The 72,089-nt window shown below is 37.7% G+C and overlaps 2 protein-coding genes across 2 annotated transcripts; both read left to right on the top strand.

The window, feature by feature from the left end:
* The first annotated feature begins 32,886 nt into the window (after positions 1 to 32,886).
* Positions 32,887 to 37,761, top strand: LOC112191610 (protein sym-1). Its single transcript, XM_024330989.2, has 7 exons — positions 32,887 to 33,332; positions 33,549 to 33,636; positions 34,449 to 34,543; positions 34,933 to 35,005; positions 35,667 to 35,759; positions 35,873 to 35,959; positions 37,425 to 37,761. Exons 1-7 carry the CDS (start codon positions 32,983 to 32,985, stop codon positions 37,503 to 37,505), a joined length of 867 nt encoding a protein of 288 aa, XP_024186757.1. The 5' UTR covers positions 32,887 to 32,982; the 3' UTR covers positions 37,506 to 37,761.
* Positions 37,762 to 40,726: 2,965 nt separating this feature from the next.
* On the top strand, positions 40,727 to 42,990 carry LOC112193460 (magnesium-protoporphyrin IX monomethyl ester [oxidative] cyclase, chloroplastic). The gene is made up of 5 exons (XM_024333605.2): positions 40,727 to 41,263; positions 41,370 to 41,434; positions 41,537 to 41,864; positions 42,162 to 42,260; positions 42,557 to 42,990. Exons 1-5 carry the CDS (start codon positions 40,829 to 40,831, stop codon positions 42,818 to 42,820), a joined length of 1,191 nt encoding a protein of 396 aa, XP_024189373.1. The 5' UTR covers positions 40,727 to 40,828; the 3' UTR covers positions 42,821 to 42,990.
* Positions 42,991 to 72,089: the final 29,099 nt, after the last annotated feature.

Below are 72,089 nucleotides of genomic sequence, written 5' to 3'. Positions count from 1 at the left end.
TTGTGTGAGGGGTTCTCGGGTTTTGTTTTATGATCGTTTTTGGTTTTGAATCATCATTTATGAGTTTGATGTCGCCGAAATAGGCACTCAATTTAAAACCCTGTTGTCATTCGTTAGTATATAAGCAAGGGATTGTTCTAACCAGGGATTGAGGGTACTCCTGCAAAGATGGGTCAATTTAAAGTTAGTAATTATTAAAACAAATATTAACAAGTATTTATCTACAAATTTACACAAGAAACACGCCATAAAAGGGGGATTCAACTTTTGGTTTCTAAGTTCCTACGAGATAAAACAAAGAGATAATTATATACATATGTTCTACTTCTTCACACTCAAATCAGAATTTCAAACCATATCAACATGCAATAAGTTGTGTCAATCTATACAACCTAAAGTCGTGCCAACACTAAATATCAGAAATGAATTTGAAGTACAAGTCTAAAGAGATCGAGTACTACTTTAATTCTTCTTTTTAATCTTCTAAGTTAGGAAAAGTCTATAACTTAAAATAAAACATTATGTTAATACTAAAGAGCATCCGTCAACGTTAAACATGAATCATTAATTGCAATGAGAATTCTGAATTCAAACATGTATGCATATCCATAAAAAGTTACAAACGCACGAAACATGTAGCATATAATCTTCACCATTGTTCATAGTCTTTACCACTTTAATTTCTGCCCTAAAATGATTAGGTGCATTAGAACACAAATTTGGCTTTTTTTAACCTGCAGATTAATATCATTGTTCAAACCAAATCATATGCTTAAAGATATAAAAGGATGGCACAAAATTAGATTGTAAAGATATCATAAACAACTCAAGAACATAAAGAAACAAATCTGAAAATTACTAACATAAACTCATTCTTAACAAAAATCCAACTCCAATAACAAGTTCATAATCGAAATCTAAAGTTTAATACTAAAGAGTACGAAAACTGAAAGAAGGGCCATAGATTCCACTTTTTGATCTTCAAGGAAGCTTGGAGAACATCAAGAGAATAGACAGCTAGGCCTTCAAGAACACAAGCAGCCTTGGAGAGGACCTAAAGCTCTTCACGGCAAGAGGCTTTTTCTGAATTTTAGAGAGAGTTTTGGAGAGAAGAAAGCTCGGCTAATGAACTGAATTTTGCATCAAGAAGTGATCGTCTTGGCGTAAAGAATGGCTGCTATTTATAGAGGAATCCTCCTCTCTTATGATGTGATCTTGGCCATTCATCTAGAAGTGAATTCTCCTCCAAGTTCCCTTGATTTTCTCACCACAAAGTCTTGAATTTTCTGATCCCTTTTCCCCTTAAAGGCTCATGGTTTATTCCTTGGATATCTCTAGAGTTAGTCATGCAATGTTCCTTCTCTTTTCCTTGAATAATGACAGAATGCATCCCTTATTCCTCTCTTGTATTTTCTGATTTTATTCCATAAAGAGTACACGGCATATCCTCTTAAGTTCTCTAGAATTTTGCACGGCAAACACCACCTTTCCCTCCTTTGAATTGCATTAACTTCTTCCTCCAAGAGTTGTGCTTACAACGAATTCCTACAATAAAGGAAAATCAGAAATTAGTTAGAGTCTATAACTAATAGAAAATAAGATAAATAGGAATAAATATTGAATATAAACACTCCTCTATTATCTCCACCAAATAAGGAGAATTTATGTGAATAAAACTCCTTGAATTCCTTCTTATTTTTGTGCATCATTCCCTTCTTCTTTGCACGAAAAAAAGTCTTCTTCTCCTTCAAGTCTTGGCGTCATCTCTTAAGAATCCTCAATGTGATGGACTCCTAAATTCTCTCTTTAAAATAAGAAAATCAAAAATAAGAAAGTTCAAAAGAAGAAAGTTCCCTAAAACAAAATAGGAAAGATTTCCTAAAATGAAAGAGAAACGTTTCTAAAATGACTTATCCTTTATTTACTCTCATTTTTGCTCTTTTTAGCCTATTTTCTCCATTTTCGACCTTGAAGTACCTAAAAACAGAAACTATGTTAGAGTTAGTAATTTTAAGAGAATAACTTAGCAAAATGAGGGAAAATACATATTAAAAACGTTACACTTTGTGCTCCTATCAAAGATATAATTGTGCACAGGATGACGTACTGAGATACTGGTCGACGAAGAAACCCGTATGCAGGGTCTCCTAAATGGTACTGTGAGTGGATTTTGATTTTAAATGATGCATGCAATTATTTCTGAATTTATGATTTATTTAATTATCTTTTTATTTATCGAGTGTTATTTGGTTTTGGATATTATTTGGTTTGGATTATATTTCGAGCATATGATCCGATTTCAAAATTTGATTTCGATTTATCTCGTGGATTTGCTTTTAATGATAATTTCAGAGATTTAATTGTGATTTATTTCGATGATGGCTTTTGGGAAAGATTTTGCCTTGCCATTCGTTTGACTCTGAGTTGTCGATGATTTATCTCCAAGAAATGGTTATCATTTGGAATCATGAACTTTTTTTTTAAGCTTGCTTATTTTACTCATTGATGGATTTGAGAAGAACTTGACATGTGGGACACGTCGTTGATTTATTTGATTTATCTATTATTTGTCCCTTATTTGTTTATGAATTCGAGAATATTTTTAAGGGGAAATGATCATTTACCCAATTTCAGCTTAAAAATTGCCCATTTGCTCCATTAACAGTTTTTTAACCCCATTTACCAAAAACACTCTAAGAGATTATTTCCCTAATACCCAAATAATTTTTTTTTTACTCTTTTTATGTTAAAGGAAAAACATATTATGTGTCTTCGTCAAAGAGATTGACAGAGAGGGAATCAAGTAATTAGCAATCACCATCAATCAACATGGATCAAGGACAAATCAGTAGTTAATGTCATCATTGTAATTGATATTTCGTTATAATTCTCTCCCTATATAAAGGGGCTATGAAATGAAATGAGTAGACCAATTCCAATTTTCATTTTACTTTTACACGTTATCAGCACGCTCAGAGCAAATTGCCAAGAGAAAAAACCCAGCTTCGAAAAAAAAAAACCAAAAACCTAGAAGAAAAAAAACTTTTCTTCTTTTCTGCCGTCACCCCAATTCAAAAAAAAAAAAAAAAAATTCGTCCAGAACGGCCCGTCTGGACCGGCCTCAGCCCCCGCGCCTCAACCCACCTGCGCGGCCTCTTTCCCAGCACGCACAAGCCACCTCCCCGTGTCAGATTTTGTCAAGATAGCAGCAGCCATCTGGGTTATCTCCACCATCGCAGCACCCTCCCTCAGTTCCAATTCTGAACCCAGAATCCCACGGTGTCGTCCTCCGCCTAGTACCACTGCGTCGCCTGCCTGACCGTGTTTGGGGAAGGCCAGTGGTGCCGGAAACTCCCTGCACGTGGTCACCGGTTTCCATTGGAGGTGTTCCTGCAGCAAACCAGAGGAAAACGCGGAAAGGAAGAAGAAGAAAAAAAAAAGAAATAAAAAAAAATGAAAAGGAGGTGACCCGGCCCAAATAAAAAAAAAGAGAGAGAAAACGTGACCCGGGACAAAGTAAAGACTCGGCCCAAAAAAAAAAAAAAGCTGGCCTCTGCGGCCCAGAAAAAAAAAAAAAGCAAAGAAAAAATAAAAGGCCTTGAGGCCCACAGAAAAAAACAGTGAGAAAAAAAAAAGGGCCCAAAGAACAGACCAGGCCTAGAAAAAAAAATATACAGAAAACAAGGAAAAGAAAAAAACAAGAACAAGGCCCACTGCTAAAAGAGAAAGGAAGCGGCTTAGTTTTTCTCAAGCTCGAAAACATCGCTACGCACGCCTGCATCAACACCCGCGTGCGCTAGAATTGTTTTATTTTCTCGAAATCAAGTATGTTTTCTTTATTATTTTTTTTTTTAACCAAGCATGTGAATTTGATTTATCTTTTCTATTTTTAAGCATGCTTTAGATTTTATTATATATGCTTTTTTTATAAAATTTTCGAACATGTTTAGTTAGATTATATTAATCATTTTAAGCATGCTTTGTCATTTATGCTTTATATAATTATTTTTAAGCATGATTATATATTTTATTTTTGAGCATGCCATATATATCTATATATATTGTTATATATTATTTATGAAATTTTGAGCATGTTTTTATTTTATTTACGCTTATATAAATTATTTCTACGCATGCTTTGTATTATACTATTGTTTACATTTTATTTTATGCATGATATATTCTTGCTATTATTATATAATTTGCTATGATTATGTGTAGTATATAATTTGTTGTATATTTATGAAATTTGAGGATGCCATGTACTTTATTTCTTATATATGCTATGTTTAAATGTGCTATGCTTATTTTTAGAATGCAATATACAAAAATTGCGTTTTGCCATGATAATGAAAAGGACAAAATACTATTTACTCCCTATATTTATAGGGTCTCGACGTTTCAGTCCCTGATGTTTCAATTTCACCTAAAAACTCCCTGAACTTTCCAGTTTCATCTAAAAATTCCCTGCCATCAATTTTCCGTTAAAAAATCTGTTATCTTGCTGACGTGGCACTATATCAACAGTAAAATGACTATTTTACCCTTATTGACCCCCAAAAAAAATTTACTCTTTTTCTTTTTCTTTTTTTTAACTCTTTTTTCTCTATTTTTTAATTTGTTCTTTTTTATTCCTACTTTTTTTAACTCTTTTTCTCTATTTTTAAATTTGTTCTCTTTTTTTTTTTCCTACTCTTTTTTTTTTTTACTCTTTTTCTCCCTTTTTTTTAACTCTCTTTTCTCTTTTTTTATTTATTTGTTCTCTCTTCTTTTTCTTTTAACCCTCTTTTCTCTTTTTTTTTCCTACTCTTTTTCTCTAACTCTTTTTTCTCTTTGTTTTTAAAAAACTTTTTCCTCTTTTTTTTATTTGTTCTCTCTCTTTTGTTTTTTTTATTTTTTATTTCTTTCTCTTTTCTGTTTACCTCTTCTTCCTCTTCCTCCTCTCTGCTCTTCGGCCTTCTTTTCCTCCTCCCTGATCGCAGCTCCAGTTTTCGGCGAGCATCACCACCTCTCCTAATCACCGTTGGCGTGCTCGCCGCTCCAAGAAAGTGTTGGCCATTCCACCATCCATCCATCATCACCGTCATGCTAGCAAGCATCACCACCTCTCCTAATCACCCCTCTCCATACAGCGGTTCCAAACCAAATCGGAGCACACCCAAATCAAATCAATTCACGTTCCACCTCCCTTTCTTCGGTGCCAAAACAGTTCAAACATTTCTCTCTAAAGTTACGATCAGAAACAGCCAAATAGACCAAAACATGGAAACTCACAAGAAAACTCAAATATCTTATCCTCTTCGAATCTCTATTGGCTCATCATCTCAGCAAACCAACACCAAAGAAACGTTATTGACGTCGAGAGAAAGTTTCTGGTATAGCTCCGACACCACGAAGGGGCCGGAATCTGAAGGGAAGAGAACCCGACCATTCCGGCTTCCAAGCGTGGCCGAAAACTGGAGCTACGATCAGGGAGGAGGAAAATAAGGCCGAAGAGCAGAGAGGAGGAAGAGGAAGAAGTGGTAAATAGAAAAGAGAAAGAAATATATATATATATACAAAGAGAGAACAAATAAAAAAAAGAGAAAAGAGAGTTAAAAAAAGAGAGAAAAAGAGTGGGAAAAAAAAAGAGAACAAATTTAAAAAATAAAAATAGAGAAAAAAGAGTAGGAAAAAAAGAGAGAACAAATTAAAAAAATAGAGAAAAAGAGTAGGAAAAAAAAGAGAACAAATTAAAAAAAATAGAGAAAAAAGAGATAAAAAAAAGTAGGAATAAAAAAGAACTAATTAAAAAAATAGAGAAAAAAGAGTTAAAAAAAGTAGGAATAAAAAAGAACAGATTAAAAAAATAGAGAAAAAAGAGTTAAAAAAAAAGTAGGAATAAAAAAGAACAAATTAAAAAAATAGAGAAAAAATGGTTAAAAAAGAGAAAAGAGAGTAATTTTTTTTTTTTTTGGGTCAGTAAGGGTAAAATAGTCATTTTACTGTTGAAATAGTGACACGTCAGCAAGATAACAGACTTTCAGGGACATTTTAGGTGAAATTAGAAAGTTCAGGGACTTTTTAGGTGAAATTGAAACGTCATGGATTGAATCGTCGAGACCTTATAAGTATAGGGAGTAAACAGTATTTTGTCCTAATGAAAATTCATGAGCATTATACACACACACTTACTGTGATAAAGTATTTTTCACATAGCATCGAAAAAAAATGTGACCATTACGAATCTTGGTCTTGAAATCTAATTCATATTTTTGGAAAATAATTTACGTGGATGTCTTTATGACTGCGTAATTTATATCTTCCCTCTTGTTTTATGTAGATGGCTGATCCAACTCAACCTGAGTTTGACATTTTGGACTCAGAGGGACTTGAGTACCACCGTTGGGTTTCCGATGTAGAAACTGCCTTTGTGGCAAAAGACTACACCGCCACTATTACCGACCCCAAAGATGATGAACTATCTAATAACGTGAAAGCAGATGCCTTAATGTTTCTGAGGCAACATATTGATCCTAGCCTACGCTGGGAGTACCTTCAGTTGAAGACACCCAAAGAACTGTGGGATGCCCTTAAGGGACGTTTTGGGAACATTCACGATACTTTGCTCCCAAGACTAGCTGTTCAGTGGAATGGAATCCGCTTGCTTGACTATAAAAGGGTCAATGACTTCAACAAGGACATGTTGCGCTTAAATGCACGTCTCAATTTTTGTGGAAGGGAAATCACAGAAGATGATATGATTTACAAGACTCTTTCCACCTTTCCTACTTCAGCGTTTATGCTAGCGGACAAGTATAGGCTGGAGTATGACAACAAAAGAATCACAACCTTCAATAAGTTGATCAGCCTATTGCAAGTGGCTGAGAGGCAAAATGAGGATCTCTTGAACAACAATGCTAGGCCCACTGGGACAAAGAAAATTCCCGAGGCTAATTATGGAGAAATAAAAGGTGGGAAGAACTCCAATGCAAAGGGGTTTGGACGTGCTGATCCCTACCCACGTGGCAACAATGCACCACGTGGAAAGGGACGTGGAGGTGATGGAAACAAGGTGCAAAAGGCACCTAAGAACCCTTCAGTCAAACAAGATAGAGTTGGCAATGAACCATGCTATTGATACGCTCAAAGCAAGCATATAATTTAACCCTAGAAATATCATTAGTAGTATAAGCAAGTAGGGATCGTTCTATTCCGGGGATTGAGGGTACACCTGTCAATGTAAGACAATATAAATAATTAAAATAAAACAAAGTATAATATTTACACATATAAACACTATTCATGAAATTAGGGGGGGTTTTAGGTTTTTGGTTTTTTCGAAAATTAAAAGAATTAAAACTAAGTATAAACAAAAACACAAATACAAGAATGAAATGTAAGAAACAAAGATTAAAACCAAGTTCATGATCAAATTCGAATTAACCCTACATTGTTCTTCCAAGTCATGTGAAAGGAGTTGATCATGTGAAACATTAGAAAGCAAACGATTTCCCATATTTTACTTTCAACGCTAATTAATCTAAGTGAAATCACAAAGACTAATCCTATCAAACATGCATTCAAGCCCTAGAAAGCTAGTCAATCATACATATTCAACGCATGAAACACAAAGAAAGGCTATCAACTCAAGTGTACAACTTCGTATGAATAAGTTCACCTAATTGCAATCCTTTTCAATTGAATTCGATTTTTGTCCAAAACCTTTACTACTTTTGATTTAAGTTCATAACACAAAAAGTTGAATCATGTTCTTAAATCTAGCACCACTCATACATAAACCCTAAAAGTTTCGAACCAATTAAGATTAACATACAAGAGATATCTATAAAGCAAATTCAATCGAACAATCACACATAAGCAACTTTGGAATCACAACATAAGAATCGAAATCCTTTATTCAATCATAAAATTTCAGATTATAAACTTTGTTCAAACATAACGTTAACTAGAACAATCTTTAACAAAATCAAACAAGGAGAATCAAAAGTGATTACAAGAAAGAAGGTTGAATTACACCATGAATGGAGAGATGGATGAATAACTCGAATGATGAAACAATGAAACTTGAAAGCAAGCTTCAAAGTACACGGCTTCAAGGTGGAATGGTGGAGATGCTCACGGCCTAGTCCTTGCTTCTTCCTTCCTTGCTTGAAAACGCCAAAGGTTGAACTAGAGAATGGAGAGAGCTTTCGCGCATAGAGAGAATTTTCTGAATTGTAAGGTGGTACCTTGAGACGTCTAGGGTGCTTGTATATATAGGGAACGGCAAGGCTTGGCCTCCAAGCCGTGATTTTCTGTTTATTTTCTCAAGGAATTAAATTAATAATTCCACATGCCTTCCACCAATGAGAAATTGCCAAATAAGCCCTAGTGTGTCATCCAACCAATCACAAAACTCCAAGAAGATTCCCTAATATATTCTTGCCGAAATCCCTTGAATATTTTCTGATTTTCTTCTTGTAATTTCGGCCAAAATATACTTAGGGTTTCTAGGAATGAATCTAGACGCCATTTGGTGCTTTTCTTGATGTCCACACTTTTTCTTCCATAAACTTCACCCTAGAAAATCTCTTGCGTAATCTTTTATTTCTTCTTGATATTTCACGCCACTTTTCTCTCCTCCCTTTGGTTTTCACGGCAACACATCCCTAGGGTTAGGGTTTTGCGTCACAAACCCTAATGTCATGGGCTTTGATGGGCCTTGATCCATTTTGCCGAAAATCCATAGAGTTCTTGGGCTTCGTTGCTTCATCTTCAAGCCTTCTCATCTTCCAACGCAAAACACATTATTTTTCCATTTCTTTTTCATGGTTGCGTTGGAAACTTGCTAGGGAAGCCTTCCTCCATTTCGCAGGATTTCCTGGTTGGACTAGGAAAGCTTATTTCTTCATTTCTGCTCAATTGTGTGACCCTTTTCGTCTCATATTTGTTCGCCTTAACGTTCGCAAGCTCCTCTTTCCATTTGTGAGTTCATTTCCACTTTTTAGCTCGGAGGTCCTGAAAATAGAAACTATTACTGAAAATAGAAACTTTCCTAAAACGAAAAATAGAAACTTTCTAAAATTGAGAAATGGAAAGTTTCTAAAAATGAAAAATAGAAACTTACTAAAAATGAAAAATAGAAACTTTCCTAAACTAAGAATGGAAACTTGCCAAAAATGAAAAATAGAAACTACAGAAATGGAAACTTTCTACAATAAGGAACTTTCCCAATCAAAGAATGGAAACTTTCCCAAACAGGGATTTTTCAAGGAAATGGCGCAGAAAATGTAGGGAAATGCAGTTAAAACGTCGCATTAAAATGCTCCTATCTGCTATAGGTGTGGAATCATTGGGAATTGGTACAAGAACTGCCAAGCAAGCAACATAGTTGCAGCCACTTACAAGAGATATTGAGATTCTAAAGAACAAGAAACTCACTATATGGAAGAAGGGGGCCATGACCCAGATGTCAACCTCACAATTGCAGACCTCAATGGCAACAAGGAACTTGCTCAGTCAATGGATGCAGTAGATTTTGACTGACCTGCTTTATCTATTTATTTTCCAAAGACAGATGTGAAGGCATAATGCCTCATTTTTAATTAGACTATTACTTGGTCTTAAAGTTTATTTCAATAATGGTTTAATGAATTAGATTTATGAATATGACCTTGATTTGATTATCGTTGGCTTATTAATAAATTTTGAATTTTATTCTGAAGCACTGAATTTATTCAAATTTATTTACTACACATATTTTCATGGTTCGAAATTGCACTATAAAGATGTAAAGCAATACATCTAAAAAAAGAAAAAATTATTTGAATGAAAATATTATCATTCTACCAAAATAGAAATACTCTAAAGAATATGAGATATGCTCTGTATGCACCAAGAGCTAATCGAACCTTGTTAAGATTCAAAGATATTTGTGCCAACGATTATCATGTAGAAACACACTGTGAGAATGGAACTGAATACCTTTATATTACCTCTAATGAATGTGGAAGGAAACGCATTTTAGAGAAACTTATGAGTCTAGTGGACTATACCTCACTACGATTCGGATCATTGAATCCTATACTGTCACCATAATGAAATGTGGGATACTGACTCATACAGGCTTTGGCATGACCTCCTATGGCACCGAGGTCGTGACATGATGATCCGTATTTTAAAGAACTCATATGGAATCCCTTCTTTCGAGTGAAAAATAAAGTGGGAGAAAAATCTGTCACACTGCAAGGTGTCAGTCCTCGTACTGCTCAAATGCAGTCATTGCTTTCTGAAGTACCAGAAGCACTACATCCCATTATGCCTCATTGACTATTTCAAAGGCACATCACTCATTTTGCAAAGCCTGCTCTTTAGCAAAAACAGGATCGAGACCTTCCTATGCTAAAGACACAAAACAAAACATTCCATTCTTACAAATGATACAAAGAGATGTCTGTGGACCTATCCATCCAGAATGCGGACCATTCAAGTACTTTATGGTTCTGGTGGATGTTTCGACAATCTGGTCACATGTCGTTTTATTGTCCACAAGAAATGATGCAAAACTCCTAGCACAGATTATACGTTTAAAGGCTCACCACCCTGATCACCCTATCAAGTCTATAAGGCTTGATAACGCTAGAGAGTTTACATCAAAAGCATTTGATGAATATTGCATGTCTATTGGGATCGAGGTAGAGCATCCTGTACCCCATGTGCATACACAAAATGGTCTCGCAGAAACCACCATCCACAGGCTACAGATGGTGGCCAGGGCATTGGTCATGCGCACCAACCTGCCTATATCTGCATGGGGTTATGCAATATTGCACGCAGCTTTACTTATTCGTTTCAGACCCACAACTAGCCAACCATTTTTTGCGTACCAGTTGGTAACTGGATATGAGCCTGACATTTCACACTTACGCATATTTGGTTGCGCAGTATATGTGCCTATTGCGCCCCCACAGCGCATCAAAATGGGTCCTCAGAGACGATTAAGTATTTATGTTGGATACGAATCCCCAACAATTATCCACTATTTGGAACCCTTGACAGGCGATCTCTTTACCGCTAGATTTGCGGAATGTCACTTTGATGAGACAGTCTTCTTGTCGTTAGAGGGAGATAGGAAAAAGGATTTTCCAAGGGAACGACAGGAATTGTTGTGGTTTATCCCCACTCTGTCTCATTTTGATCCCCGCACTTCACAAAGTGAAAGTGAAGTGAAAAGAATAATCGATCTTCAGAATGTAGCAGATTCGATGTCTGATGCGTTTACTGATATCACAAAAGTGACGAGATCACATATACCAGCTGCAAATGTGCCTGCAAGGTTAGAAGTCCCTAACAAGGGGCACGGTGCCGCAGATAGAGGCACTGCAACCACACTTAGTGGAGGTGTGGTTGAGGCCGTGGCTCCCCAAAGGAAGAGCCCCGAGGTCACTTGGTTCAATTGACACTCACCCAAGGAAGAAGAGGGCGAGTAAGGCATAAACCAATCATCAATGTATAGAATCCCTCTCATGAGATTGTCTCTAATTATAGTTATGTCCATGAATCAATACTGGAGGACGTGACGATGTTTAAAATGATTCCAGAGAACAAAGAAATCTCAAAGGATTATGAGAGTGCGTATGAGTTGATAGAAAGATCTTCCATACACATTGATGATATCGAACCACGCTCTGCTGTAGAATGTCAACAAAGAGCAGATCGGCCTAAACGGAAAGAAGCAATCTAGGTAGAATTAGATTATCTGACAAAGAGACAGGTATTTGGTCAGGTAGTGCTAACGCCACCAAGTGTAAAGCCTATAGGACATAAATGAGTCTTTGTCAAAAAGCGTAATGAGAAGAATGAAGTCCTGAGGTACAAGGCTCGCCTTGTGGCGCAAGGTTTCTCACAACGCCCTGGAATTGACTACGAGGAGATATACTCTCCCTTAATGGATGTTATAACGTTTCGCTACTTAGTTAGCTTAGTAGTTTCCGAAGGACTGGAAATGCAGCTCATTTATGTGGTTACTATATATCTCTATGGGGATCTAGATTCAGAGATATATATGAAAGTGCCAGATGGCCTTACATTACCCAGGTCAAGTGACTCTAAACCACGGAGTGCGTTTTCAATTAGGTTGAAACGCTCACTTTACGGATTGAAACAATCCGGGCGGATGTGGTATACCCGTCTAAGTGACTACATGATTGGGAAGGGATATAAGAACGATGAATTATGCCCCTACGTATTCATAAAGAAAACAAGTTCCGGATTTGCAATTGTAGCAGTATATGTCGATGATATGAACATAATAGGTACTCTTGATGAAATAAGAGAAATCGCGAGCTATTTGAAATCCGAATTTGAGATGAAGTATCTTGGGAATACTAATCCACTAGTCTGTGTATGTCCAAAAGTCAGGAAATTTAACATGGATAAAGCGCATCCTGCTAGCACTCCCATGATCGGTCGAAGCTTGGATGCAAAGAAAGATCCATTTCGTCCAAAGGAAGATGACGAAGAGGTGTTGGGAGCTGAAATTCCCTATCTAAGTGCAATAGGCGCATTATTGTACTTAGCCCAATATACTCGACCAGACATTGAATTCTCAGTGAACTTGTTAGCTAGATTTAGCTTAGCGCCAACGCAGCGTCACTGGAATGGTATCAAGAACATTTTCCGATACCTAAAAGGAACCATTGACTTGGGACTGTTCTTTCCCTACAGAGAGACAAGAAGGACTACAGATGGAATTGCAATCCCTAAAGGAAATGATGATGGCGAAAACGCCACTCACTACACTGAAACGCCAAATGACGTTTTGGTCAGTTTTGCAGATGCTGGATATGTGTCTGACCCAGTTCTCAAATTGGTTATGTATTTACCAATGGAAACACGGCGATATCTTGGAGATCAACCAAGCAAACCCTTGTGGCTACCTCCTCGAACCACTTAGAGATCATTGCTCTACATGAGGCGGTTCGTGAGTGTGTATGGTTAAGAACTATCATTACACATATTCGAGGGACTAATGGTTTGAGTTCTACCACTGAAGAGTCTACTTGCATTTATGAAGACAATGCAGCTTGCATCGAACAGATGAAGCTAGGTTATATTAAGGGTGATAACACAAAACACATATCGCCAAAGTTGTTCTACAATCAGCAACAACAGGCTCTCTTCAAGATTCAAGTGAATCAAGTAAGGTCTGAGGAGAATGTGGCAGATTTGTTCACCAAATCATTGCCCAAGGCCACATTTGAGAAACATGTGAAAAACATAGGAATGCGAAGTCTTTCCAAACTTCCTTGATTAATGCAAGTATCAGGGGGAGGTGTAGACGTCAAGGGGAGTCTAACACACACATGTCATCCTCAAATGTAGAAGGTGCGTTGTGCTCTTTTCCTTCGACCAAGGTGTATTTTTTGTCCCACAGGGTTTTTATTGTTACTTGGCAAGGTTTTTAGTGAGGCAACAACTCATGCACCATTTCGTCTTTGACTTGGCACAAGGGGGAGTGTTAAAGGAAAAACATATTATGTGCCTTCGTCAAAGAGATTGACGGAGAGGGAATCAAGTAATTAGCAATCACCATCAATCAGCATGGATCAAGGACAAATCAGTAGTTAATGTCATCATTGTAATTGATATTTCCGTTGTAATTCTCTCCCTATATAAAAGGGTTATGAAATGAAATGAGTAGACCAATTCCAATTTTCATTTTACTTTTACATTTTATTTATTTTTGGGACTTTTTTGCCCTCTCCTTCTTTCTCACTTAGAGAGAGAAGTCATCCTCCACCTTGCTGTGCTCCGGTGACCAGTGGTCGGCCGCGGTCTCCGGTGACCAGAGTCCGGCGTCCAGTGACCGGAATCCGACAACCAGTCACCCGAATCTGACTGCCGGACTCCGGTAACCGGATTCCGGCGTTTGATTTTATTACCCTCCAATAATACTTAGTAATCATATTATTGGCCCCCAATAATCATATTATTGCTCCCCAATAAACTTGTTATTGGGGATCAATAATTAGTGAAAAATGAAGATGTTTTGACTTTTGAAAGCTTCCGGAGGTTTATCCAAATAAATAATTTTATTATTACCCCAATAAACATTTTATTGCCCCTCAGTAATCTTATTATTATGTTCCAATAATCTTATTATTGCCATCCAATAATCATATTATTGCCCTCAAGTGAATTGCATAGACTCCCAAAACCAAAATGAACACACTACAATTATGTTCAATTGTACACGTTCACTTTTTTTTTCTTTTTTTTTCCCTTCCCCATTCCGGAATCTCACAATGTACCCAAAAAAAAAAAGGTACTCTGGGCACCCACCGGAGTTTGAGGCTGGCTCAGCAACCAGCTCTGTGACATCTGCTGCTCAGATCTGGAGCGATCCTGATGCGGCGCTGGGCACCCGAGGTGGGGGTGCCGTTGGGAGGGAAGCGAGGGGAGTAGGTCGGACAACTAACGCCGAGCCGGAGCGCCGACGCTCTGGTTCTGAGAGAGAGATCGGAGAATAGGGATGAGAATGGGGATGAGAGAGAAAGAGCTTTTGGGGATGAATGGGGAGAGAGAGAGATCGGAGAATGGGGATGAGAGAGAAAGAGCAGATCGGGGAGAGAGAGAGGACGGAGAATGGGGGATGAGAGAGAGAGCTTTTGGGGATGAATGGGCAGAGAGAGAGAGATCGGAGAATGGGGATGAGAGAGAAAGAGCAGATCGGGGAGAGAGAGAGAGGACGGAGAATGGGGATGAGAGAGAAATAGCAGATAGGGGAGAGTGGAGAGAGACAGAGATGCACATGTAATTAATTAATTGAGTTAAGGGCAAAACTGTTATCAAATATTAGATTGGGTAAATGGGGTTAAAAAACTCTTAGTGGAGTAAGTGGGCAATTCTTAAACTAAAATTAGGTAAGTGGTCATGGCCCCTACTTTTAACGTTGGGATTGAATTATCTTATTTTCTCTTGAGATTTACCGAGTATTGTTGGGAACCGTACTCATGCCTTGTTTGTGAGATTTTGAAGAAGCTTTATGGATTTATGGATTTCGGCTTTCGGTTTTCACAATGTTTTCTTTCACCATACTTGGGTTGCTTTTTTTTAGTTCTCCTCCCCATATGAGTTGGAGTCGAGGTTCATCCTTACTTTGTGTTTGTGGGCGAAGTCGAGGATAGAGCTTGTAAGGCTCCAACCCGAGTCTAAGAGGCTCCTTTGTTGTATGGTGACTTCTTCTCCTTTGTTGTATGGTGATTTCTTCTTCCCCATATCCTACTTATACTTTATTGTCTTTGACTAGCAGGGCTTGTCTGATTTCTCTTAGCCAGCGAGGTTGGTATGCTTTCACGAGATTTTGAGTTTAAAGAAATATGTTTTTCTAAATGTTGCATGCGTCGAGATTTGTAAAAGTATGGGTACGTATGGCGTTCAACGAGGTCGTCACTCATACTTGGTGGCATCATATTTAAACTCCCCAATCAAGCAACGCATCTTACTCGAGGACTAGGGGGACTTGTACATACCGCCTATATCACATACTGCCAAGCATAAGCAACGACCTCCATGGTTAGTCCTGCCTACAACATGCATCCGGTAGTCCGACACCCGAGCGACCTCGTTATGGTGGAGGTCGACGGGTATTTAGTCGAGAGGCCACTCTCCCATGCTCTCCAGAAGGCTTCAAGAGAAGTAAAAATGTGTATTCTGTCCCATATCGGAAATGCAAACTAGAATGGGACTTCCTTTAGCTATAAAAGGGAAGTCCTCCCCTTCTTAGTAGAGGATGGGATCCATGATCTCCACACTTGTATACTACAAAGGCTACTTGGCCTCACTCATAGTGAAATCTCTAAAGTGGATGTAGTCTTGCCTCAAGGGCAAGGTGAACCACTATACATGCTTGTGTGTGTGTGTCTCTCTCTCTACCTTGCCTCATACTTAGTTCCCGTTCCGTATTCTCACACAGAAACATTGGCGCTAGAAGGAGGGGCCCTAGGAGTTTGGGTATGAGCCTCCGACCTTGAGCAAGGGTCATGTACGGGAACCACCAAATCATGTACGCGCAAGACACCCCCGCACCTTGAGCAAGAGTCATGTACGGGTACCACGAGTCACCGGGTACAGGGGTACATGCACGACAGCCCTCACCCTTAACCTCACCCCGCACCTCGAGCAAGGGTCATGTACGGGTACCATGAGCCAGCGGGTACGTAAATCGGCAGGTAATTGCACATCCCTGTACCCTTAACCCCACTCCCAAGCCTCACTCTTCTCCGGGATTCTCTTAATACAATATCAAATTGATAGATTTTATGTTAGTCTCTGGGTTGTGTGGATGGAGATAAACAACAAAAATTTGGAATGACAACGACTTAATTTAATCCTATGCATATGATGTGTTGGTCTACTCATTACTTGGAAAAGTTTCATGTCTACTCAATACTTGGAAAAGTTTCATCAAACATCAACTGAATCAATGCTCGACAACACAAACAAAGAAGTCCAAGTTCAGTGGAAATGTCCCCCGAGTTGACGTTTGAAGATGAATATTGATGGAGCCTTTAAGAGCAACTCCAACAGTTTTCCTATAATTTTTGCATTATAGAGAAGCAAAACTCAAAACTTAAGCAATTTTTCTACTCCAACTCCAACAGATTCCCTATTTTACAGCAATCTCTATAATTCTTCCTTAAAATTTTAGAATGATAGGAGCATTTTTATGCGACGTTTTAATAATTATTTCCTCATATTTTTCTTAGTTATTTCCTTTATTTAATCATTTTTAATTTAGTTTTTATTTTATAGGTACATTGAAATAAATGGAGAAGAAATGAGCTGAAATGAAGAAATGGAGTTTTCCTGGTCCGACTAGGAATCCCAGTCAACGCAGGAATCCTGATGAGGCTAGGAAACCTGAAGGCATTAGGAGACCACATGATGACGTGGGAGATATTATGGGGAATTAAAGCTGATTTTTCCATGGGAAATTATGGAGTTAATGTCAAAAATCAAGAGATGATCAAGGATAATGATGCCATGGAGAGATTTAAGGGAGAAAAAGTCCAAAACAAGTCCAGATTCATTCATATTTTCACTCAAGAGTATTTTGGCCGAAAATTAAGAGAAAAATCAGAAATTATCTTGGGAAAATCAGCAACAATATATTAGGGATTGATTTTGGAGCTTCCTGATTGGTCGAATGACATGGCAGAGCTGACGTGGCATTAATTCATTGGTTGGAGCTGTGTGGTGCAACCAGAAAATTCCTTGGAAATTAAATTCATGAAGCCTTGCCTTCCCCTATATATACCCTCCTCTCTAGACTTTTTACACACACCATCACACAACAACACCATCAAACAGAAGAACAACACCACAACACCTCTTCATTCAGAAAAGTTCTCTCCATTCTCTAGTTGCAAAGCTCTGCGTTTTCAAGCAAGGAGAGGAAGAAGAAGAATGAGCCGTGAAGATCATATCCTCCATCATCCACCTTGAAGGCTTGCTTCCAAGATTCAAGATCCAACCATCTAGCTCTCCATCTCCATCTCCACTCACGGTGTAATTCGTTCCTTTTCCTTGTAACCTTTTTGGTTTCCTTGTTTGATTTCGTATGAACTTGTTTCTAGTTAACAATAACGTTTAGGGCAAAGTTTAAGCCCAATTTCTATGTTTAAATAAAGTTTTCGAATTCTATAATTGAGATTCTAAGTTGCTTATGTGAGTTTGTTCGATTAAATTTGCTTTACAGAAAACTTTTATATGTTTATCTTATTTGGGTCGACACTTATAGGATTTGCATGTAATTGGTGCTAGGTTTAAGAACATGAATCAACTTTTTGCTTTGTGTAACTTGAATCAAAAGTAGTAAAGGTTCTGGACAAGAATCGAATTTAATTGAAGAGGATTGCAATTAGGTGGACTTTTCCATAACTAAGTTGTACACTTGAGTTGATAGCCTTTCTCTATGTGTAATGCGTTAAACATGTTATGATTAACTAGCTTTCTAGTGCTTGAATGCATGTTTGATAGGATTGATCTAGGTGCTTTCGCTTAGGTTAATTAGCATTGAAAAGTAAAATATGGGAAATCATTTGCTTTCGAATGTTTCACATGATCAACTCCTTTCTCATGACTTAGATGAACAATTATAGGGTTTGAATCGAATTTGATTACATGGAATTGGTTTTGATCTTTGTTCCTTGCGTTCCACCCTTGTATATATGTTTTTTTACATTTTCTTATTTTATTTATTTTAGTTTTTAATTTAATAATCCTAAAACCCCCTTTTGTGTTCATTTGTATATATTTTTATTCTTTGTTTTATTTTTGTAATTAATACTTTTTACTTTTATTAATTTGTTTTTGCAATTACAGGTGTACCCTCAATCCCCGGAATAGAACGATCCCTATTTGCTTATACTACTAACGATATTTTCAGGGTTAAATTATATGCTTGCTTTTAGCGTATCATAGAAATTGCTGTAAATTTAGGGAATTTGGTTTTCTCTTTCCTCACTATCCATATGACAGTTGAAGATTGTAGAGCAAGCTTTTTACTAGCGATTCATCAAGGGTGGACTCATGTGGACTTAGAAAGTGATGGCTTTTTGTTGTTGAGTGCTCTTGGTAATAATCATACTGATTTGTCTGCAGTTGGTCGGATCATAGAGGATTCTAAACACTGCTCCAATAGTATTTATTCCTTTCAATGTGGACATATGTTTTGTGAAGCAAACAGTGTCACAAACAGGTTGGCACACTTTGCTAGTTTGTCTGTTATTGATAACTTATGGTTAAACGAGACACTAACTATTATTCATGATGTTCTCTACAAAAATATTTGTAATATTTCATTTGTAGCTCCAGGTTCAAGTTATATATACACCGATGCATTCTATTAATATCAATATAAATAAGGGGCTGTGACCACTTACCCAAAATTGGCCCAACATTTCGCCAAACACTCCACCTACTTTTGTTTGTGCCCACTTACCCAAACCACCAGTGACACGACGCATATAGGCTCTGAAAAAATCACGATTTACAACCCTGCCACTAACCACTAAATTCACGACTCAAATCGTGCCTGTTCTCTCTCTCTCTCTCTCTCTCTCTCTCTCTCTCTCTCTCTCTCTCTCTCTCTCTCTCTCTCTCTCTCTCTCTCTCTCTCTCTCTCACTCCCAAGTCAAATCGGTTTGAAACTCCAAAGTCCCTCCATATACGACTCACTCTCTCTCTCTCTCTCTCCCCCTCTCGATCGCTCGCTCTCTCTCACTCACTCTAATCCAGGAGAAACGACCTCGATTCTCACCGAATACAGTCTAGCAAGTTTCTCGGTCTGGCAACGCTTCAAGTTCCTCCGGCTTTGGAAATATCGAAAGAGGTATAAATTCGATTTCCGACTAGTTTTTCCAGTTTATCTTGTTTTCTGCCGAATCTATTACATACTTGTTGCATTTCAACTTTTTGATGGCTTCATTTTGGTTCATATCTATGAAATCAGTGATATTGACTTGGCATGTGCGAAAATCTGTGAGAACTAGGGTTTCTGATTTGTATGTCTGGAATACTGTTTGGAAATTTGTTCAACTGTTTTTAAACACTCCATTGAGTGGTAATGCAGACTGATTGGAAGCCTATTTTGAAGTCCTAACCCTAAAAACATAACTCTATTGCCACCCAGTAGACTTTGTATTGGGGGTCAATGATCAATGTTCTATTTATTACAGTAATATAAGCTGCTATTTGAATCTAAAAGGAGATATATCTGCTGGTCTAGTGGGGGGCTATAGGTAGATTATTGCCAACCACTAATGACTGAACTGTGGTTCATTTATCCCATGTAATTTGTTATTTGGAATTGTGTGTCTATTGCTGTTCTAATGGGGGGCAATAGACACAATATTGACTTCCAAAAATTTGTTGTATTGAGAAGTTATCCGTTGTTTTGCTTGTAAAAATGTGCAACACTCTGTGAACTATTGAAATTGCTGTTTTTTTTTTGGTCTATTGGGGGGCAATAGACACAGTATTGAGCCTCAATCAGGTTCTAGTGGGGGGTAATAGACACAATATTGACTCCCAAAAATTTGTTGTATTGAGAAGTTATCTGTTGTTTTGCTTGTAAAAATGTGCAACACTCTGTGAACCATTGAAATTGCTGTTTTTTTTTTGGTCTATTGGGGGGCAGTAGACACAGTATTGAGCCTCAATCAGGTTCTAGTGGGGGGCAATAGACACAATATTGACTCCCAAAAATTTGTTGTATTGAGAAGTTATCTGTTGTTTTGCTTGTAAAAATGTGCAACACTCTAAACCATTGAAATTGCAGTTTTTTTTTTTTTGGTCTATTGGGGGGCAGTAGACACAATATTGAGCCTCAATATTGTATTTATTTAGGGCAAGAAATCTTTTAATGTTGGGTTTTTCTTGGTGCGCAGAATGTCTAGACCTAAATTCACCTTGTTCAGTGATTCTGAAGAATATGTCCACAGTTTGGAGAGTTTCGATGCGGGAACTGAGAGTACATTTAACCAGCCACTTCAACAGAAACTAAACCAAATTAGAAAGAGGAAGAGACAAGAGGCAGAAGAGATTACCGATGAAGCATCTGCAGAAGAAGGGGTCAATCAAGGTTCGGAGCAATCACTCTCAAACGAATCAGAATCACAAGGTGAACAGACAACGAAAAGGTTTATCATAAAAACAAGACACCAGACAAAAAGGAAAACAGTTGAAGAAGAAGCCAATTCAGGCAAGGCAGAAATAAGGAAGAGGAGAAATGTTCAACCGCCGAAGAGTAAAGGGAAGAAGGCAGTAAAAGGGCCAATGAATAAGGAAGAACTGAAGAAGGAGGTCCAAAAAGCTAAGATTGAATGGAGGCAGCAGAAGTGCACAATTAGTTCCTTCTGGAGAGTGGTAGATGCACACAAGGAGAGAATACCGAAAGAAACAAAGGAAATTTTGAGGGCAACCGTTTTTGGTGAGATGATCGAACCATTCTGGGAAGACAAGATAACCGAGAACCAGCTCATTAAGCATGAAGCAGACTTGGAGGTAATAATGAGGCACTTCGACCACAAGGACAGCAATTGGAAGTTTGGTGATGTTGTTATGGAAATTACGGAAGCAGACATCATGGCTTTGTTTCACCTCCCTGCCGATGGAGAAGTGTTCAATGTGAACAAGAGGGTGGTCAGGGAAGAAATGGAAGACACCCCAATTTTTGGCAGCCCTTTAAAGAAGCAGGCTGTACTTAGATCTGATGTGGAAACAAAGCTCATAGCTGAGTTGAAGAAGCCGTCAAAATTGAAGGACGCATGGAAGCTGGCAGTGTTGATGATCACGCACCTGTTCAACACGTTCTTCTTCACCAGAACCGGGGCTCAGATTACATGGGATATGGTCGCTGTTTGCGAACAAATTGGGACCATCAACAAGTACAATTGGCCAAGGTTGATTCTGAACTTTTTGATGGAAGGGCTACAAAAATATAGGAGAAATAGTCCTGCAACAATGAATGGATGCCTGCTTCTGATTTATTACTGGTTCCTTGAGAAGACAAAGGCGAAGAACTGGATCCTGGGCAAACAGACTGAAACTCCAAGGTTTCTTCGATGGTCAATAAAAGAAATTTTCAATTTGGAGCAGGTTTTCAAAAATGAGAACTTGGCTGTGGTAAGCAGAACGAGCAAACTGTATTATCATGCACTTTACGTAGCTATTTACGTAGAATTGACTTATAAATGTAACAGGAACTAATCAAAGCTGGACCGTGGACTGATGACATAGGACTAGGCGACATTGAGCTGGATGATGAGGTGAAGGGTACCCCAAACTTCGACTCCTGGGTGAGTATAACAAACTAGTCTGGTCTACTGCGTCTACTGGGGGCCAAAACTTTGATTATTGCCCCCCAGTAATGTCTTCACCTGGTGAAGTTATTACATAAATTAGTGCTTTGTAGAGTATTCTACCTGTTTTTGTGCTTATTAAAGACCATTGGCCTGGAAACATTCAAACTGTTGCGATCATTCAACTCTACTGGGGGGCAATAATTTGTTTACTAACCCCCAATAATTATGACATTATTAGACCACAGTAACCTAAATGTTTATGTGCCACTATTTGCAGGTTCCCCAAGCAAGCCAAGCTGAAGAGGAACAAAACAAAAGGCTTACGGGGAATATCAAAGAACTCATTAGTGAAATGGGGACAGCAATTGGTGAGACGAAACCCCCCAAAGTTATGGAAGAAAAGCTAGAAAGGCTTGCGAAAGCAAACGAAGACCTCAATGCCAAGAACAGGGATTTATGGGCAAAGCTAAAGATGGCCGACGAGAAGATTAAAGGTCTCGAAGTTGAAAAGAGAGCGAAGATCAACCTCATCAGGGCTCTATACATTAGGCTCGGAAAGGAGAAGGGAGAGTTGCCTCCACAACAAACACAGCTTCAAGTAGTTCCATTTACACCTAGAGTGGCACAAGAAGAAGTTGAGGAAGAAACTCCAAACTTTGGAGCAAGTCTGGGAGAGGAAAAAAGTTATGCAGCCACTGTGGGAAATGAGACGGAGAGGGTGATAGCAGCATTTCCTCTGGCTATGGAACTACATGAACAACGAGAAGGTGGGGAACAAGAGGAGGAAGCACATCTTGATAGGATCGTGAACATGATGGCTGAAAATGAGTTGAATGCGGACATTGGAAAGAAAAAGGAGGAAAAGGGTGCCCCAGGCAAGCAAAAAGAGAAGAAAAACATGGAGATCATGTCTATAGAGAAAAATGTCAAGACTTACAAGCGGGGTGCGAAGAAAGCCAAAGAAGATGATTGGGAGTACGACACACCAGAAGAAGCAAAGATGAGGAAGAGGGCCCCACCTAAGAGAGCTAGGATCGTGCCGCTGACCAGAAAAATGGAGAACAAGATCAAAATCAAAGGTGTCAACTACGATAAACCTACATGGAGGACACTGGACCCGGCAATCGGAAAGCACTTTCAAGAATTCTTCAATGCTACTGCAAATGAAACGTAAGTACACAACCCCGTTTTCATTTAGTTTATGTATTTCATATGGTTTACAAACAAATAAGAATTGATGGCTTCTGTTTGTACAGTACCGACTACTGGGTCAGTAGTGACCTTTTAAGCCGTATAACCAAGCATGACCTTAGAGTGATAATCCAAGAGGGTGATATCGAAACTGATGTAAGTTTGGTAGATTCAACACGTCTACTGGGACCCAACATGTGATTATTGCCCCCCATTAAAATGGCAATTCTGATGGTGAGTAATATGTCACAATTGCAGGTGGTCAGTGTTTATATTGACATGTTGAAGTCTGACGCTGGAAAGCTAAAAGCTAAAGTTGGATTTCTCCATGTAGACACAGCGGTAAGTAATCGAAACCTAGCAGTAGGATTTTTTTGTTTATTTAATGTTAGTAGACTGTGAATTACTGAAATGTAGCCTTTGTTTGTGTGTTTACCGGGGGCCAATAGACACATTATTGCCCCCGGATAATGTTTTGATAGTGGTTTAGTAATCGTTTATTTCAAGTATCTGCAAAAGGTCTATGATGAATGCAGCTTTTTGATTGTAAATAGAGTGTTTGGTGATGGTCTATTGGGCGGTAGTAGACGTATTATTGGCCCCCAAAAAAGTTTGTCAACTATACATTTTACGAAAAGTAAACTTGTATTAACTTGGTTATGTTGTGTACACAGTACTATGCGATAAATCATGAGCTGAAGAAGGAAGCAGGTGAAGACACCGGACCGTTTGAGTGTGGTGTCGAAACAATGTTGATTGAACCACTTTGGTCGATCTTCCGTTTCCCAACTGTGCTAGTACCCATTCACCACAGCACAAGCATGCACTACACTTTGCTGGTAATCGACAATGAAAGAAGGTGCTTCACTCACATGAACTCATTGAGGCCACCAATCAATGAATTCAAAAATGAGGAGAAGTACCACCTGAATGCTTCAAGAGTGGTATGTGACAAATTCTACTGACATGTTTGTTTCCATACTGTTGAGGATTAATTTCAATAACTAATCCTTTATATCTACAAAAAACAGGTGAGGCACATCAAGAAGTTCATACATGTTGTGAACTTGACAAAGATCAGGTTCCCAGGTGACAGCCAAGACCCAGAGGTCACGCGAGAAAAATGCAAAGAAGAAGATGAGGGAAACCTAATTATCATTGAAGAGGAAATGACCGAGGAGGAAAAAGAAACCAGGAACTGGATCTTGCAGAACAATATTGTGGAGACAGACTATGAACTCTATGAAGACTTCGAGTGCCCGCAGCAGAACACAACATCGTAAGTACTTGTTTATTGCAACCCAATAAATCATGAACAACACGGTTTGACTACATTTAAAAGCTGTAAATATGAACTACTTGTTTATTGCAACCCAATAAATACTGAATTTATTTACTTTAATACAGTGCTGATTGCGGACCGTTTATGCTCCATTTCATGGAGAGCATAGTGAATGGCAAAGACCCAAGTAAGGAAGGCGGGGACAATATGAGAAAAAGAATACTAGAGAGAATCATGCACCTACAATTCGGAAGAAAGTGAAGAATGGAAACCGGGATAGCCTATGTAGAAATTTAACATTAGGATTCCAAAAGCAGGATAGCATATGTAGAAATTTAACATTAGGATTTCAAAACCGGGATAGGCTATGTAAATACTTGGGCAGATAAACTTATTTTGGAATTATGGTTAAATAACATGCAGTATTGGATGATGTAATATACCTCTGTTTCTTTCAATTTATAACAGGACCTGTCAACAAGCTTCTAGTAGAATCATGCACTTAAATAGACGGGTTTATTGCCCCCCAATAATCTTCAAATTTTTGTCAGATGGTGACGGTTTTGCTTTAGGTCAGTTTATGTAGGTAAAATACCTTCGAATCCAATACATGATGAAATCAAAGTTCATCTAAAATCAGGTTTACTGGGGTATCATAAGATAATTATTGGAACCCAGTAATAGTTAGGAAGATGGTCACATGTATATTTTTTGGGTGTTAAATTAGGTTGCAAAAGTATAGTTTAGGTTTCCAATTACAATATGTTCTAAAGTTCTCATAATCTCGCATTACTGGGGGGCAATAATCTGTCTATAGGCCTACAGTAAACCTTCTATAACCAACAACATCAACTCAAACCTGTTAATAATTTCATTTTATTTCTCTTCAAGGAATCGAAAATTAAAAAAATAGTTAAAATATGTAATTCTGAAAAGAATAATAGTTCATTGATCCTAAATATAAACAATTACTGGCCCCCAATAAACGAATTACTTCCTCCCAATAGAAAAGTGTAAAACCTATCAACCATTTACAGAATCATGTGATACTACTGAACGAGAGGTTCTGTGCAGCTCTTCTTGTTATGAGTGCCCATTTTTCCTCAACGGCCGCAACGAATCAGCTTCTTTTCGACCTCTCCAATAGACTTGAACCGCTTCAACCTGGGCCTTCCAGGTGGCCTCTTCACAAGGGGAGGTAATATAAAGTCAGTAGCAGATTCAGAAGAAGACATATTAACATTGGTTATTGGATGGATAGGAGAACTGTAGCTCTTCTTGAACATATCAAGACGAAAGTACTTATCAATATAACCATAGACATTTTCAGAAGCAGCTTGTATTGTGATAGGAGCATTTTAATGCAACGTTTTAATTGTTATTTCCTCAAATTTACTTAGTTATTTCCTTAAATAAATCCTTCTTGTTTAGGAAAGTTTCCATCTTTAGAAAGTTTCTATTTTTAGTAATTTTAATAAAAGTTTATATTTTCTAGGTACATTGGAATAAATGGAGCTGAAATGAATAAATGGAGTTTTCCTGGTCCGACTAGGAATCCCAGTCAACTCAGGAATCTTGATGAGGCTAGGAAACCTGAAGGCATTAGGAGACCACATGATTACATGGGAGATATTTTGGGAGATTAAATCTGATTTTTGCATGGAAAATCAAGGAGATTACGTTGAGAATATCAAGGGAGAATTTCAAGGAAGAAAAGGTTCAAAACAAGTCCAAATTCGTTCCTCAATTCCCTCAAGATATGTTGGCTGAAATTAGAGAATAAAATCTGCAATTTTAATGTGAAAATCAAGAGAAAATCAAGGGGAGACATTAAGGATAAAGCCATGGAGAGATTTAAGGGAGAAAAGGTCCAAAATGCGTCCGGATACATTATCTAGGTTCATGCCTACATATTTGGCCAAAAATGGTGAATAAAATCAGATTAAATCTTGGGAAAATCAGCAATAATATATTTGGAAAGATTATGGATTTATTTTGGAGCTTTTTGATTGGTTGAGTGACATGGCAGAGCTGACGTGGCATTAATTCATTGGTTGGAGCTGTGTGGTGCAACCAGAAAATTCCTTAGAAATTAAATTCATGAAGCCTTGCCTTCCCCTATATAAACCCCCCTATGCTACACCATCACACAACAACACCTCTCTCTCTCACACCTCTTCATTCAGAAAATTCTCTCCATAACGTCAAGCTTTCTCTCCATTCTCTAGTCTTCAGAAGCTCTGCGTCTCAACTAAGGAGGAGAAGAAGTCATGCAATACATCAAGATCCTATCCGCCATCCACCCTTGTGTCGTCCCTAGAAGATTGCTTGCTTTCAAGGATCTTCGAGTTCTTCGTCTCAAGGCTTCATCATCCATCTTTCATGGTGTATTTCATACTTTCTTTTCTTTTCCTTTGTTTGATTCGTAGAGTTATGGATTCTAGTTAACATGACGTTAAGGGAAAAGTTTAAAACCCGTTTATATGTTTGGAAATAGAGTTGTGATTTCTTTATGTTGATTTAAATGTTGCTGATGTGAGATTGCTTGATTGATTTTGTTTTACAGAAAACTTTTATATGTATGTGTTCTTTGGTGGCCAACTTAGGATATATGCATGTAATTGGAGCTAATTTAAGTAGTAAAGGGTTTGGACAAAGGTCGAAATCAATTAAGGAGGATTGCAAATAGGTGAACTTTTTCATAACTAGGTTGTGCACTTTGGTTGACATCCTTTCTTTGTTCTTCATGCGTTGAATGTGTTCTTGATTAGCTAGCTTCTAGACTATGATTACATGTTCAATAGGATTGATTTAGGTGCTTTCACTTAGATTAATTATTCAAGGAAAGTAAAAACTGGGAAATCGTTTGCTTTCTAACGTTTCACATGGTCAACTTCTTTCTCATGACATAGAAAATCAACTATAGGAATTGTGATTGGATTTCATTCATATGATTGTGGATTTGATCTTTGTTCCTTGCGTTCCACCCTTGTATATATGTTTTTACCTTTCTTTTATTTTATTTATTTTAATTTTCAATTTATTAATCCTAAACCCCCTTCTTTATGTTTGCTTGTATATATTTCTATTCTTTGTTTATTTTTGTAAATAATACTTTATACTTATTTTAATTCTTTAGTTGTTTTTGCAATTATAGGTGTACCCGCAATCCCCGGTTAGAACGATCCCTATTTATTCTATACTAACGATGACATTTCAGGGTTAAATTATGCGCTTACTTTTAGCGTATCATATTGCAGCAAGACCGTGAGGACAAGGAAAACAATTGATCTGCCATTTCACACATGAATATGAATGCTCGGAAATGTTAACTACGTACGAAAATTCAGATCGAACCTCATAAACACCAGGGCTAGAGTAATGGACACTGAAACGACGAGATTTCTCCATCTGCACCTTCAACCTTTCCTCCATTTTGGGAGTCAGTTCTGTTGTCCAACGTTGTGCCTCATCCCTCCTCTTACCCATCTGCTCCATTTGCTTAATTCTGGTCTGATCCAACATACAATATACCGACATCAAACGCTCAAGTGAAATCCAGAAGTTAAATGATTCTGCAATCCCATTGGCCATTATTCCATATCGGCCACCTGTATAAAATGCACGGCACCAGTGTTGAACTGGAATTTCAGCAAGAAATGGGTCAATAATCTCAGCCCCACCCTCTTGCCTAAGCAACCTCAAATTGAAACAGTATTCCTTCTCGGTAGAGGAATATACAACCTTAAAAAACTTCTTCTTAACTTCTTCTATCATCACAAAATTGCCTTTACCCTTATACTTACCGGCAAGGTTCGCCACCAAATGCTTGTAACAAAACAGGTGAGGATGTCCAGCAAATACCTTATCGAAAGCACTCAACAGTCCGGTATCCCGATCACTAATAAATGTGATTACTCTTCCTTGAGGTTCAAGTAAACTCTTCAAATGCTTGAAAAAGAATGTCCAATTTGTTTCCGTCTCAGAATCACAAACACATATGGCTAGAGGGTAAAAACCTGCACAAAACCAGAACACAAAAACGTCAGTCTACTGGTACCCACTAAACAAATTATTGGGGGGCAATATACTATGAAGTTACCTTGATTTCCATTCCTGCCAGTTGCAGAAAGAATCTGACCCTTGTAGATGCTTTTACCAATTATTCCATCAACATACAACACCGGCAAACAGAATTGGAAGCCTTCAATACAGCCTCCATAAGCTATGAAAAGCCGATGAAAACGATTAGTGGATGGGTCAACTTCCAACACAAAATAAGAGCCCGGATTACTCTCCAAAACGGCTTCCTTATACCAAGATAACTTGCTGAATGAATTTGCATCGGAACCATAAATCGCTTCCTTAGCACTTTGCTTTCAAGGCAACCTTGTAGGAAATATCAAAACCATATGTAGACTTGAATTTACTCATAATTTCCCTTGGCTTCAGTGAAAGATTATAGCTAACATCGGCAGCAATGCAAGTCTTCACAACCTTGGATCCCAGAAGCTATGCTTTTGAGTCCTAACTACACCATTACAAGTGTGAATATTATTCAACTCCGTTATATAAAGGCAACCATTGGCAGATGATGAAAGTGCGCGAAGATGCCAATCACAGCCTTCAGTTCCAACATTTGAACAAACTACATGAATACGGTCCAAATCATTTCTAAAAAAAACGAACTCGAAACCAACTGCAATTGCATACTTCCTAAGTTTCTCACGGAGCTGAGCTGCACTATGAATCTTCTCCCCAACGTGATGAATATAGGAACTCCACTCATCAGACAAATACGACTTGTGAACTTCAATCCTAAATGCCTCCCCCAAATAATCGTCCTCATCAATAACTTCCACTGAGCACGTGTTCCTGCAACTTCCACCAATCTTTAAAACAGAAATATCAACACATTCTAACTTATGTATTCTAGCACTGCAAAACAGCATCTGGAAATCACGTTCGGAACGAAGAAAACATGCTTCACAACCCGGTACGGAATACTGAAGCTCAATAACATCACTTGGCAAAAACTGGAACGTACAGAAAACGTCTTCATACAAGTCAAAAAAGATCATACAATGATTCAGAGGAATCATATAACATTTTCCAGAATAAATGCACCTAGCAACCAGGGGGTCGGGAATAATCCTGAAAGAAAGTAAAAGAACAAAACTATTATTGCCCCCCAATAAAGACATTATTGCCCCCTAATGATTTAAACAGAACTATCAAAAAACAACAGAAAAAGCTACAAATTACTCTTAAACTAAACAAAAGTATCACTAGACAACAAATTGAGAGACTTTATAACAGTTAAAACACATTATTATCCCCCACTAGGAATATTACCGGGCCCCAATAATGTAATAACACTACCGAAATGCTTCAGAAAATGTAACAAATATCTCTGCACAAAAATGAAAAGATCATTAACCAACAAAATAAGGATCTGAGTAACAACTAGAACACATCATTGGCCCCCAGTAGAAAAATTATTGAACCCTAGTAATATAGTATAAAGTATAAAAACACCTCAGAGCCAATCTCAAAACAAACACGAAACTCAGTCCAGCCGAAAACAGCACGAAGATAACACCAAAATACAATGCACACAAAAAAAAGGCCTAGAAGTTCAAATCATAACTGCAATAAAACTTTACAACCAGTTCAACCTTAACACGAAGCTCAGGTTCAGGAAAACTAGTTAGTAGTTAACAAAGCAAAATCGTACACAGAAAAGACCTAGAAAATCAAAACGTGCTGAATATAAAACAATTACATAGAGAAGAAGAAGCTAACCGCAATGGAGGAACCGAAAGAGGAGCTCCATCTCACTCCATGTGATAATCGCAACAGACCTTCTCGCTCTACGAATAGCAGGTCTTCCCTCAAAAGAAATCGAAGAACTCCTCACTCTAGAAAACGCACGGCTCCTCTCTCTACAAATCGCACAGCTCCATTATCTCTCTAAAATTTGAGAGCTTCTATCCTTGAAAACAGGCGAGCTCATATATCTGGAAATTAGCCGATCCTCACTCTGGGAATAAAGCCGATCCTCTCTCTCTCCAAAATCGGAGATCTTCTCTCCCTAAATCTCGTTACTGTTACGAATTTGAAAGAATTCAGTTATAAAAGGTCAAAAACGTCAGAAAAATTGGGGAAAAGCGAGGCCGTTTTGAAATGATGGGTAAATGGGGTTAAAAAGTGTAACTTCTTGTTTAAATAGTCAATCTCTTAGAGTGTTTGGGTAATTGAGGTTAATTGACCCCAAAACTTGGTAAATGATCATTTCCCCTGTAAATAAAAGGCGTGGGATTATTAGGTTGGGTGCCAACTTCCAAACCCTATTTCCAACAAAAAAAAAAAAAGTTAACGTTGTTTACTCCTTGTCTCAAAATATAATTTCTATATTTTTTTTTTTCTAAATTCCGACCCACTAAAACCCTCCTCACCAAAAAAAGAAAAGAAAAGAAACTGACCCAAAACCCCTCTCAGTTGTAAATCCAAAACCCCGCCGATAAAAAGCAACAGAGTCCTGAGCAGTTCCAAATCCAAAATGACAATGACTCCAAACCTTGTATCACTCACTCGTACATCCCCATTCTTAAATCCTTTTGTAGGAGGATGTTGTTCCCGTAAACCCATTTTGCATTCTACTACGATTTCAGCAAATCGAATTCAGACCCGTTCTCACTCGTGCGCTCTGAATTCCGGTAATGGAATAGGATTCCGGCAACTGCGTTTTAGTCCGAAGGCGGTTTCCGATGATGGGTCCAACGGAAGTGATGGTAATTTTGTGACCTTACCGTTATTAAGACTTCCGTTGTAGTGAGCTCTGAGGAGCATTTACGTTTTATGTTGTTATTGACAATTTAATTCGTAAGCTTGTGTAATATATAACTCTTTGGAGCGAGTGTATATTAACTTTGAGGGTTCAGGGCATCAGTATGTACTTGGTTTAAAAGGAAAAAGATTCCAGGTATTTTTTATTGGTGACTGAACGTTCACGCATGTATAATTATGGGATTATATGTATCGATTTTCATGTGTGTAAAATCAGGGGCGTGACACTTGTATACTACAAAGTCTACTTGGCCTCACTCATAGTGAAATCTCTAAAGTGGATGTAGCCTTGCCTCAAGGGCAAGGTAAACCACTATACATGTTTGTGTCTCTCTCTCTCTCTAGCCTCATATTTAGTTCCAGTTCCGTATTCTCACACAGAAACATTGGCGCTAGAAGGAGGGCCCCTAGGAGTTTGGGTATAAGCCTCCGACCTTGAGCAAGGGTCATGTACGGGAACCACCAAATCATGTACGCGCAAGACACCCCGCACCTTGAGCAAGAGTCATGTACGGGTACCACGAGTCACCGGGAACATGGGTACATGCAGGACACCCCTCACCCTCAACCTCACCCCGCACCTCGAGCAAAGGTCATGTACGGGTACCATGAGCCAGCGGGTACGTAAATCGGCGGGTACTTGTACATCCCCGTACCCTTAACCCCACTCCCAAACCTCACTCTTCTCCTGGACTCTCTTAATACAATATCAAATTGATATATTTTATGTTAGTCTCTGGGTTGTGTGGATGGAGATAAACAACAAAAATTTGGAATGACAACGACTTAATTTAATCCTATGCATATGGTGTGTTGGTATACTCATTACTTGGAAAAGTTTCATGTCTACTCATTACTTGGAAAAGTTTCATCAGACATCAATTGAATCAATGCTCGACAACAGAAATAAAGAGGTCCAGGTTCAGTGGAAATGTCCCCCGAGTGGACGTTTGAAGATGAATATTGATGGAGCCTTTAAGAGCAACTCCAACGGTTTTCCTATAATTTTTGCATTATAGAGAAGCAAAAGTCAAAACTTAAGCAATTTTTTTACTCCAACTCCAACAGATTCCATATTTTATAGCAATCTCTAAAATTTCTATAATTCTTCCTTAAAATTTTAGAAATTGCTGTAAATTTAGGGAATTTGGTTATCTCTTTCCTCACTATCCATATGAAAGTTGAAGATTGTAGAGCAAGCTTTTTACTAGTGATTCATCAAGGGTGGACTTAGAAAGTGATGGCTTTTTGTTGGTGAGTGCTCTTGGTAATAATCATACTGATTTGTCTGCTGTTGGTCGGATCATAGAGGATTCTAAACACTGCAACAATAGTATTTATTCCTTTCAATGTGGACATATATTTTGTGAAGCAAATAGTGTCACAAACAGGTTGACACACTTTGCTAGTTTGTCTATTATTGATAACTTATGGTTAAACGAGACACTCGCGATTATTCATGATGTTCTGTACAAGAATATTTGTAATATTTCATTTGTAGCTCTAGGTTCAAGCTATATATACACCGATGCATTCTATTAATATCAATATAAATAAAAGGCGTGGGATTATTAGGTTGGGTGCCAACTTCCAAACCCTATTTCCAACCAAAAAAAAAAAAAAAGTTAACGTTGTTTACTCCTTGTCTCAAAATATAATTTCTATTTTTTTTTTTTCTAAATTCCGACCCACTAAAACCCTCCTCACCCAAAAAAGAAAAGAATAGAAACTGACCCAAAACCCCTCAGTGGTAAATCCAAAACCCCGCCGATAAAAAGCAACAGAGTCCTGAGCAGTTCCAAATCCAAAATGACAATGACTCCGAACCTTGTATCACTCACTCGTACATCCCCATTCTTAAATCCTTTTGTAGGAGGATGTTGTTCCCGTAAACCCATTTTGCATTCTACTACGATTTCAGCAAATCGAATTCAGACCCGTTCTCACTCGTACGCTCTGAATTCCGGTAATGGAATAGGATTCCGGCAACTGCGTTTTAGTCCGAAGGCGGTTTCTGATGATGGGTCCAACGGAAGTGATGGTAATTCTGGTGGCGGAAACAATCATGGCAGAGGTGGAGGTGGAGGTGGAGGTGGAGGTGAAGGTGAAGGTGAAGGTGGTGGCAAAGGTGATGATAGCAATTGGTCTTTCCTCTCATGGTAATCTTTCCAAACTCTGTTTCATGTTATGCGTATTTACGAATCAGAAAAACCAAGACTTGAACGTTGTCTGAATTCTTAATTGGATTCCAAGAATGAAAATATCATCTAACTAACGATGTGAATGCATATGTGCATTGCGTTGGACGGTTGAACTGTACCAATATTTGCACTTTGGATATATTAAAACAAGCGTCCTATTGTGCATTTTATTAGGTATTTGGATCTTCTTGCAAAGTATCCTGCGTCGATAAAAGCTCTGACATCTGCATTTTTAACCCTCATTGGAGATGTTATCTGCCAGGTATTGTTCCTCTAGTTGCGCTTACTTATATTTATTTTATTTTTGGTGGACTAACAAAATCATCAAATTTCATAGTGGAACTTCTAATTTAAACCGATATCTTTTCTTCTGCACTTCTGTTTCTGTCCTTTTTTTTTTTTTTTTTTTTTTCTTTCCCAGATAAATTGACAACTAATGTGCATGTATACTAGTGTAATCCTATCAATGTTTTCCCTGGGTGATGCGATTCAGGTTTTCAGTGTTTTGATGTAGTTTAAGACATCCTGTTGATCAAATTTGGAAGGCAGAGGTTCCTCAAGGTTCAAAGGCTTGCTTGTTTAGTTAATGCTTGTGACAATATTAAGAAAACTAAGGCGATTTCATCTGCTTAGGCCTCAGTAATATTATATTGAAAGGGGTTGAAGGCTTCAATCAAACAAGTATTAGGTGTGTCATTCAAAGAGGGTATTTTGACTTGCTAAGTAACAGTTTAATAGTTTACCAAGAAACAAGAAAGCTAAGAATGGTGTCAATCGTTCTCTTAATTTAAAGTTAACAAATTGATAACTTCTTTGGGACTAATGTACTACATTTTCTTTTAGAGACTAATGGTTTTTATGTCGTTGTTGTACAATTATGTTTCTTACAATGAGGTACCATTTTATAAGTTATTATACTGAGGTTTTTCCATTTGTAAATAAGAATGTTCTTTTGAGCCTGCTGTTTTCTTGTATAAGAATAAGAATAAAAATATTTTTCTCCCTCAAGATTTAAAAATAATTATTATATTATTTATTTGTTTGTTTATAAATTTATTTTATTCTTTTCGGCAGCTTGTTATTGATCAAGTTCCATGTCTTGACGTGAAAAGAACATTCTTATTTACCTTGCTGGGTCTGGTGTTAGTAGGTCCGACGCTGCATTTCTGGTAACACTTCAGAAATGTCTGTAAATTTTAAATTTAGAATTACATTATTGACCATCATATTCATATCATTGCGTGTGTAGACTATAACACTTCAAAACAGAAAGTAACTGCCGACTGATACCTTAATTTTTTTATTGTATTTTATTTTATTTTAATTTATTCTGATTATACAACTGATACAATAGTTATCTGCATATATTGTGCTATAAAACTTTAATATTTCTCTATTCCTTTCATGAGAAATGGTGTTATTTATAATAGCAATGCCATTAAGTGCACTGTAGATCAGTAATCAAATACGTGAAAGATTTTGTTTGTTTTTATTGTGTATTTATATTTCTTTCAGTTTTTTTTCTAAGCGTTTAGTATGCAACCTTTTGTATCTTCAGGTATTTGTATCTAAGCAAACTGGTCACGTTGCCTGGAGCATCAGGTGCATTCGTGAGCCTTCTACTTGATCAGGTGATCTCAACTTCTCATTGTGTTTCCAAAACTTGAAGGACATCTTATTATTATTTTGAAGGTTATCTGCTGTTGTTGCTCCCCCCACTGTTGTGTTATGTGCAAAACAAAGGAGGAGAATGTTCATGTGTTTCTGTACTGCCAAGTTGTTTCTATTCTTTGGAAGAAATTATTTAGGGAGGTTGGAGGTAATTGGGAGACCCCAGAAGAAAGTCATGCTGTTTTCAGTCTTCATTTTGTTGGGTTTGGCCTTTTGGGAAAGGGGAGAAGGTCAAAATTCTCTAGGGATGTAGTGTTCTGACTGTCATTTGGGTGCTGTGGACAGAAAGAAACAGTCGGATCTGTAAAGATTACTTAGGTCTAGTTGGAGGAGCTTTGGGAGAAATTAAGAAACTGGGCAGTTCTTTGGGCCTCTGTGTCGAAGGCTTTCAAAGACTTTAGACTTTATTTCATTCTATTAGGTTGGAAGGCTGATGTAATCTAGAGTGCAAGTGTTCTGTTTTCCTACAGTTTTGTTACTGTTTGTTTTGTCTGAAGCATTGATCTGCACTTTGGCTCCTAATTTGTGGACTTCTTGTCCACCTTCTGTTTGCTCTTTCTTTTTAATTAAAAAAAAATATGTTATCATTAATTTACTAAAATCGACTTATTATTTTTGCAGTTTCTTTTTTCTCCTACATTTATTGGAGTTTTCTTATCGGCATTGATGACACTGGAGGGAAGACCTTCCCAAATTGTACCCAAGCTACAACAGGTGGAATTAAAGGAGTTATATAAGTTATTATATATACATTCACACAGAAATTGTCTTTATTCATCTGAAACCTTTCTTTCTCTCCCTCTCTCTCCCCCCTATTTTTGTTGTAGGAGTGGTTTTCTGCTGTGCTTGCTAATTGGCAACTGTGGATACCTTTCCAATTTCTTAACTTTCGGTTTGTACCACAGCAATTCCAGGTTAGGATTATATAATGAAGTTATGCATTCATTACTGCTTGTAGACAAAGTATGATTTGGATATTGTGAAGTTGCATGTGAAACTTTTATCACTGCCCCCTCCTGTATGGGGCATGTGTGAGGTCTAAAAGTCTCAACGCACTAAGGTGCAGGAGATTCTCAAAACAAATTACTATAAATTCTTGGATAGTTTTGAATGTGTTAAATGAATCAAGATGTGTAGAAGCTTGATTAATAGTCGTTCATCTGCAAAATTAATTTAAAGTGTTAAAGAGTCATGCTTGAGTATCCAACAAGTCATTAAAGGTCTTTCTGTCATTTGGTATCAATGAAACCAAAAATCATATAAATCATGTCATTCTGTTGTTTGGCATCAATGAATATGACTAGGATTCAAACTTGTGGTCTAGCATTTAACTGGAATGTAATGTAGAGAAGATTAGACAAAATACTAGGTGAAGAATTAGGTTTGGAGAAGAGCCAGAATCAGGATTAGTCAGGGATAATTTCATTTTATCAGTCATGTCATGTCTGTCTCCAAAGACTGCAACTTTTTCATTTATTTCAGACCAAAGAAAATATAGAACCTAAGATAATTTGAGATTCTAGAACTCAGATAAAGTAACACGAACACTAGCCAAACATGGCTTAGAAATAAATTACCTTAATTTTGCAGAAACATGAAGATGAATACTAAAATCCCCGGTTAAAGTTGTCAGAAACTGTGATACATGGATTCGGATTGGATACTCCATTTAGAATGTCTGCTGATTTTTCTGAAAATTTTACTCCTGGATATGCTTCCCATACCCCATGACGAGCACCATATATGTTTTCAACCCAGCAGAATATTGTTTTGGTGTTTTAAGAGGGGTTTCTGAGGTGCGTGTATCATTTGTCAGCAATCTAATTCGATCTTTCCCAAATTTCGCACAACCTATCACGACTACTGCAGGAAAATCTATTTCTCTGATCCTCTTTCCTTCCTTGACTGTTCTACATCTTCCTGGCTTCTTTGTATCAATGACTAAAAAGTGGGAATTGACTACCTGCTTCTTGATGCTGGAGCCAAGTCCAGATTATATAAATAAGTTCTACCAATTACTAAGGTCCATATAATTAAGAGTTTGTTCATACGTAATGCAATTCACAGATGCAGCTTGACGCTATTGTGTTTTGAAATTCTCCACATCTGGACTTTCAACTTTTTGATGTATTAAGTGTCATAAATTATGTTGTTTAGAATGCTTAGTAGCAATCATTTGGGTTCTTTGAATGATTCATGTATCAGTGGCTACATGGTAAGTTTTTTAAGAGAGTGAAAAAGTTGAGATTTGTGCACGTGTGTATTCTTTACCTAAGGTCGCTTTTTATGTTATAATTTTCATTTTCTAGTCATTTTGTACAGGTATTCCATAGCTCTATTTTATTTTATTCCCACTTTAATACATGTCATTAATTTCAGGTTCTTACCGCTAATGTTATTGCTTTGGCATGGAATGTTATCCTCTCGTTTAAAGCTCACAAAGAGGTTCTTCAAAAATAGGTAATTTGGAGACTTGTATGATTGTTGGTTTTTATGCATTCGCTGTAAGAAGAAAATACTCTTCTAAATTCTGAGAACACTCTTATTTCTGCATTTTGTGCTACATCGAGTGGACACGGCCATGTATATTTTTGGCAAACAGCAGAGAAGTACCTGAAAAAGAAACAAGGATTTTAACATTATGTAATTGGTACATTTTGTATTTTACTATATTGTTTGAGTTAAACTGAAGAAAAGTGATCTTCTAGAGTTACAATGGGTGCATTTTTTCTCTATCTCGTTATCTATTTTTTTAATTGATTCGGCCTTTCCAAAATTCATCATGAACTCTGGCAAGTTCATTCCTACAACAAAAATGCTAAGCTGGGTTGGGAAGACGACCTCATGCGCTATTGTAGTGCGAGAACCAGGCATATCTTTGAAGAGAATGAGGTCTCCAATTCGTGAAGCTGAAAGAAAAAAAAATATACATGTTTTTTGGACTTTAAATGCTTGTACTATAAACTGTGGGGATGTATACTCACATTACTACAACTGTAAAAGCAGAGAATCGATGATCGTTATTATGGCATTACATTTGCCATGTTGTAATAACTAATTGTGCTCATTAATACAACTGATATACATCATGAAAGAAAGAGAGTGAAGGGTGGCTGCATAGCTTATGAAGTGAATTTTAATTGGGATTAGTTTGAAAATGGGCCTTATTTCCTTAGGAATGGACATGTTTGAAGGGAAAAGGTCCAAAGTTCCAAACTATCCTTAATAAAGGAAAGCTTTACAAACAAGTTTTTGTAGCAAAAATGTAGATTCTGTCACAAATCCAAACCAATGAAAACCGGTGGATTTGATGACTCAACGAAACCACTGCAATCTCCAGCTTGCTTGGGAACCTTTTCTTCCTAGGTTTAGGGCCTTTTGTAGGTTTGTTTATACTACCCCTAGGATGACCTTTTTTCTTACTCGGAGAAAGATAAACTGCCCCTTAGTATTAGAAACATAATCCATCCTCCAAATTCAATGGCGCAGAGCCAAGGCTAATTTGGGCCTTTCTCTAAACAGGACAAGTCAGTTTGGGTTGCCATTCGAAATCCAGACGTTCGGGCTGCCACCACCTATTCACTCTGCTCCATTGTTGAAATTGGTTGTTACACCTCGTATCTAGATTTACCCGTCTACTTGTCATTTAGGCGGTAAACGACAATTATCATTATTTTTTTCTTTCATTTCAAACTTATAGGAGCTTAAAGTTTGACTTTTCTTTGGTTTATTTTTTGAGAAAATTTCATTCATGAAAGATGTAGAGCACGTCAAATCGTGTTCCTGGACACACGACACACTAAAATTGAAGTTCGTATGAAGAAGTGACGATCTGAAAAGCAGAAGTTACTATTTTAGGAAACCTGCTATAAATAGCAATTGAGTTTCCATTTTTAGAAGTGTCCATTTCAGTTAGAACATTGACCTTCCCATTTTCTCTTGAGATTGACCCGGATTTTTTACCCGACCCAGTAAGATCTCAGCCGTCCAGGCACCTGACAATGCACCACTGGTCAGGTTTGGACCGCCTCTTCCTCCTCATGAGGTATGTGGTGGTGATTTGGGTAGATTTGCACCGGAGAAGGAGTTTAGAAGCAATTTCCAACTCGGCAACTAGCAAGGGCCGACGTCGGAACTTTAATTCTAGCTATCTCCGGTGAGAAACGAATTAGGTTTTGAAGCCCATTCATCGTAGAGCAAACCCTCCAAACGACGTGGTTCAAATCGAGGGTGTGCGAATCTAAAGAATTCAAACCCCATTTTCTTTCGAGAACAACGCGTAGATCAACCTCGAGCAAGAATTCGTCTGATAGTTGTCATAATTGTAATTCTATAGTGAACATTTTCTTTTTAAATTAAATACACATGCAATATTATATTTTTGAGTATTAAAATTTTGTAATAATTTAAGTTAATAATGTTTGAGACTTGATATTAATTACACGAGCTATTTATGAATTATTGAGATTTGATGAGTTATGCTTTTGATGACATGATGATGATTTATGAAGCTGGAGAAGTTGATATTGTTTTCATTTTTGAAAGCCTTTATTATTGTAATGAGCTATTTGAATTTCTAACTATTGATATTTGCTTTACGAAAGATAATGATTTGATTTAAATCTTATGAACGATAATGAATTTAAGTTCAGAGTTATGTAATTGAGGAGGTAAATTATGAAAGATGAGAATGTTAGTGTATGCATGTATTACCTGGTCTGCAGTACCCTTCAGGCAATAGTCTGGTCGGCAGTACCCACCAGATGGCATGAGATGGTTAGTTGGTAGTACCCTCTAGCCATCGCCTCATAGTATTCTAGTCGACAGTACCCTCTGATGCGTCATCTAGTCGGCAGTACCCTCTAGATGACATGAGATGGTTACTCGGTAGTATCCTCTAGCCACCGTCTCCTCGTATTCCAGTTGGCATTATCCTGCGATGCGTCACCTAGTCGGCAGTATTCTCTAGGTAGTATGAGATGACTAATCAGCAGTACCCTCTAGTCATTACATATTTTATATGTGAGAATCAGTATGTTTTGAATTGATTTTGAGATTTTCGCCTCCATCCCTTACACCTCATGTTGAAGATTCAACACTAGAAACCCACATACCAGTTAGGGTTTCGGGCATCCATTTCTCGTCTCCGGCCTTGCGACTAGCCAGTCTCCCCACAAGGTAGAAGGCAATTGTAGTCGAACCAACCTCTCTAAAATCCACCACCGGATCATTTGTAAGTATTGACGCCATTGACAGTCCCGCCGTCATTTCTTTAGCCATTGAAATCTTGAAAATTGCTTGAAACAAGAGAAAATTTGAGTTTTTACAATCCTAACAGAGAACGGCTAGGTATACAAAAAAACAGTTTAACTTGCATTATTTGTAGTTGTAAATATGAGTCTTAAGTCACTATATATATATATATATATATATATATATATATATATATATATATATATCTCAACTCAACGTAACTCACGCTCTGGTCATGTCTACAAACTTGACGATAACCATGTCTTGGTGCTACTAAATCTAATTCCCATATATCATGTGGCATTGTCAAAACCAAGCAAGAGATGAAAGACACGTAATCAGATGCCACGTGTCAAGCACCAATGAAAACTGGTAGATTTCATTGGATGAGATTATATCGGGTGTGAACCAATTGTAAAGCCAAAGGGATCTTATCTCTAGTGTCCGAGCTCTCATTTAAGTCGGAGCAGCAGCACTCACCCACATCAAGTCAAGGTTGTGCCGCTGGGAAGCAAGTCCGAGCAGCAGAAATGGCGCTTGTGAAACCCATCACGAATTTCGGCAATGTCGTTACTCCCAAATTTGGGAATACGAGAAGCACTAGTAGCAAGACGTCGAGCACCATGATCAGAATGTCGTCGTCCACCAAAAAGTCCAGTACTAAGAAAGCCATCAAGGAGACACTGTTGGCACCAAGGTTCTACACCACCGACTTTGATGAGATGGAGACCCTTTTCAACACCGAAATCAACAACAATTTGAACCAGGTTGAGTTTGAGGCTCTGCTTCAGGAGTTCAAGACCGACTACAACCAGACCCATTTTGTGAGGAACAAGGAGTTCAAGGTGGCTGCTGATAATCTCCAGGGCCCCCTCAGACAGATCTTTGTCGAGTTCTTGGAGAGGTCTTGTACTGCTGAGTTCTCTGGCTTCCTTCTTTACAAAGAGCTTGGAAGAAGGCTTAAGGTCTGGGATTCAATTCTTTCTCTCTTTTCTGCTCTATCTATTCTCTGTTTGACTACTGAATCTAGCTTTAATTCTCCTCCGTCTGGTTAAATGTTTAATGTTGCAGAAAACCAATCCAGTGGTAGCTGAGATATTCTCTCTCATGTCCAGGGATGAAGCCAGGCATGCCGGGTATCTACTCCTTTCCTTTCTCTCACAATTATTTATCAACTCGATCGCAACCAATATTGTCCTACTGATCGAAAGTATATATATATATATCTCTTGTTGCAGTTTCTTGAACAAAGGCCTGTCGGATTTCAATTTGGCATTGGACTTGGGGTTTCTGACCAAGGCAAGAAAATACACATTTTTCAAACCAAAGTTCATCTTCTATGCCACTTATTTGTCTGAGAAAATTGGATACTGGAGATACATCACCATATACAGGCATCTCAAGGCAAATCCCGAGTACCAGTGCTATCCCATTTTCAAGTATTTTGAGAATTGGTGCCAGGATGAGAACAGACATGGTGACTTCTTTTCTGCACTCATGAAGGCGCAACCCCAGTTCCTAAATGACTGGAAGGCAAAGTTGTGGTCTCGATTCTTCTGCTTATCGGTATTTCCCTGCTCATTAATTATTTCTTTACTCATTCTAATGTCAGAGCGTTTTTATTGCTGTTGATTATCATCAAGTACAGATTATTTAAGTCATATATATAATCTCTGGTTGGATCATTATTAGACAAGATTAATATATGTTGCAAAACACAAGTTTTTTTTATTGGAAATAATATGCATGTGATCTCTCTTTGCCGACCCGTACAACTAGAATGGTTCATTGTCAAATTACAAAGGGTTACAAAGCTGTCATTTATTCCCTATTCCTTGACTCCTCAACACTTCTTTGTTCCAGGTATATGTGACAATGTACCTAAATGATTGCCAACGGACAGCTTTCTATGAAGGCATCGGGCTAAATACAAAAGAATTTGATATGCATGTCATCATTGAGGTGAGCCTGCAATACCATACCCTTTGGTTCCTCAATGTCATGCATCAGACATCAGTGGAATAAATTTGTAGTTGTGAATGGATTCTTGTGGACTAGATACTGCATAATACATCTGTTTCCAACAGCTATATATCTTTCTAATTATTTTCAAGAATGATCAATTGTCTTAATTCTGGACAATATAATACATCATTTGTCGGACATGAAATCATTTGTTGGAAGAATGTTAGCATCTGGTCTTGTTAACGGCTGCCATTATTTTATTAATTGACCAAGTCTGTTTTCTATTTCTGTAGACAAATCGCACAACAGCCAGAATTTTCCCAGCCGTGCTTGATGTTGAGAACCCAGAATTCAAAAGGAAACTTGACCGCATGGTGGAGATTAACCAGAAGCTCATTGCTGTTGGGGAGAGCGACGACATTCCCCTGGTGAAAAATTTGAAGAGGATACCAATTGTTGCTGCATTGGCCTCTGAACTTCTGGCTGCGTACTTAATGCCACCCATTGAGTCTGGATCCGTCGATTTTGCAGAGTTCGAGCCCCAAGTGGTGTACTAATTTCTTAAAACTTCCTTCTCATCCCGTATCATGTCCAGCCAAGTGTTCCTGTTAGAGCATTGTTACTATGCCTTGCAAAACCGATGAAACATTGTTATCATACAATGCGTTGTTTCAGTGCACTGCTTTATAAAGTTCAATTTTATTTGTTAAAACTAAACACTGGTTCAGATGTCATTTGTTTATTTTTTTTTTATTTGGGGAAGAGTGCTTGGAGTACAAATTTTCCTCGGTAGCGGAGGTGATGCCATTGTCAATGGAGAATGGGAAATAATAATGGGTCAAATACTACTTACTCCCTGTACTTATAGGATTTCATCGTTTCAGTCATTGACCTTTGAATTTCACCTAAAAAGTCCATGAACTCTCAATTTCCTCCTAATTGGTCCCTGCTATCAAGCATTCTTCAAAAACTCTGTTATCTTTACCTAAAAAGTCTATTATACTCTCAATTACTTAACAAAAACAAAAAAAAATCTCTTCCTCCCTTTTTTTATTTTTTTCTTACCTCTTATTCTTCCGGCTCTCTCGCCTCCTTCTATTCATTTTCTCATCAAGATGGTTCAAATCCACAAACTTTCAAGAGGTGAAATGAAAAAGAGAAATAAAAGAGAGAGAAAAAATAAATTAAAAAAAAAAGTAAGTGAAGGCATAATAGACATTTTTATAACTTTAATAGAAAATTTTAACGGCAGAGACCAATTGGGAGGAAATTGAGAGTTCAGAAACTTTTTGGGTGAAATTCTAAGGTCAGGGACAGAAATAATGAAACCCTATAAGTATAGGGAGCAAACAGTATTTAATCCATTTTTAAGATGAAGACTTCGAATGATCATGAGTGTGTTGACAAACTTCACTTCATCTTCATTGAAGCACCTGAGCAATTTTTGTATATCTTCATCAACACGGTGCTCAAGTTCTAAACCGAGACAAAACAGTGTTTCCCAAGACTTTTTCATCTCGAATTCGGATTTTAGGTGCTTACTGGTTTCCTATAACTCATCTAGAGTTCCAATAAGGTTCATGTCATCAATATATACCGTAACAATAGCAACCCCGGAACTTGTCATCTTAATGAAAACGCATGGGGATAATTCATTATTGACACATCCCATTCCGATAAAGTAATCACTTTAGACGATTATACCACGTCCGTTCGGATTATTTTAATTCGTAAAGTGAGCATCACAATTTTATTGAAAACACGCTTTGTGGTTGAGAGCTACTTGATTTGGGTAATCGAAGTTCATCATGGACCTTCATATATATCTCTGTATCTAGATCCTCATGGAGATATTTTGTGACCATATCTATAAGCTACATGTTTAGTTTTTTGAAAACTACCAGACTAATAAGGTAGTGGAACATAATAACATCAATTACAAGAGAATATGTCTCTTCGGAGTCAACTCCAGAGTGTTTGAGAGAAGCCTTGTGCCACGAGGCTAGCCTACAATCTCATTTTTCTCACCTTACTAAGGAAGACTCATTTATGTCAACAGGTTTTATACTAGGAGGTGTCCTTATCACCAACTCAAAAACCTTCTTCTTCGTTAATGAATGACAGGACATGCCCCAGATTTCACCCTGAAATATGAGGTGGCCCTATGGGGCCCACTTTAGGACTGGTCTTACCTAAAATTCGGCAGAATTACTCCTAAAAATTGACTACCAAAAACTTGTGAAAGACTACTTAGCAATTAACATTTTGTGAATTTCACCTCCAACCCATCTGCAAAATCCAACCCAATGCAACCCCTTCTTGTTTTTTTTTTTTTTTTCTTTCCATTTCCCCATATTGATGTTGCTTTGTTCATCTTTTTGGCTGGGTTAGAAAACAAAACCCAAGCCATTATCAATTATTCATCAGTTTTTATTTTTCTCCTTCTCACTTCAACAACCTGCCGTAACTTTTCTTCCTCATCTATCTTGCAACTATTCCTCTTCATCTTTCCGTCTTCACTTTCCCTATTCTCTCAAAGATTTCATATCGAGATCATGAACAGGTTTTTTTGTTTGAGTTTTGGGGAAATAGATCGAGATCAGAAAGATCGCCATGGCTGGTGAGTTCTTGTTCATTTATTTTCCAAACATTCTTCTTCATCTTTCCATCTTCTCTTCCCTGTTCTCTTCCTCATCTATCTCAATTATCTAAAGTTTAATGTTTCTTTGAGATTGACATACAACATTGATGTTGAGAAGATATCGACATCAACATAGAGGGATTTAAGATCGACAATGAGAGAGAGAGAGAGAGAGAGAGAGAGAGAGAGAGAGAGAGTTTCAGATCGAACTTGTTGCTCTCAAATGGCTCATCTTGGATGACAAGGTTTGATGCCCAGCTTGACGAAGACCCACTAAAGAACCCCGGTGATGAAGCCAATTGTTTAATGGATCTCTCACCATCACTGTCCCCCATATTGAGAGTCAGTTGTACATTTGATATTGAGTGTAGATATTCTTGATTCTCTTTGGTTTAGGTGCGAAGAAGACTAGCATGGAGAAAGAATGAGGGAGAAGAAATAATAATAATAATAATAATAAAAAAAGACAGTTCACTTCTGGGCTGTCAAATTTGACAGAGACAAATCCATGTAGGATTTGACATATCTGCTGGAGTGCTTTCTCCTTTCATTTCTTACCATTGGGCATTCCACCTATCAAATGACCACTCCATTTGAGATGGTCGTAAAAGACAATTATACGCATAAAAATGCGTGTAATCATTGTTAATAATTGAAATCAAATATCAAGTTAAATGGCTGAATTTCTTACACAATTAATTACAAGTAAGTCAATCAATTAAGAGTAACTGGTTTAATTACATAAGGAATGCAATTAATGTCTTGTCATAAATGCATTCCAAGTGAGGTGAACATCAACACTACAAATACATCTTATCAAATAGGAAAATTACCCAAAAGCTCAGAATTCGTCAAATTTATGAAGAATCTTCAAGCTACCAAATAGCTGATTTCTTCACATGGCAAAATTTGGGAAGATTTCATGATTCAACATCAAGTATTCATCACCCTTGAGTAAAACACCTACTTGGAATCTAGGCAAACTCTCTACATGGTCAAACACCCAAATATCCAAATTCTTCATCAAATTAGTGGAGAATCAACAAGCATCGACGATTCATCAACCACCAAAGTTGTAGAATGCCATATGACACTACTCGTGGTTCAAGTCTAATTAAGATCAAGCCTCTATGACCCTTAATCAACCGTAAACTTCAAATCATCAACAAAGTAAGAAGTTCAAGCTACGACCGTACTCCAACCTCAAAGATCAAATCAAGGGAAACTCTTGCTAAAAAATACTCACAGATATTGTAACCTTATATTTCTTTAATACAAATATATTATTTTGTAAACGTGTTTTTGTTTAGACTAGTACTTGGAGAAGGATTGTCTTTGTTGCTAAGCTCCTCCATTAGGGTGTTAAATAAAGTATTGTGATGAGACTCAAGTTGATTTCTAAAAAGGATATATAAATGGCTGGATGATGGCACGGTTCTCTCATGTCTATTTTCCTTAACACTTTTGGTATTGATCTCAGCCTTATGTTTAGTGATCTTCTGAATGAGGATGGCTGGAATTTATTAATAGTGAAAACTTGTTTGATGAAAGCATTGTTGCTAAAATCACTAATGTCCCTACTATTTTCGTTAGGGGTGGTAGTGATAGGATGATTTGTTGTGCCTCTTCAAATGACAGATTTTTAGCGAAATCCACTTTCTCAATCATTCTTTGTAACGTCCCGTATCTCAGTTTACTCGTTTACTAGTCATTTGGACGGTAAACGACCTTTACTTTCACTTTTACTGTCGTTTCAGCACTTTTAGTGGCCCTAAAAGTTGACTTTTTGTTCGGGTCAAAATTTGAGAAAATGTTCTTCAAGGAAGTTGTAGAGGACGTTAAACCGAGCGCGTGCATATGTGGTACGTAAAAATCGGAGTTCGTATGTGAAAGTTATAAGCGAAAGATTAAAGTTACTGTTTACGGTTACTGTTCATGGTAACTTTCTATAAATAGCCGAGTTACTGTGGTAAGTTTTCATTTTTGGAAACCTACCCGGCTTTTCTCTCTCCTCTCCCCCGACGACCCTTTCTTCCTCTTCGGCCGATTTCTTCTTCCTCCGAATTCTTCCTTCTCCGGCAGACCCACGACGGAATCCGGGCACCAGCAGACTCGCCCCTTCTTCCTTGCCACGCCTGGGGTGGTGTTTTGCGGTGGCTCAGCCGGAGGAGCTCGGAATTGAGCCACAAAGTTTACTGTAGCCGAATGGAGGTTTCATCGATTTCCGAGATTCCAGCGGTCCCCGGCCACCAAACTGGCGTCGAAGGTTCGGCTTTTGCCATGGATCATTTTGCCCCTAGCCTTGAGCCACGATTTGCAGTGTGGAGGTCGAATCGACGATTTCAAATCCTAGGGTTCTTGGGTTTTTATGGAAAAATTTCAACGGCCAATTTCGATCACTTACAGGTAAAATTGGAACTTGTTGTAGTTGTGAAAAATGCTTGGACTGTGGAGTAGGTGGTGTTGCCAAAATTTGGTGACCATCGGAGGTGGTGGCCGCTGGCGCGTGGAGCCCACGCGCTGCCACTGTGGGTGGTGCGTGGAGGGCAGTGTGTAAATTTCAGTTTTTAGCCCATTAAATTGTATAAATGTTGTAGAGCTTGTATGTGAAGTTTGGTGAATTTTGGAGGAGTTTGGAATTGTTTGTGAATTTCTGAAGTTTGGAGTTTTGTGATTGAATTGTGGGAAATCCGGCCGTTGGATTTCCCTCGTTTTCGTTGTAGAATATTGATAGGAGCAAAAAAGTGTGACGATATTATTGATTATTTGCCCCATTTTAGCTTTGTTTCTCCCTTAAGTTTAGTGTTTTGAGTCAGTAAGTCATTTTGAGAGTCTTGTTGAGTGTTTGGAGTGAAAAAGGCGGAAAAAGTAAAATTTATGAAAAATCCTAACTGGATCAGGATTCCTAACTGTCAACTATTTTTGCGGTCTTTACATTTTAATTCCCTTTATTTTCTCTAGAAAATTCTGATATTCTCCTGCTTGTTGTAGGAAACATTGCCTGGTGGAACTGTTGGAAACAGCAATGATGGAGTCATAAAATAAAGCATTAAGATATTTGACCAAGCAATGAAGAAAGGGGAATAAAGGAGAAAGACGTTTTCAGCTGGAGAATAAAGGAGAAAGACGTTTTCAGTTGAGGAATAAAAGAGAAAGATGTTTCAGCTGAAAAATAAATAAGAGAAAGACGTTTTAGCTTGGAAATTAAAGGAATTGCCCCATTATGAGAGGAGTTAAGGCCATAAAGGAGACGTTTCAGTTGGGAAAACCAACCAATGCTCCCCTATAAATAGGCAACGTCCAGAATATAATTTGCATCACTTCCCAGCCAAGATCACTTCCCAGCCAAGATAATTCATTTCCTATCACTTCCTGGCCAAAAACTTTTTCGAGACTCTACCCAATTCACTCCTCAAACCTCCATATCTTACAAGACCGTGAACACCATCCATCCATCAATCTACAAAGCTCTAAGGCGCTGAGTCAAGGACGCTCCACCACCATAGCAGAGACGAGTTCATCACCTTGTTGCTAAGCCGCTGAGGAAAGCTTCAAAGTGTAACTATGACTCTACTTATATTTTTTATTCCGGTTTTGTGTGTTTCAATTTGCGAGTTGTGTAATTGGAGACGTGAGATTTTCAGAATATTTTTATTAATATTTTTGAGATTTTCAGTTTATTATTGAGTTAATTTTGAGAATTCTTTTATGATGCATGTTACAATCTTGTGCCCTTTTATGTGTTTTGGTAATTTTCAGAGTTAGGTTCATAAGTTTGCATGCTAGAATAACGGTGAGAGTTTTTGTGTGTTTGCTTAATTTGCCAAGAGTAATTGTTATTTGTTAAGACGCTGAGTTAAACAAGTAGCAATTAGTTCTAAAAAGTGGTAAAAATCATGCTTTAATGATTAAACGATTCTGGAAATTACGTGTTAAATTCTATGTGTAATGGTTAATTTGCACGTGTGAGTTGATTCGAGGGATAGATAATACTACTAGTTAAGAGAATTACGCTGAGTGTTTTCGAAAGTTAGTAGTATTAGGCTTGGTAAGGACTTTTCCGATCCAAACCTACATTAGAACGAATCAGATAAATGGATTGATCCGCTGAGGCTTTTCATTTTGGCTCTTATCTAGGCATTTAAGGTGGGCACATTTTTGTAGCATGTTGAAATGAATTTTCTGTTTTTACACTTAGTAATTTCTGAGTAGTATTGGTCAAGGTTAGGGAAGTCGATCATTGTATATAGTTTTATTTGTTTTGTTTTTATTTTAAGTAGATTAGGAACCAAATTTCAAAACCCCCCATTTTATTCTTTTATTTGTTAATTGACCTTTTTGTGTAGGTGTACCCTACAATCCCCGGACTGAACGATCCTTGCTTATCCTATACTGACAACTACATTTTGCAGGGTTAAATTGTGAGGCTATTTCAGCCGCATCAAATATGTAAATTGAGGAATTGGTGTTGTGGAAGAGATTTGGGTGGAATTTGAGTAGTAATGGAGATAAGGATTTTCGGGTTTCGTTTAGGTTCGTATTTATTTTATCGGATTGCCGTTTACGGAAATATAATTGTGTACAGGGCAATGTTGCGAGCTACGGCTAGATGAAGGAACTCGTTTGCGTGGTCGCCCAATAGTACTGTGAGTGGACTTTTGATTTTAAGTGATGCATGCAATATCGTTTCGTAATTAATTATTACATTTATTTATTTAAGAATATCAATTGGTTTATTGATTTGAATTTCGGATTTTGAATTTGATCATGATTTACCATAGTTATAATTTTAGAATGATTTTTGGCTCTAAGTTTTAAAAGGATATTGCGAATTCCGAAATAAAGTATGATTTATGAAATATTATAAAGTGATTTCGGGAATGAATTGTTTACCGATTTTGAAATGGAGTTTTGGTCGAGGAAACGATTAATCTAATTATTCTTTTAGCGTGTGGGACACGCTGTCAATTTATGTGAATTTCTACGAGAATTTTCGGGTACGGTTGGGAATCCTACCCGTGTTTTCTTTATTCACGGGACTTATGGGGAAGCCTTACTGATTTTCGATTTTCGTATGATTTTAACCCACCATACTTGGGTCGTCATATTTATTGCTAACTAGCCTATTAGTACTCCTCCGTGCTTACTATGTGTTCGTGGGTGAGTAAGAGCAGAGCATGGGATGCTCCAGAGTGTGGGACACTCCGACCCGAGCCTGGGAGGCTCCCTTCTTTCGTATGGTGATACCTCTTCCCCATATCTTATCGTTGCTTGACTAGCGGGGCTAGTCTGATTTTCACTGTAGCCAACGAGGCTGGTCTTATTTTCTTGAGAAACCAGATTTCGGTTTTACAAAATATTTTTCGAATGTTGTGATTAGCGAGGCTAGTCGGTTTATCGTTTTGAAATTTTTGGATTTAAAGCCAAATGTGTTTTCTAATTGTTGCATGCATCGGTTTTTAATGAAATAAAAGTGGGAAAGTATGAAATCATTTTTCTTTTAAATTGTTTATTTTTGTCTACTCACGCTAACGTTTTTCGTCTACTTTCCCCTGGGCCCTTCGGTTTCTAATGCCCAGTGTGCAGGCGTTATTAGTTGAGGTCGGGCGTACGTGGTTCGAGGCATAGTTGATGAATAGCTTCCTCACTCCTTCATTTGGCTCTGATATTTTGTGAGTTAATAGTTTTGGGTAGTTCACTTTAGGGGTGACTCGGCCAATTCTCGGTAGAGTTATCTCTAAGGTGGGCCCCGCAGGGCCACCTCGGATTTCAGGATGAAATCCAGGGCGGGTTCTGTCATTCTTAATGTACATGACAACCTTATTACGCTGTGGAATTTTATTTGGAAGCAACATATTCCCCCAAATCTTAAATATTTGTTTGACTTCTCTATAATGGTAAAAAAAATTACTAATATTGAGAGAGTTTGAAGGAGGATCCCTTATGATGCCAGTTGTCCTATTTTCAGACAATACCAAGAATTCATTCTTCATCAATTAAGAGACTCCACAAGACTCTTCATATTTGAAAAATGGTTATATCCAGAGGGACTCAGCCCCTCTAAAGTTATGAGACTGTGAACTTAGCGAATTTCATAAAGTCTCCATCCTTCATATAATCTAACCGCTAATAAGGAGCCACATCAGTTAATTCTAATTTTTAGTATTTTCCTTCTTAAACACTACAAACAGCTATTATGTTTCAATTAATTAAAAAAGAAAAAAAATGACCTTCACCATTCAAGGGTCTTTATTAACTTGTGAGTTTTTGAGATGACCTAGATTTCTGTTATGTAATTTTGGTAATTAATAATGGACCAGTTGTACGAATAATTGTTATTATGCTTTATTCGTAGGATGTTTGTGAAGTGGAATGGTTTTCATACGTATAATTATTCGAATTTCACAGTTTAGGGGATTGTGTGATGTTCGACTTTTTATACGTTGGGATTCTCGAAAAACTTCCTTCTTGAAAGTTGTAGAGCGCGTCGATACGAGTTCGTGGACATGCGGAACGCGTCAATCGGAGTTTGTATGTGAAAGTTATGAGCATTGAAGTTTTGGGAAAGTTCTATAAATAGGAGTTTCCATTTTCGGAAACTTACTATTTACATTTCACATTTACCATTTCTGGAAAAAATCAGAAACGCTCCATTCTCTCTCCTCGCCCGCGACTGACCCGACCCGAACCCGGTGACCCGACCCAGCTTTTCCGGCGAACTGCGGCGGTCTCCGGAGACGAAACTTTCCAGATAGGATCGTCTCCTCCGTCTGGTCGTCCCTCTGGTGTCCTCTAGTGCCGATTCTCCTCCACGGCAACGCTGCAAGGCGGCGTAGTTGAGTGTTTTCGGACCAGATCGGTTCTTCGATCTTCGACGTCGGCAGGGCTTCATGTTGAGCTTGGGGAGCTCAGAGCAGCCTCCTTGATCGATCCTTGGTGGTTGTTTCGATCGATTCACTTAAAACTTGGTTCAACTCAGTTTGGATTACTGTTCACGGCTTGTGAGATACTTTTCGACCCTTTATGCTTGTTTTCTGACTTCGAGCTAGTTATGAGAATTCCCAAGCATGCTTAGATGAAGCTTTTTGATGTTGGGAGTTTTGTGAAATATTGAGTTTTGGCCGGCGGCGGTGCACCACCGTCTGTGGCGGCTTTCTGGTGGCTTTCCGGCCATGTAGAGAACTGGTTTTGGTATTATATATGTTCTAATCGTTGATACGAGCGTTTTGATATATAATATGAAAATTTTGGAGTTCATATGAAATTGTTATGATTTTTACAGTTTCATATCGATCGATTTATTCAATCCGTGAGGATTCGAGCGTCCGATCGACTTGTGGTTTGGTCACATCGATCGTGCATGTATTCCGGAGACTTTGGGAGGTCTCGGATGTGGTTTTGCCTCGATTGGCGCCACTTTGGGGATTTTAGTTCAAAACAGGGGTTTCGAACTTAAATCAAATGTCAATCGTCACTAAGTTGGAACCGTATGTGATTAGGTACTTGACAAAGTATTTTGGACAGTTATTTTGTGGATTGGCGGCTTTGTGCTTTATTGAAGACGCAGCGGGAGTTCGAGGTGAGTAATCTCACAAGGTTCAATATGAACGGAATTACCATTATCGTTTTGGCGTTAATTAATTAACTGCAAACTATAGTTGGTATGAGTAGGCATTCCTGAGTGAATGACTACGTATATATATATATATTTACGTGAAATATATATATCCTTGTGGTTGATTTTGATGAATAATAATATGTATGATGGTGTTCATATTATTGTTGAATGTGACTTTTCAGGAAACAATATTGTTGAAAAAGATGTTTTTCTATTGTTTGAAAAGTATTGAGCTTGATGTTACATTTTTGAGTCAAGCGTGACTCATTTTAGATGTATTGGTCTTTGTTCCAAGGGTCACAGATGGTGAGCAGGGATTGGGAAAACCGAAACTAGATGTTTGTAACGTTTTAGGTCGGATGCGACTTACTTACGTTGACTTTAAGACCAGACAGGGTCTAAGAAGATCTTATGTCACAGATGGTGATAGGTCACAGATGGTGACAGGTTGCAGAAGGTGACCTTGATGTTTGATTTCATGACCAGATGGGGTCTGAAGATCATGTGTCACATATGGTGACAGAGCACAGATGGTGACCTTAATGTTGATTTTGAGACCAAGGCAGGAAATAGGTAATCACGTCTGTAACTGGACGAGTGGTTACGATTTCAATAGAGCTATAGTCTGTCTGCCATTATAAATTATGGGGGTAACGGTCGAGGTTGCTGGAGACTCATAAGTATGTAGTTAAAGGAGAATTCCTTGAGTATTCTTCTTTTATTGTCTAGATGAGACTTGAACTGCTTCTTGATGGTTAAGTTAGCAAATAGAACATTATCACAACGGTGATTTATGTTGTCCTTTTGGTGGGAAGGATATGGAATGTTAGAAGGAATCATGGCTGCATGTTTTCCTTATACTGATTTGTGTGAGTTGTTGATTGATGTTCATGAGTTACTCATACGAGTTTGCAAAAGCTTACTGGGTTTGTTGTGTGGCAACCTGGTGCACCATTCAAACGGTGTAGGGGTTAATCCTGCAGGTCAGGGTAATCGTGGCTGAAGCTGAGGTAGCTTGTTGGCAGCAGAACGGGTAGGAAGCAAATTTTGTTGGCTTGGCCAGTGTATGACTTCCGCTATGTAGTAAGCTCTGAGGAGCATTTACGTTTTATTTTGTGATGACAATTTAATTCGTAAGTTTGTAATATATGACTCTGCGGAGCGGGTCAATATTTGAAATTGTGGGTTCAGGGCATCAATATGTACTTGTTGTAAAGGGAATATGTCTCCATGTACCTTGTATTGATGGCTGAACGATCACGCATGTATAATTATGGGATTATATATTGATTTTCTTGTGTGTAAAATCAAGGGCGTGACCGTTTTTTCCTAAACAAATAAAAAAATTGGTATTCATGATGCAAAGAACAAAAATAAACGAACGGTATACATTTTTTTTTTTTTTCTCTTAGAAACAAATTGAGGTTGTATTTGAATCTTGAAAGCCATGAGAATTATACTTTGTTCACCAACATGATCTGCTTGAATATTTTCCTTTTGTTTTAGAAAAATAGTTGTCATGATGTTCAGTTAATGGAGAGTAGATGTGTACGACGGTAAAATCGATTCGGCTCATCTTTTCCATGTTGAATTAATGGGGAGTAGATGTATATGAAGGTAAAATTGAGTTGGCCCTTGATAGTTATAATCGAGTTATCCCTTATCAAGAGGGTTCAACTCCTCTAAAGTTAGGAGACTATAAAGTTAGCAAATTTCGTATAATCTCCATCCGTCGTTGAATCTAACCGCTCATAGAGTCACATCCATTAATTCTAGCTTTTTGTGTTTTTGTTCTTAAACACCACAAGCAGCCGTTATGATAAGCAATTAATTAAAAAATTTGTCTTCCCTTTTAAATTACTTTATGTACTTATGAGTTCTTTCATGAATAAAGAATAGAGAAATGGTATTTGTGATGAAAAAGAACAAAAATGAATGAATACTAAACTCTCATTCTTTTTATTTTTTCTCTCAGAAATGAATTGAGGTTGTTTTCATATTTGAATCTTGACGGCCATGTGAATTATATTCAGATCTCCAAAAAATTGATTCAGATTACTAACCTGATCTGCCTAAATATTTTCTTTTTGTTTTAGATAGATAAGTTGTCTTTTCCATGTTGACTTAGTGGAGTAGACGTATGTGAAAGTAAAATCCAGTTGGCGCATTTTAAAATCAATTGATAGCTATAATTGAGTTGGCCCTTTTTCATCAGGTTGTAATTACCTGAATTTTTTTTTTTTCGGTCAAAGTAATTACCTGAACTATTTTAGCCTTCTTCTTTTGAATTCTACGCCCAAAGAAGAAGAAGCCACTGTTTCAAAGCCTATTTCAAAGCCTCCTTTTCATATATAGAACTTTTCACAAGCCACTGTTTCATCTTGTTTGGTGAACAATACATGCATACTCAACCATCGATCAAAATAGACATCAATCAACCTCTAGGCTTCAAATAACTCCAACAATGTATCAAGAAGATCCAAAAATATTGAATTGAAAGAGAATTGATTGGTCGAAATAGAAAAGCCAAGAAAAGTACCTTGATTGGTTGGAGAAGAGAATTGAAAGAGGTCTACACAGGTCGTCTAGTGAGGTCTCTTCATCTTCTGCAAGAGAGAACGTCAAAATCTTGATGGAGGCGAGCAGATTTCTCAATGGATTTGTATTTATACCTAGGCCCTAAAAATCCTCCACAATCCAACATTCAATAAAATCCTTGAGAATCTTTAGAGTTTTGAATATCTCCAGATTTCGATGGATATTTTAAAATCTTGATTGAATACATCAGGATTTTAAATGACTTTTTTAAATCCTGATTGAATACCCACAGACTTTTAAAGTCCAAAAAAATCTTATAAACTCTCAATTGAATACACCCCCCTAAGAAAAATGCTGGGGATTCTAATTTTTTTTTGGAAAAATCGTCCGAACAGTGTCTGAACTTTGTTAGACTATTAATTTTCATACCTATACTTTGAAAAACATCAAAATAGTACCTGACCATTAAAGTCCGACCTAATTTATGTACCTAGCAACAGTAAAGTCATCAACTCCGTTAAATTTTGGGGGGTAAAAGCGACACTTCATGTATTTTGATACAGTAAATCAATTTTAAAACAATGAGAATCTAAAAAAAACCCCTAACTTTAAAGTTGGGGAGACTCGAACCCAGCCCGACCCAATTTTTGTATCTAGCAACAGTAAAGCCATCAACTCCGTTAAATTTTCAGGGGTAAAAGCGGTACTTCATGTATTTTGATACAGTAAATTAATTTTAAAACAATGAGAATATAACATAAACCCCCAAACTTTAAAGTTGGGGAGACTCGAACTCATCCCAACACATATGGAAATGAAAGCCCCAACCACCAAAATACTTGCACGGTATAAGTATGTGGCAAACAAAAATTATATATATCATTTAATTTAAAAACAGTTTTTCTTTGACCATTCTGTCATCTTCCTTCTCGTGTTTTGAAGTCTCTGCAAATATCTCTCTCTCTCCTCCTTCATTCCAGATTCCTAGCCACAAAGTTTATTACTATTAATTGAAGAAAGAACACATGTTACATGTACATCTAATTCAACTCTTCAATCCAAAACCAGTTCTTTTCAACACCATAAACCAACAACAATAACAAATCCTTGACAATTGGATTCTCCAACAAAAACCCAAAACTCTTCATTGATCTAACCATACCCAAAAAGTTTACAAAATCCAAGTTGTACCCAGAAGCATCAGAATCTTCCTCTCTTCATGCTCATAAACTAAAGATCACAACAACTAAATGTTTCCACATCATTCAAAATTCCAAACCCAGAAAAGTGATAATAATAATAATAATAATAATAAAAGCAAGGGTTTGAGCAGATTGTGTGAATTTGTGGAACAAATTTGTTGGATGTTTATAAGTTATTAGAGCTAGGAGGTTTAAAAGTTCGGTTTGATTTTGCTAATTGGGTTCCATAAAATCTGGGTTTGTGTTGAGTTTGACCATGATCATGTTTCGTCATCTCTCTCACTTAATCACTAGCTTCTTCAATCTCTATCTCTCTCTCTCTGCTCGCCGCTTCAGCAATCTGGAAAGGGAAATCAAGACAACTAAACTCAAACAATTAATTCAGCACAAAATCTGAAATTCCTGGACTGCAATTCTTAAATTTTTAGAAGCTTCAGTTCATGGTCTAAAGAACAATGCCCCTTGCTCAGTACCCATTTACGGTAGTGCCAAGCTCCATAGATCTTGTAATTTTGCTTCAATACATCCACCACCTACACAACCAAAGCCGGAGATGAAGGAGTAAATGCCAAACTCTTCCAATTCTTTCGCCCATCAGTGGCCCCATCCAAACCCAGCTCTGAACCCAAGTTGCAGAATCCCAGTCAACGCCCTGAAAAACACCATCAAAGACAAGGCCACCCCTCGCATTCCTTGGATGAAATTCGCACCATGACTCAATGCATTAAACCCCTGACACGGTTCGACAACAGCGACTACACTGGCCAGAGTCCAATTAACTTGAAGATACTACAAAACCAGCAACAGAGAAATCGCAACCACAACACATAGCCCAACAAAATAAGGAGAAGAGTACTCCATTTCGAGGCCAATCATCTCAAAACCTCTAACCACCAAGAACAAGAACATCCCAGCAATAAGAACAACCAATAAAAACACAATCTGGAAAGCAAGAGCAGTACCCAATACTGCCCAGAACGAAACCTTGACAGATTGGATAGCTGCTATGAACTTGACCAAGCTGCCATAGAAGCTGTGGAAGACGCTGTAGGTGATTGAGCTGAGAGCGAAGAGAGAGAGGACGAAGATGAAAAATTTGAAAGCGAGAGCAAGGAGGTTGTTCTTCAACACCAAGACCCGTCTTCACATCTAGAATTGAAGGGGGAGATGGAGAAAAGAGCACTATTGTGAAGCGAATCAATAAATCAGAGAAAGAGAGAGAAAAGAACTTAAAGCAGCTGGAAGAAGGGGGTCAACTCCAAAAAAAAATTATATATATATATATAAGTTTGCTCAGGTGCGGATATCCATACCGAAAAAAAATGTGCGGATTTCCAGTTTTGACCCACTTTCCGATCACATTTTTACATCTTATCCGTTCAGTTTTTAGATCCTATTGTATAGATCATCTCTGCAAAATTTCAGCCAATTTGATGATCGTTAAGGCATCCAAAATTGCAATTTACACAAACGGACAGAATCTGTCGAACCGGAACCGTTCGTATTTATAATGGTAAATTGCAGTTTTGGATGCCTTAACGATCACTAAATTGGCTGAAATTTTGTAGAGGTGATCTATACATTATGACCTAAAAACTGAACGGCTAAGATGTGAAAATGTGATCGGAAAGTGGGTCAAAACCGGAAATCCGCACCTAAGCAAAAAGTGCGGACGTCCGCACCGGAGAAGCGTTGTATATATATATATATATATATATATATATATATATATATATATATATATTCGGAAGTACCAATTTTACCCCTCAAAATTTAACGGAGTTGTCGGCTTTACTGTTGCTAGGTACATAAATTGGGTTGGGCTTAAATTGTTAGGTACCATTTTGATGTTTTTCAAAGTATAGGTATGAAAATTAATAGTCTAAAAAAATTCAGACACTGTTTGGACGATTTTCCCAATTTTTTTACAAATTTACATACCAAATGACATGGCAACTGTCATATCATCACTTTGTAATTTCCACTTGTCTCTAATAATTACTTTTAGTTTGTATTATTATTTTTTTCTTAACTAATAAAACATATTGTTTTGAAACCCTAAGTCGCCATTACTGGTAAATTCCCAGGTAATTAATCCACTTGATTTAGAAGGAGACTAAAATTTCTTTGAAGTGAGTGAAAACCATCAAAGAAATCTAAAGAATAAAATCTCTCGCCCAATCTCTCTTTCTAAAGAATTCATAGACCTAGGTGTCACCATTGCATACCCAGTGAGATCAGTCTCCTTTCAAATCTAATTATTCCAAATGTGATTTTCACGTTATATCTTCCTATTGGAGGCAATCCAAATTGAGGAGTACGTTGTATCAAAGACGGATGATGATGGCTTGTGATTGTAGGGTTGAGTATTGGGATTGTGGGGAATTTAATTATTTGATTGCAAATCATATTTAGTTCTTCATCTTCTTCGTTTTGCCAATTAGAGATTTAATTCACAATATTATTTCTAATAATTTTTTCTTTGAAGACTTAATTTTCATAAATACACATAGGAAATTATCTAATCACAAGTGATTACATGGCAGTTGCCATATCATTTGTGATGCGGCTAAAATAGCCTCACAATTTAACCCTGCAAAATGTAGTTGTTAGTATAAGATAAGCAAGGATCGTTCAGTCCGGGGATTGTAGGGTACACCTACACAAAAAGGTCAATTAACAAATAAAAGAATAAAATGGGGGGTTTTGAGATTTGGTTTCTAATATACTTAAAATAAAAACAAAACAAATAAAATTATCTACAATGATCGACTTCCGTAACCTAGACCACTACCACTTGAAAATTACTAAGTGTAAAAATAGAAAATTCATTTCAACAAGCTACAAAAACGTGCTCATCTTAAATGCCTAGATAAGAGTCCAAATGAAAAGCCTTAGCGGATCAATCCATTTATCTAATTCGTTCTAATGTGGGCTTGGATCGGAAAAGTCCTTACCAAGCCAATACTACTAATTTTCGAAAACACTGAGCGTAATTCTCTTAACTAGTAGTATTATCTAACCCTCGAATCAACTCACACGTGCAAATTAACCATTACACAAAGAATTTAACACGTAATTTCCAGAATCGTTTAACCATTGAAACATGATTTTTACCACTTTTTAGAACTAATTGCTACTTGTTTAACTTAGCGCCTTAACAAATAACAATTACTCTTAGCAAATGAAGAAAACACACAAAAACTCTCACCTTTTTTCTAGCATGCAAACTTATTAAATCTAACTCTGAAAATTACCTAAACACATAAAAAGGCACAAGATTGTAACATGCATCATCAAAGAATTCTCAAAATTAACTTAATAATAAACTGAAAATCTCAAAAGTATTAATAAAAATATTTTGAAAATCTCATGTCTCCAATTACACAACTCACAAATCTAAACACACAAAACCGAAACAAAGATTGTAAGTAGAGTCATAGTTACACTTTGAAGCTTTCCTTAGCGGCTTGGCAACAAAGTGATGAACTCGTCTCCGCTATGGTGGTGGAGAGTCCTTGACTTAGCGCCTAAGGATGGTGGTCACAGTCTTGTAGGTGATGGAGGTTTGAGAAGTGAATTGGGCAGAGCTATGGAATAGTTTTTTGTCTGAAAGTGATAGGCCAGGAAAAGATCTTAGTCAGGAAGTGATCTTGGTCAGGAAGTGATGATTTTGGAGTAGAGAATAGCTGCTATTTATAGTGGAATTCTCCTCTCTTGTGATGCAATCATGGCCAATCATCTAGAGGTGATTTCTCCTCCAAATTTGCTTGATTTTCTCATATCAAAGTCTTGATTTTTCTGATCTCTTTTCCCTTAATATATTCCCTAGAAATCTCTAGAGTTAATCATGCAATGCTCCTTCTTTTCTGATAGGAGCACAATGTGAGACGATATTAATGAGTATATGCCCCATTTTAGCCTTGTTTCTCCCTAGTCATCGAGTCATTTTAAGAGTTTTCTAGAGTGTTTGGTGTGAAATAGGCAGAAAAACGAAAAATTCATGAAGAATCCTAACTAGATCAGGATTCCCCACCGTCTTGCTAATCTGTGGGCCTTAAGAGAGAATTTATGGGTGTATTTTTCTGAAATTAAATTGTTTTAATTTCTTTTATTTTCTCTAAAAGAATTTAATTTTGTGCCCTTTATTAAATCAGGTTGACCAAGCAATGAAGAAGGGAAATAAAGTGAAAGACGTTTTCAATTGGAGAATAAAGGAGAAAGATGTTTCAGCTTGGAAATTAAAGGAATTGCCCCATTATGAGAGGAGTTAAGGCCTTAAAGGAGATGTTTCAGTTGGAAAATTAAAGGAATTACGATGCAATCCCATCCGTTCAATGATGAAGGGTATGATCGACAAAAGCCAACCAATGCTCCCCTATAAATAGGCAACGTCCAGAACTGAATTTGCATCACTTCCCAGCCAAGATAATTCCTTGCCTATCACTTCCTGGCCAAAAACTTTTCCGAGACTCTGCCCAATTCACTCCTTAAATTTCCATCACCTACAAGACCGTGACACCATCCATCCATCAATCTACAAAGCTCTAAGGCACTGAGTCAAGGACGCTCCACTACCATAGCAGAGACGAGTTCATCACCTTGTTGCCAAGCCGCTGAGGAAAGCTTCAAAGTGTAACTATGACTCTACTTACAATTTTTGTTTCGGTTTTGTGTGTTTGGATTTGCGAGTTGTGTAATTAGAGATATGAAATTTTCAGAATATTTTTATTAATATTTTTGAGATTTTCAGTTTATTATTGAGTTAATTTCGAGAATTCTTTTATGATGCATGTTACAATATTGTGCCCTTTTATGTGTTTAGGTAATTTTCAGAGTTAGGTTCATAAGTTTGCATGCTAGAATAACGGTGAGAGTTCTTGTGTGTTTGCTTAATTTGCCAAGAGTAATTGTTATTTGTTAAGACGCTGAGTTAAACAAGTAGTAATTAGTTCTAACGGGTGGTAAAAATCATGCTTTAATGATTAAATGATTTTGGAAATTACGTGTTAAATTCTATGTGTAATGGTTAATTTGCACGTGTGAGTTGATTCGAGGGTTAGATAATACTACTAGTTAAGAGAATTACACTGAGTGTTTTCGAAAATTAGTAGTATTGGGCTTGGTAATGACTTTTCCGATCCAAGCCTACATTAGAATGAATCAGATAAGTGGATTGATCCGCTGAGGCTTTTCATTTGAGCTCTTATTTAGGCGTTAAAGATGGGCACATTTTTGTAGCATGTTGAAATGGATTTTCTGTTTTTACACTTAGTAATTTCTGAGTGGTATTGGTCTAGGTTAGGGAAGTCGATCATTGTATATAGTTTTATTTGTTTTGTTTTTATTTTAAGTAGATTAAGAACCAACTTTCAAAACCCCCATTTTATTCTTTTATTTGTTAATTGACCTTTTTGTGTAGGTGTACCCTACAATCCTCAGACTGAACGATCCCTGCTTATCCTATACTGACAACTACATTTTGCAGGGTTAAATTGTGAAACTATTTCAGCCGCATCATTTTCCTTGAATAGTGACCAGATACATCCCTTATTCCTCTCCTTTGAATTGCACTAATTTCTTCCAAGAATTGTGCACACAATAAACTCCTACAATCAAGAAAAATAAGAATTTAATTAGTGTTATAATCAAGAGAAAATAAGATAATTAGGAATAAATATTGACTATAAACACTCCATTTTATCTCCTCAAATTCTTCCTGATTTATGCAAGTTTTCATCTCTTTTAAGTTTTCCTTGATTTCATTAGTCAAGAATTTTCAATGGGATGGACTCTCATTAAAATAGGAAAATCAGAAATAGAAAAGTTCAAATGAAGAAAGTTTCCTAAAACAAAATAGGAAATATTTCCTAAAATGAAAGAGGAAAGTTTTTAAAATGACTTGTCCTTAATTTATGCTCATTTCTGCTCTTTTTCACATCTTTTCTCCATTTTCGACCATGAAGTACCTAAAAACATAAACTATATTATAATTATTAATTTTAAGAGAATAACTTAGCCAAATGAGGGAAAATACATATTAAAAATGTCACACTTTGTGCTCCTATCAAAGTCCCCCACACCTAGATTTTGCTAGTCCCTTAGTAAAATCAAAACGAAAGACTCAACAAAATGAAACAAGTCACTACTAGACTCTACACAATTGACACACAAAGACTATATTGCCCTTAACATTTGTCTCAAAAATCCTTACTCTCATGGCAATCAAGACTCAATATTTAGATATTTGAGAGTTAATTGAAGCATATAATCCACATATAAATAAGTAGGACTTTGTTGTAACAATGGTGATGGGTGGAGCTCAGCATGTTTCAGACAAGTATGATTCATATCTTCACAAGGTATATCCACTCTTTCTTCACTCAAATCAGGGCAATGCTTAAAAGCTTATAATCACTCAAATTATAAGTGAGAGAAAATATTTTGAGGCAATCAAATAACTCACATATATAAGAAACGAAAAGCACTTTGTGAATATAATTTTTCAAGATCTCATGAAAGATATCAACTACTTGCACAAATGGACCCAAGCCATAGGTTCAACTCTTATAACTCATCTCCACATATTAAATGATGTCCCATCTTAAGGATCAAAAAGGTCTTATAAAGGGTTGTAATGGGGCCAAGGCTCAAGGTTTTTAAGAAATGAAAGGTAAGGAATCACAAAAAGATCCTAAAAACCTAGTAGAGCTCATGTTGATGTAGAGAGACTTCTAGAAATCCACCGAGGCATACAAAACGTCACACCCATAGAGGCAAAATAAGAGGGCCTAATGTCTTCATGTTGGGCATAAACTTCATTCTCAACTTCCCTTGAACTAGTGAACTGGACAAAGACCAAATTTTCCATTAGTGGGCCTTCAATTCAAAACAATCTCCAAACTCACCGAGTATGGGGGACTAAAATCCATATGCATATATATATATATATATATATTTTAACAATACACATTTTTGTTCTTTCTTTTTCATTTCTTTTTCACAGCTTTCACATAATTTTTTTTTCTTATGGACAAGTTTACCCCCACACTTGAACTTTTACCTCTTCTAAATCTTCATCCTTAATGCCAACTCCATGTATTAAATCTCAACAAATAGCTCCACAAAGTTTTAGAACAAAAGGTAGGATTGTACTATACTAAGGCTTTGGGGTTAAGGATTTTAAGGGTGATGAAAGAAAATGCTTAATGTAGGCTCAAAGCGGTTTATATAAGGGAGTCCCACGACAGGCACAAATGGGGACACATGCTTATTTAGCAATGGTGGTAATTCCTATGGTGCCTCTATCCTTTCCAGAATCAGGGACATGTATTGATAAAAGTCTCAACAAGCACAAGAGTGAATTCTAGCACTCTCTAGTCTATCAAACTTAATCAGCAAGCAATCAATCAAATGCAAGAATAATAAGATCATCAAAACATCGCCAAGAAATTAAGAATATATTTCATTTATCACTCCAAGAAAAAGGGACATGGCTCAAATATCTCACATGAGCTTTTATGAATCAAAACTCATCTTAACATGCTCATATTCTGTACCAAGGTTACGAAATCCATATCCACTACACATGTATATGCTTTTCATATATCTCATTAAACCAAAGAATATCATTTAAAATCATCTCAATATTGTGATCCTCTTTTAGCCATAATTTCAGAGATATTGAATCATCCTAGACAGTTAAGGGCATCCTAAGACTCAAAGTTAAAACAAAAGAGTAAGATTGACACCAAAAAGGTTTTGGAATAGGGTTATTTCATTTCTCCTTTCGGTAACTCCTTTGGAACATGACCAGGTGAAGAAGGGATCGATTTTTGGCGGAACTCAGCTCACTTGATTGACAGGGGACGAGACCCTTTGTCAGCACTTCTCGGATCCAAACTAGACCTTAGACAGCACATCCCATCAGATGTGCCTACTTTGAAGAAAGTATTTCACCCAAAACTCATTTTGACTCAATAAATAAAAGCAACAAAATGTTTTAATTTTTGACATTTTTCGATTTTTTTTTTATATTTTCAATATATATGACTAAAGACAAAAGTATAAATCCCTTCCCCCACACTTAAATATTGCATTGTCCTCAATGTAATCAATCATAAGCATGCAATGGAACAATTAAGCATATAGGAAAGGAATTTACGAAAATAAAAGACAAGAGAGAGAAAGCAAATCCGGTTGTAGACTCCATCACAGTATATTTTGAATTGGGTTGCCTCCCAATCAGCACTTGTATTTAACATCTTTCAGCCAGACGGTACTTCCTGTCAATCCTCCAGTTGTGGGGCACTTTGGAGGGGTACAGCCTCCACTTCATGCTCCACCAAGGACTCATAGTAGGGCTTGAGACGATGCCCATTAACCTTGAATTCCTGCCCCGTCTTCTCACTCTTTATCTCTACAGCACCATGAGCAAACATATGAGTAACTATAAATGGGCCAATCCAACGAGAACGAAGTTTACCTAGGAAGAGCTTGCGTCTGGACAAGAATAACAGAACTTTCCGGCCCACTCAGAAGCTTTTTCCGCGGATCATTTTGTCATGGTAGGCCCTTGTCTTCTCTTTGTAGATCCATGAAGCATCGTAGGCCTCATTCCTTATCTCCTCAAGCTCATTTAGCTGTAGCTTCCTATGGATGCCCGCTTCATCATAATCCATGTTGAACTTCTGGACAGCCCACCAAGCCTTGTGCTCTAGCTCCACTGGAAGGTGGCATGCCTTTCCGTAGGCCAACCTAAAGGGAGACATCCCAATAGGCGTCTTGTAGGCCGTTCTGTAGGCCCACAACGCATCATCCAATCTATGGCTCCAATCCTTCCTTGTTGGGCCCACTGTCTTCTCTAGTATCCTTTTAATCTCCTTGTTGGACACCTCTGCTTGACCACTCGTTTGAGGGTGGTAGGGCGTGGACACCTTATAGGTTACCCTATACTTCTTCAGCAAAGCCTCGATTGTACGGTTGCAAAAGTGAGAACCTCCATCACTGATCAGCACCCTTGGCACTCCAAACCTGGAAAATATGTTAGTTCACAAGAAACCTGCAACCACTTTTGAATCATTAGTCCTGGTGGCTTTTGCTTCCACCCACTTTGATACATAGTCCACAGCCAATAGTATATATAAATAGCCATTAGACGAAGGAAATGGAACCATAAAGTCAATGCCCCAAACATCAAAGATTTCTACAGTTGTTATTGGGCTCATGGGCATTTGGTCTTTTGGGCCAAGATTACCAATCCATTGGCACTTATCACAAGAAATACAAAACAAATTTGCATCCTTGAAGATAGTAGGCCAATAAAATCCACAGTCTAAGACCTTCAAGGCTGTTCTATGGGGCCCAAAGTGGCCTCCACATGCTTCACTATGGAAAAATGATAGAATTGACCTGTGCTCAGACTTTGGGACACATCTCCTAATGACTTGGTCACTACAATGTTTCCATAAATAGGGCTCATCCCAAATAAAGTGCCTAGCCATTTTCTTCAATTTATCCTTACTAGCTTTGGAAAGTGTGTCAGGAAATGTCCTAGTGACTAAATAGTTAACTATATCCGCATACCAGGGCACACTAATCTCTATCCCAAAAGGCTGGTCGTTTGGGAAAGTTTCCTGTAGAGGTTGGACGTCCTCCTCATGTACTATCCTGCTCAAATGGTCCACCACCACATTCTCACTGCCCTTCTTTTCCTTGATCTCTAGGTCAAACTCCTGAAGCAACAGGAACCATCGAATGAATCTGGGCTTGGCCTCCTTCTTGATCATCAGATATCTCAAGGCTGCATGGTCAGAGTAAACAATTACTTTAGAGTTCAATAAATAAGAAGGAAACTTATCTAAAGCAAAGACTACAGCCAAGAGTTCTTTTTCAGTGGTGGAGTAGTTGAGCTGGGCATCATTGAGGGTCCGAGAAGCATAATAAATAGCATAGGGCTTCTTATCCTTCCTCTGGCCCAACACAGCTCCAACAGCATAGTCTGATGCATCACACATAAGCTCGAAGGGTAGACTCCAATCCGGAGGGCATATGATAAGGGCCGTGGTCAACAACTCCTTGAGCTTTGCAAACGCCTTCTTGCAATCCTCATTGAACAAACAGGGCACGTCCTTTTGCAATAGGGCACACATAGGTCTCGCCACCTTGGAGAAGTCTTTGATAAACCGCTTGTAAAATCCTGCATGGCCAAGAAAAGAGCGTACCTCCCTCACAGTTGTGGGGGAGGGTAAGTGACGTACAAGATCAACCTTAGCTTTATCTACTTCAATGCCCCTAGGAGATATTATGTGTCCTAACACTATCCCTTGTGTCACCATGAAGTGACATTTCTCCCAATTCAGCACAAGGTTAGTTTCAACACACCTCTCAAGTATCAATCCTAGATTCTCCAAAATCAGGATTCCTCACCGTCATGCTAATCTGTGGGCCTTAAGAGAGAAGTTATGGGAGTATTTTTCTGAAATTAAATTGTTTTAATTCTTTTTATTTTCTCTAAAAGAATTTAATTTTGTGCCCTTTATTAAATCAGGTTGACCAATGAATGAAGAAGGGAAATAAAGAGAAAGACGTTTTTAGTTGGGGAATAAATAAGAGAAAGACGTTTCAGCTTGGAAATTAAAAGAATTGCCCCATTATGAGAGGAGTTAAGGGCATAAAGGAGACGTTTCAGTTGGGAAATTAAAGGAATTATGATGCAATCCCATCTATCCAATTATGAAGGGTATGATCGACAAAAGCCAACCAATGCTCCCCTATAAATAGGCAACGTCCAGAACAGAATTGGCATCCCTTCTGGGCCAAAAACTTTTCCGAGACTCTGCCCAATTCACTCCTCAAACTTCCATCATCAACAAGACCATGACCACCACCCATCCATCAATCCATGAAATTCCTAGGGACTAAGTCAAGGACGCTTCACCACCATAGCAGAGACAAGTTCATCACCTTGTTGCCAAGCAGCTAAGGAAAAAGCTTCAAAGTGTAACTATGACTCTACTTACAATTTTTGTTTCGGTTTTGTGGGTTTGGATTTGTGAGTTGTGTAATTGGAGACACGAAATTTTCAGAATATTTTTATTAATTGTGATTCCCCGGAAATTCGTAATTATTTTCCAAGGAATTTCCGGAATCTAATTTATGGTTGTTGGACTGTTTCGTGGCTAGTGGATGGAGCGGAAGTGTTTCGGGCGAATAATTAATTGAAGAATATGGTTTTAAGGAGGTTGCCAAAGGTTGAATTTTTATCCGTTGGGATTCTCCGAAAACTTCCTTCACGAAAGTCGTAGAGCGCGTCAATACGAGTTCGTGGACATGCGGAACGAGAGAATCGGAGTTCGTATGAAGAAGTTATGGGCTTCAGAAAAACTTTCCATTTTTGTATAAAAGGACGAATTTTTGGGAAATTTGCAAAAGAGCCTAGATTTCCCAAAAAGGAAACCCGAGCTCAGTTTTCTCTCTCAAACCCGCACGCAGCCAGCCACTTCCCCGGCGTCGTTCTCCCTCGTCCGGCCACCTTTGGATGTGATTCAAAGTGGGTTCTTGTCGCCTAAATGCCCTCTAGAGGTATGTGGAAGGATTGATGAGAGATTCAAGCTGTGGAGGGAGCTACATCGACTGGAAGAGGCCACTTCGGGGACGAAATCGCCTTGATCAGAGTCGGAGATTCCGGCCACCATAGCCGGTGGTTCTTGAGAGCTTTTGAAGCTGTTAGGAGCATTTTAATGCGACGTTTTACTTGCTTTTCCCTACATTTCTTGTGTTATTTCCTTATTAAAACTCTGTTTAGGAAAGTTTCCATTCTTTGATTGGGAAAGTTCCTAATTGTAGAAAGTTTCCGTTTTTCATTTTAGGAAAGTTTCTATTTTTGGTAACAGTTTCTATTTTAAGGCCTTTGGAATAAATGAGCTGAAATGAGCTCATAAATGGAAAGAGGAGCTAGCCAACGTTGGAGGGAGTAAAGACAAGTCACTAAGGGCTGCACAAATGAGCAGAAATGAAGCTTTCCTGGTCCAACCAGGAAATCCTGTTCGAAAGAGGAAACTGTGTAACGCAAAACTCCAAAGCCCATCAAGATGTGTGGCCGAAATAATGAAGTGACATGGCATTTGAGAAGCTTCATGAAGACACTAGAAGATGACATGGCAAAGTGTGACGCAAGGAAGCCCAAAAACTCTCAAGACCTTTGTGGATTTTCGGCAATGGACCAAAGCCCATGGAAACTAGGGTTTTGTGACGTCAAAGAGTCAAAGTTGGAGTAAACCCTATTGTTGCCGTCCAAAGCAAAGAGAAAAATAAGGAGATGGCGTGGAAAAAAATCAGAAATTAATAAAGATTTCGGTTGGAGATTTTCTAGGGCAATATTTATGGAAAGAAAATATTCTTGGAGGCTTATCTTGGGGAATTGCTGTGGAAATCCATGAGATTAAGGAGGGACAACGTGAAACCCTAGCAAAGATGACGCCAAGAGAGATTCAAGGGAGAAATAAAAGGAAAGAGAAAAATGTGGAGACCAAGAAAAGCTCAAAAGGTGTCTAGATACATTCCCTCCTTTCTCTAAAGAGTTTTGGCCGAAATTGAAGTGTAAAATCAGAAAATATCTCATATATTTCGGCAACTTAATACAAGGGAGGTATTTTAGAGAGTTTTGATTGGTTGGAACACATCATAGGGCTTACTTGGCAAGCTATCATTGGAGGAAGCTATGTGGAATTATTAAATTAATTCCATGAAAATAAAAGAGAAGCACACGGCTTGGAGAGCAAGGAGGCCGTCCCCTATATAAACTGTCTCTCTTGCAATGTCTGGGGGGTCCTCGCCTTTTACATTTTACACTTTAGAAAATCAGAAAAAAAATTCCTCTTGTAGCCGTGAGCTTTTCTCTCCTTCTCTCCATCCTCTAATCATATCCACGGGTTCAAGCAAGGCCAAGGGAGAAGAAGAGCCGTGAGCACTCATCCATCACCATCCTTGAAGCTTGCTTTCGAGATTCAAGAGACCACAGCATTAATCATCCATCGTCATCTTCATCCACGGTGTAATCCGATTCTCCTTTGTAGACCTTGTTTTGGATTTCGTTGGTTATGTATTAGTTGACATATATGTTTGAACAATTTTATTAATTCTGAAATTTTATGATTGATTGAGAAAATTTCGATTCTTGTAATGTGATTCTTAGTTGCTTTTGTGTAATTGTTCGATTGAATTTGCTTAATTGATAACTCTTGTATGTTGATTCTAAAGGGTTCGAAATTTTTAGGGTTGATATATGAGTGATGCTAGATTTAAGAACATAAATTCAACTTTTTGTTTTGTGTAACTTAAATAGAAAAAGTAGTAAAGGTTTTAGACAAAAACCGAATTCAATTGAAAAAGGATTGCAATTAGGTGGACTTTTTCATACTAAGTTGCACACTTGAGTTGATAGCCTTTCTATGTGCTTAATGCGTTTAACATGTCATGATTGACTAGCTTTCTAGGGCTTGATTACATGTTTGATAGGATTAATCTTTGTGCTTTCACTTAGGTTAATTAGCGTTGAAAAGTAAAACATGGGAAATTATTTGCTTCGAAGATTTCACATGATCAACTCCTTTTGCATGACTTAGATGAGCAATACTAGAATTTGAATCAAATTTGATCATAAGTTTCGGTTTTGATCTTTGTTCTCTCATTCCATTTTTGTAATTATGTTTTTGTGTTTAATTGTTTCTTTACTTAGTTAATTTTCGAAAACCAAATCCAAAAATTCCCCCTTAATTTCGTAATTATGTATATATTTTATTTTATTTTTGTAAATAATATACTTTGTGTCTTTATTAATTGTTTAATTGTCCTACATTGACAGGTGTACCCTCAATCCCCGGAATAGAACGATCCCTACTTGCTTATACTACTAATGATATTTTTAGGGTTAAATTATGCGCTTGCTCAAAGCGTATCAGAAGCCCATAGGACGTTGATGCTTCTCCCAAAGCGGCTTGGGACGATTTCACTTGTGGATGATGAATCGAAGCTTTGAAATTCTAGGGTTCATCGAATTTCAGATGTTGCGAGGTAAATTCCGGCCAAACGGCTATGATTTAGACTTTGTGTTAGTTATGAAAGTTTAAATTGGAGTTGAGATGAAGAACTTTGGTATTGGGAGTTTTGTCAAGTTCCGACTTTGGTCCGGCTTCGGTGCCGCCACTGTGGTTGTGTTTTCCGGCAGTTTCCGGCCACCTCAGGGATAGTTTTTGTTCCTTAGTTCGATCTACTTGTCAATACGAGAATTTCGATAAATTGTTTGTAATTTTTGGAGATCGTATGAACATGTTAGGGTTTTTAAGGTTTCGGACCGTTTGATGTTCCGATCCGACTATCCGATCGACTTGTGGTTTTAGCATATTGATCGTAGAAGTATTTCGGAGACATTGGGTGGTCTCGGATGTGGTTTCGCCTCAATTGGCGTCACTTTGGGGATTTTAGTTCAAAACAGGGGTTTCAGACTTAAATCGTTTGTGGATTGTTGCTAAGTTGAAACCGTATGTGATTAGGTACTTGACGAGGTATCCTTGGACGGTTGTTTTGTGGTGTGGTTGTCTTGTTCTGTATTGAAGACGCAGTGGGAGTTTCGAGGTGAGTAATCTCACGAAGTTCATTTATGAACGGGCTTACCTTTATCGTTTTCAGAGTTATTGATTTAACTGCAAACTATAGTTGGTAGTAGTGGGCATTCCTGAGCGGATGACTACGTAATTATATATTTATGTGAAATATATATGTTTTGGTGGTTTGTGGATCTATGAAAACAATAGGCATGAATGATGCGTTTTATTGTTTTTGGGTTGTGGCTTTTGGAAAACAAATGATTGTGGAAATGTTGATTTCTATTTGTTTTGAAAAGCGTTGAGTTTTGGGAAAACTGTTTGAGGATGTGAGAGTCATAGGTTGTGATTTCTCCTTTTGGTTGATTTAACGTTTTGATCCGACGACCGATGGTCTGAGGATGTGAGGGTCACAGGTTGTGATTTCTCATTTTGGTTGATTTAACGTTTGGGGTCCAGTGTGACTCATTTAATGTTTTGATCTGAGGGTCAGGTTGGCCTAAGGATCCGGGGTTGCAGGTTGCATCCTCAGGCAGTGTATATCGTAAGGTTGAACTTTGGCCGAGGTGACAGGTTACAATATATTTAGTTAGAGCTCTAGTCTGTCTGCTATGGTACTTCATGGATCTAAGTAGGTTACTTACGACTCCTGGGTACGTATTTTGTCCAGGTTGGACCAAAGAATCATACTCTATTTGTTAGGTTAACTATAGATATGATTGATGTGTGTTGATGTTTTGTCCAGGTTGGACCGATTTGATGTTTTGTCCAGGTTGGACCGATTTGGTGTTTTGTCCAGGTTGGACCGATTTGGTGTGTTTTGTCCAGGTTGGACCGATTTGGTGTTTTGTCCAGGTTGGACCGATTTGGTGTGTTTTGTCCAGGTTGGACAGATTTGTTGTTTTGTCCAGGTTGGACAGATTTGGTGTGTTTTGTCCAGGTTGGACCGATTTGTTGTTTTATCTAGGTTGGACTGATTTGGTGTGTTTTGTCCAGGTTGGACCGATTTGTTGTTTTATCCAGGTTGGACCGATTTGGTGTGTTTTGTCCAGGTTGGACCGAATTGTTGTTTTATCCATGTTGGATCGATTTATCATATTTGAATTGTTAGGTTAACGATTTATATGATTTTGTCACGGTGTGACTTTCGTTGATTTCTTTTGGGAAAAGAGCGTTGTTTTGGGAAGCATGGTATGTTTTCCTTATTCTCGAGTTGAAAGGTTT

This window comes from Rosa chinensis, chromosome 3 (genome assembly GCF_002994745.2).
Source record: "Rosa chinensis cultivar Old Blush chromosome 3, RchiOBHm-V2, whole genome shotgun sequence".
Lineage (NCBI taxonomy): Eukaryota > Viridiplantae > Streptophyta > Magnoliopsida > Rosales > Rosaceae > Rosa > Rosa chinensis.
The sequence above is the reverse complement of the archived record's forward strand: the minus strand, read 5'-3'. Positions and strand labels throughout refer to the sequence as shown.

Coding starts and splice junctions, on each gene's coding strand:
- LOC112191610 (XM_024330989.2), top strand. CDS start 32,983: ATGACAATGACTCCGAACCTTGTATCACTCACTCGTACATCCCCATTC. Junction 34,544..34,932: donor GGTCCGACGCTGCATTTCTG/GTAACACTTCAG, acceptor TTGTATCTTCAG/GTATTTGTATCTAAGCAAAC. Junction 35,960..37,424: donor TTGTACCACAGCAATTCCAG/GTTAGGATTATA, acceptor CATTAATTTCAG/GTTCTTACCGCTAATGTTAT.
- LOC112193460 (XM_024333605.2), top strand. CDS start 40,829: ATGGCGCTTGTGAAACCCATCACGAATTTCGGCAATGTCGTTACTCCC. Junction 41,264..41,369: donor AGCTTGGAAGAAGGCTTAAG/GTCTGGGATTCA, acceptor TTAATGTTGCAG/AAAACCAATCCAGTGGTAGC. Junction 41,435..41,536: donor GATGAAGCCAGGCATGCCGG/GTATCTACTCCT, acceptor CTCTTGTTGCAG/TTTCTTGAACAAAGGCCTGT.